The sequence below is a fragment of the Sturnira hondurensis genome, unplaced genomic scaffold (assembly GCF_014824575.4).
Source record: "Sturnira hondurensis isolate 20B ecotype Veracruz unplaced genomic scaffold, ASM1482457v3 Scaffold0020119, whole genome shotgun sequence".
NCBI lineage: Eukaryota > Metazoa > Chordata > Mammalia > Chiroptera > Phyllostomidae > Sturnira > Sturnira hondurensis.
The window spans coordinates 819,700-891,037 of NW_028092750.1; the positions used below are offsets into that span (position 1 = coordinate 819,700).

At 48.6% G+C, this 71,338-nt stretch overlaps 2 protein-coding genes across 2 annotated transcripts; both read left to right on the forward strand.

Annotated features, from left to right (window-relative positions):
• Nucleotides 1–14,727: 14,727 nt before the first annotated feature.
• Nucleotides 14,728–19,010, forward strand: NKX2-6 (NK2 homeobox 6). The gene is made up of 3 exons (XM_037028758.1): nucleotides 14,728–14,999; nucleotides 16,161–16,165; nucleotides 18,391–19,010. Exons 1-3 carry the CDS (start codon nucleotides 14,728–14,730, stop codon nucleotides 19,008–19,010), a joined length of 897 nt encoding a protein of 298 aa, XP_036884653.1.
• A 27,264-nt stretch (nucleotides 19,011–46,274) lies between these two features.
• On the forward strand, nucleotides 46,275–49,359 carry NKX3-1 (NK3 homeobox 1). Its single transcript, XM_037028888.1, has 2 exons — nucleotides 46,275–46,614; nucleotides 47,717–49,359. The coding sequence occupies exons 1-2, from the start codon at nucleotides 46,323–46,325 to the stop codon at nucleotides 48,133–48,135; spliced, it is 711 nt and encodes a 236-aa protein (XP_036884783.1). The 5' UTR covers nucleotides 46,275–46,322; the 3' UTR covers nucleotides 48,136–49,359.
• Nucleotides 49,360–71,338: the final 21,979 nt, after the last annotated feature.

The following is a 71,338-nucleotide window of genomic DNA, read 5'->3' on the forward strand; positions in this document are numbered from 1 at the left end:
GCAGATTCTGAATCCCCTCTGGAATAACTAATGCCTTTTCCCTCTTCCGCCTCACCTCACCCCAACAAACCTTATACCAAAGAAACCAGCTGAGAGTCCTGCAAAGGATCTGCTACAGTAATGTTTTAGTACTGTTACAAAAAGGGAAAATTTGGAGAAACCTAAGTATTTCACAAAAGAAAACTAGCTATAAAAATCCTATGTATACATAGGATAAAATATTATGCAGTCACTCAAACCCTTATAGAGGAATGTTGGATGACATGAGACATTTTTTCATAATATAATGTTAAGAAAAGAAGGGGTTAACCCTGGCTGGTGTGGCTCAGTGGATTGAGCACGCACCTCCAAACCAAAGGGTTGCTGCTTCAACGCCCAGTCAGGACACGTACCTGGGTTGCATGCAAGGTTCCCAGTAGGGCGCCCATGAGAGACCACTACACATTGTTGCTTCTCTCCCTCTCTCCCTCCCTTCCCCTCTGTCTAAGAAATAAAATAAATAAAATCTCTTTTTTTAAAAAAAAGAGGAGGTTAGAAACTGCATATCCAATCTCTATGTCTTTAAAAAATTAATTATACATTTATGCAAAAATAAGAGTAAATGGATATCAAAATCTATTTTCTTAGTAATGGGATTAGAAGATGTGTGTGTGTGTGTGTTTCTTTATTTTCCTTTGTTTCCGATGAGTGTATGCTACTTTAGAATCTAGTTAATTTGGAAGAAAGGAAGGGGAGAGCGGGAGACATTTTTTCAAAATTGCTGTGACTCGCTGGGGTGAGGATGGATATGGCATCAAAGCTAGTTTCCATGTAATCAACTCAGGCCAAGTCTGCAACCCTAGAAAACTAAGTGGAGGCAACTCCTGGAGTAACTCGAGCCGCATGGTAAAACAAACAAAAACCTGCTGCTTCCTGTTTTGAGAAGACAAGAACTTCTTTTTAATCCCAATTGTCCTCATATCAATCCCATATTCCACGGTGCTGCCCAGAGGTCAGAATGAAGGAAAAATTAAATGTACTCCGGATTCCAGTTGTTTTGTTTTTCCTGCTCATCCCCCAACTGAATAAACCCACTCCTGAGAAATCAAAGCCAAGCCATTTTCACTGCCCTTGGGGGCTGTTTGGCACCCCCTGCTGTCTCCCAGGGAAGCTGCCAATCGGCATGGCTGAGCTGGAAAGCAGCAATCCCCCTGCCTCCCAGCGCGCCCCTCCGGCCCTGGGCCCCCTCACCACAGCTGGCCCCTCTCGAAGACTCGCGTCTGAGTCAGCAGGCTCATCTCCCAGGTCTCAGCCAGCAGAGGTGGCTGTCACCCCACACTCTGCCCAATTGCCCCGCCAAAGTCACCACTAAATCTGTGTTTAGGTCCGAGACATGACCTGACAGCAGCCCTTTTCACTGATTTGGGTCCCTGCTGCTTTGGCCCTTCCTTCCCTGGTTTCCAGGCCATCGCCCACACGGGGTTTCTGGTTTTCCTTTCTGAAGCCTCCTTCATGGCTCTTTCTCCAACCATTTTTCTCTTGACTTTTTAATTTTAACGATTTTCAAATGTGCCAAAAATTTGAAAGAACAGCACCATGAATACCCCACATATCCTTCATCAAATTATTCAATTAACCATTCACCAGCGGTTACCTTTTTGCCACATTTGTTCTCTCTCCATATGGATTTTATTGAAAGTTCTACCCTTCGTGACTTTTCACCCCAAACACTCCCAACAAAACCACTTGGCTCTGAGCACATCTAAGAATATTAATGTTATTTGTATGGTATCATCTAATACCTATTCAAATCCATGTTTCCCCAATCGTTCCACAAAAAAAAAGTCTTTTTATGTTTTTTTTTATCTGGTATTCAGTCCAAGCTTTCGAAATGCATTTAGTGGCAATGTCTCTCTGGTTTCTTCTAGTGTAGAACAGCCCAGCACAGTTTTTAAAATGACACTGACTTTTTGGGCAGCATTAAGACCATTTGGTTTGTGAATGGTTCCTGTTCTGAATTCCCAACCTCTTAACTTTTGGGCCACCAGAGAAATTGATTTTGGACTTCTTTTCTTCTCCATTCACACCCATGCTCTAGTGGTCTCACCCAGGAGTATGGCTTTAAATAGCATATTTAAATAGAGCTCTCAAATGCATTTGCTCAGCCTAGGTCTGTCTCCTAAGTTCTGGACTCTAACTGCATACTGGAGGTCTCAGAGATGTCACATACTCTGTAACTGAACTCCTGGTCTTCTCCATAAACCTCCGTAAAACTTCCTCTGTCTGTAGACTTGCCTTTTTAGTTGATGGCAACTCCAAATTTCCATTTCTCCAAGAAAAAAAAAAAACTTAGAATCATTCTTGACTCCTCATTCACTGTATCTTACACTCCACATCCAGTCTCTGGGCATCCTGTTCACTTAATCTTCAGATTATGTTCAGAATCTGACCCCTTGTCACCACCTCCTTTGCTTCCACCCTGGCCCCACTGTCATCATCTGTTGTCTAGGTTATTGTAACTACCTCCTGACAACTCCCCTCCTTCCCATTTCTGCTCTGCTGCAATCTGTCCTGGACACAGAGACTACAAGTTTCTTCCAAATTCAAGTCACGGTCACTGCTCTTCCACTCAAAAGCTTCCAGTGCTCTCTGTGTCCCTCCACAGTAAAAGCCAGAGTCCACCCCTCACCTAACAAGGCCCCCTTACCTCTCGGATGCCATCTCCCACTGGTCCTCTTCCCCTCCCCTCTTACTCATTCTACTCCATCTATTCTTATTTAACACACTGATTCTCAAATATGCCAAGTAGGATCTTGTCACAGGGCCTTTGCACTAGCTGTTCACTCTCCCTCAGCATCTGAATGACTCCCTCCCTCCATCCCCTTGGGTCATCACTCAAGTGCCCTCTTTTCAAAGAGGCCTATTCTAACCATGCTTAAAATCATAGTTGGGCCCTGGCTGGCATGGCTCAGTAGACTGAGTGCAGGCCTGCAAACCAAAGGGTAGCTGGTTGGACTCCCAGTCAGGGCACATACCTGGGTTGTGGGCCGGGTCCCCGGTGGGGGGGTGTGTGAGGGACAACCACACATTGATGTATCTCTTCCTCTCTCCTTTCCCTCTCTCTAAAAATAAATAAATAAATATTTTTAAAAATTGTAGTTGGCCACCTGTGCATGTGTCTATGTGCACATAAGCACACTTCTGATCCCCGGAACCTGTTTGTTTTCTTAACATCTATTTGTTTTCTTCATAGCAAATATCAGCTTCTAACATGTTATACAATTTACCTAGGTGTTACACAGAGTGTTTATTTTCTCTGCCCTCACCTGAGTGCAGAAAACAAAGTGGCCTGAGAAGACCTGAGCAAAGACCTGAAGGAGCCATGAAGGCGTCTGGACAAGGAAGACAGTGGTGTGGGTACCGAGCTGTATAGGTACACAAGGAAAGCCCATGGAAGGCACAGGACCTGGTCACCACTTAGTATCGGCTGTTACCAATATGCAGTCTACCCCTTCTTTCAAAGTGGAGAAGTAAAGCTGAGGATTCTAATGGTTTATTACTAAGTCACTTATACTTATGAAAGGCTACTTGGCAGGGACACTGGGTAAGGAGGTAAATAGCAGGACCTCACTAGTGGACCCAGTGAGGATCCTGGCTCTCCCAGGCTGAGCGAAAGCCCTGCTCCCTGGCTCCCAACCGTGTGCTCCCTGCCACATTGTTCAGTTTCTCTGGGTGTGTTTGTAAAAATCAGGGAGGTGTTTGATAAAAATAATGCCTAGAGGTTCATAAATTAATGGTCAGACATTAATTGTTGGTGTAGCCACCCTCCTGGGAATCAGACAGAAAAGAGCAACACTGTTAGGACTGTCAACTTTGCCCGCCCTCTTCCCCTCTGCACTAACTTGGGCTGACACTCTCTCTGTCTTTTATAACAAGCACAGTTTTGACACCTCCCTTCCGGTCTCAGTTTCCAGACCCCCAGAGAGATCAAAAGGAAATGCAAAGGAACACTTTAAAGATTTGGATGCGTAACAGTTGTCCAGCCTGGTCAGAATCAAACGCTCTACGTCCTTTTCTTACAATTCCCCTCTCTCCAATCTTTTCAGGTTTCCAGGACTTGAGAAAGGAGGATGTATTACCAGCTTTTTGGGGGGTGAATTTGTTTCCCACCCACGCTCCAGTCTACCCCAAACAGGCCCAGGGCCCTAGGGCTGCAGATGTGCTCAGCTCTGCTCCAAGCTTCTGACACCCAGGCCCTCCCCGGAGGGAAACCCAAACAACAGAGCAGAGACCAGAGGGGCCCTGCTAAAGAAGCTGGATGAAGGGCTCATTGGCACAGTGGGAGCCTTCTGGGCATAGTCACTTGTGTAAAGTGGACTTGCTCAAAACAGGAGACCTTCCCTAGGTTGGCGTTTAAATGAGCTGTCCTATTCTCTAATGCATCTGCCCAGCGTCAGTCTGTCTGGGAAGAGGTGGAAAGGGGAAAATGCACTTGGTTATCAGTATAATTTATCTACGTGACACCAAATATCAACATGCCAGCTGCGCCTGCGTGCTCTGTCTTTATCTGGGCAGCTGCCCCTCCACAGCCACATGCACATGGAGTGTGCCCACTGGGGAGAGGGTAATGGACTGGCTCCTGAGGCTCCCCAGGCCCTGGCTCTCCACCAGCACACCAGCCCACAGGCCCTTTCCCATGGGTTTTTAGGGAAGCATCCACCAGTTCCCTGGGGGAGAGATCTCAAAAGAGTTTCCACTTTCTTTAGTATTTAACCAGGGTTAATAATCATGGAAACCTGTAATTATATTACACACTAAATTGCTTATATGCAAGCCACCCCCCTCCGAATGGCAGCCCCACAAAAGGCTGTGGACATGGGTACAGCCTCAGGTGAGACAGACTATGAATTCCTCAGGACCCACAATTTTGCATAAAGGCAGAGGATTCTGAAGGAGGGTGAGATACCCCATTCACCCTCTCATCCAGGTGGCCCGGGAATCTGGGAGGGATGGTATTTTACTAACAAACTCGCTTTACAATTATTTTCTTCTCCTCTAGTCCTCACTCACCTTAGATTGTTTCTTGTTTTCCTAAAGAGTTTAATTTGTATTCTAAAAATTAAAGGCACAAAATGCAATTCATTTATATGTATTATATAAAACTTTTTAATTGAAAGAGCAATTTCAGAAGCCTAGTGTGGCTGTAGCAAACAGCAGAAGGACCTGGATGGTGAGTTCTGGGACAATAGGTTGGCAACTTACAACTATGTTAAAGAAATAAAGAAGATTTTGATGTTAAGCGTTTTTCTTCTGACAATGGACACCCCACACACATGCACCCAGTTAAGAGGTGGTCCCATTTCTGTGTTCACTGGGGTGCTGACATCTTTTACCTTTGCAGGAAATAACAGTATGATAGCACATCTTTTATAGCAACTTGCAGCTTAGTGACCTCTTAAGGAAGGTGCGGCTCAGAACCCTGGACTCAGCCTCCAAAGCACCCAGTGCCAGACCTGTCACGCCCTGTCAGTAGGCAAATGGCTATAAACAAGTTACTGGACCCCTGTGCCTCAACATCCGATCCCTGAAATTGAGATAACAACGTCTGTCCGACTTATCTCAAAAGGACATCAATGAGATCATGGATGCCCAAGCTGAGAGGACACCAGATACTAGAAAAAGCCCGGAGAGGGTCTGTCTGACTCTCAAGGTCAGGCAGGGTGCGTGAAACTCCTGTGCCGGGCCCTGGGGATGCAGGGATGGCTTTGGATGTATGCCGAGGGCTGCCCATTCATTAAAGGGGAGCTGCGCGGTTGCGGAGCAGAGCACCGAGCTGCAGCCTGCGCGCAGGGCTGGGAAGCTTTCGCAGCTCCTCGGACACCGGGCTTCACATCACCGGGATACGGGAGTCCTGGAACCACAACCGAAACTGCCTTCCCGCGGAGCAGCGGGGAAATCTCTGGCGGGCGCCCCCCCCCGCCCCCCAACACACACACAGCTGCTGGGGCTGAGAGTTTATTTGTCCAGGGCTTGGGGCGCGCTCGCGCAGCCTGGCTGCCGGGCGCTATCAGCAGGCGGGCGGTGGGCGTTGGAATGTTAATTGAGTGGAGCGGGGGCGCCACACAGATAAGCGTCGTGGAGCAGCGCCTGGGCCACCCCGCCCGTGGCCCAGACAGGACAGCCCCACCGTCTCTGGGGCCCAGAGGACCGTCTTCTTCACTCTGGACGAGCAGCGGGCGCATGAGCTGGAGGCGTAGGGCGGCGGGGGGTGGGGGGTGGGGCTGACCTGTCTCCACGGAAGGCGGGAATGGGGATTGAGAAGAGATGGCGGGAGATATGGAAACACCGGCTGATTTTCAAACAATGAAAGACATCCCTGAACCTGCTCCAGTCTCTTCACCCTCGCTCCTCCCGTGAACCCCGGCATTTTCACGGGTTCACAGAGAGCTCCTCTGAACGGGACCGCAGGCAAACGGTTAAAACCACCCCGGGATAGTGGTTTGGGGAGGAGGCAGATTTTTAGATTCTTAATTCACACCATACACTCAAATACACTCCTAATAAATAAATGGAAATGAAACCATACAAGTCCTAGAAGAAAATATGGGTGAATTCTTCTGTAGCCTCGGTGCGGAGAAAGGTTTTCTCACTACGACTCAAATCCAGAGGCAATAAAAGAAAGATTAATGCATGTGACATTTAAAATTGCAAGACCAAAAAGCACAGTATAAAAGAAGTCAGACGACTGACAAATAGGAATAAAACATTTACAACAGACAACCAGTATCGCTGACATGTGGAAAACACTTAAAAATGATAGGAAATGAGAGAAGGATACTATTTGGGGTTTGAGGGGTTTTCATTTGTTTTATTGTTGTGCAACTATTAATCCTCTTTTTTGTTTTGTTTTGGTTTGGTTTTTGATTTTTAAACGTATTTTTAAAAGATTTTATTTATTTCTAGAGAGGGGAAGGGAGAGAGGAAGAGGAGAGAAACATCAATGTGTGGTTGCCTCTCACATGCCCGCCCCCCCCCCCACTGGGCACCTGACCTACAACCCAGGCATGTGCCCTGACTGGGAATCCAACCAGCAACCCTCTGGATCGCAGCCCACTCTCAATCCACTGAGCCACACCAGCCATGGCTGGGTTTTATTTTTATTGTTGACACGATTGCAGATGTCTCCGTTTCCCCCCTGGGGCCCCACCCCCCTTCTTTGTGGCCATCACCACACTGTCCTGTTATGACTTATGCATATACGCTCACTGACTAATCCTTTCACTTTCTTTCATCCAGTCCCCCCCTCCCCTCTGACAGCTATCAGTCTGTTTCATGTGTCCATGCCTCTGTTCCTGTTCTGTTCGTCAGTTTATTTTGTTCGTTAAATTCCAACCACATAATAGCAAGAACATAGAGTATTTGTCTTTCTCTGACTGGTTTAATTCATTTAGCATATTAATCTCCAGGTCTATCCATGCTGAAAAGATACAGTTTAAATGTACAAATACGTTTTTGTATTTGCATGCATATTATACTTGTCAATGTATAGGTACATACATACCCATATGTATGTATTCCTTGATTATATAAAAATGTTTTATCCCACTCACAATTAGAAAAAAATCAAGTTAAAACAACAACGAGATACCATTTCTCACCTATGAGATTGGTGAAAATTAAAAGTGCTGCACACTCTGCTGACCAAGCTATACTGGGAGGCAGGTACTCTCCCACATTGCTAGTGGAAAGCAAAACCTGCAAACCCCTCTGGAGGGGAACTGGACAATGCCTTAACAGCTGGTAATGCAATTATCTTGGAACCACAATCCCACTTCCAGAAACATGCTCTGAGCATATGCTTCTAACAATGCAAAAACACGTCATTCATTATCTTATTATTATTTGTCATTGCAAGATCCTGGGGAAATCCAAATACTCATTCATAAGAGAGTGGTTGAAAAAGCCATGGCATATTCACACGGGGAAGTATTAGGTAGCTGTACAGAAGGATAAAGAAGTCTGCTTGAACCAACAGGGGGTGGCTTTTAGGATATGTTGTTAAGTGAAAAAAGAAAATTGTGGAAGGAGTGAGCTGGAAGCAGACCCTATTATGAAGTTAGGGCCTGTGCTGGTGAGGAGTTCTTACCTGTGGGACAACAGGTGTGCCTGCCTTGTGGCAGCAAAAAAAAAGAAAAAAAAACAAAAAGTGCTAGTGGTCAACCAGTCTCTTAAAGGTGATCATCAGATCCATATCACAGATTTTAATGATGAAAATATCATTGTAAGTAAAAAGCCCTCCTTCACCAAGGGGGTGAAATCAGACACAGTAATGGCAGCCTACCAGGCAAAGATGGGCTTGTGACATGCCCTGGCTTCTCCTCTCTTCTCCCCTAGCAGACCAGGTACTCCTGGGTGTCCTAAAATGGTGCCACAGACCTGTGCATCCTGAGTGCCTCATACGTAGGGTGAGCAAATGTCCTGGTTGGTCTGGGACAATGTGGTCTGTGCCTGACCTCCTGTCCAGTTAGTGCGTCTCCTCTTTTAAAAATACCCAGGCTTAGCCCTGGCTGGTGTGGCTTAGTGCGTTGAGCACAGTCCTGTGAACCAGGGGTCGCTGGTTCTGATTCCTAGTCAGGGCACATGCCTGGGTTGTGGTCCAGGTCCCCAGATGGGGCTTCCTAAGGGGCAACCACACACTGATGTGTCTCTCACTCTCTTTTTCCTTCCCTTCCCCTCTCTCTAAAAATAAATAAATAAAATCTTAAAAAAACACCTAGGTGTAGATGGTGTATTATATGACCAGCTTTCTCTTAGGTAATGGGCACTCAGAAAATATCTACTGAGTTGAATGGAATAATTCAGAAAAGACTGAAGTAATAGTTTCAGTCAATTTTTAAAATATGTAGTGAATTTTTTCTTAGAAACAAGGATGCTAAGAACTACATAAAGAAGTAGAAAGAAGCACCATGAAAGATGACCATCAAGCAATGGCCCTTACCTCAGACACATTCGTGTGTTCTAACGGAAAGGACAGTGTACTGAGCATAAGGAGACATGAGACCCAAAACAAGCCCCTTACCTTTTCTTTGTCTTGGTTTCCTCATCGGTAAACTAGAAATCATGACTGTCGAGCATACAGTTATTTGGAGACTCAGCGAGGTAAGATGTGAATGTGCATTACAACTCAAAGAGGAAACTATACAGAAAATAGTCCAGTTCTTTATGCCAAAGTGTTCCCAGTTGTTTTTGAAATCTTCCTTTCACCTCTTGAAGGAATTGCAGTGGGAGCGGGGATGGCAGAGACGAAGGGAGGGGCTTCCTGTCCGTGACACAGGAGTGTGTGTGGGAGAAAGAGAACCAGCATCCGAAGCGAGAACACCTGGGTTTTCCTCTGCAGTGAGGTAGCTGTATGGCTCTGGACCATAAACAATCTCTGTGTTCTTTATCTGTAAAATATAGATAAATAGGCTACAAGAAAAAAATAGAGAAGCCATCATTTAAAGGAAATTGTTCTGAAGAGAAAATAGAAAATTCAATGAGTTGTTTTGAAAGAATTTTCTTTAAAACTCTAGTCATGCACTCTGTGGACACAAGGTGATGAAAATCTGTGCCATAAATAGTGAGAGACTCTTGGTGCCCCGGGTTTGCATAGACATGAAATAGCTTATTTTGAGCAAAGGGCAGAGGAGTAGAGAACACATAGATATTCTGGCAGCTGTGACACCCTGTTCAAGTAGCAATCAGAAGCCTAATATCAACATACAACTCTTAGTAAATGTCACAGCTTTATAAAAAACAAGAAAGAATACCCATATTTTCCTACCTTGTCATATAAAGAAGGAGGAAAAATAGGGAAATAGACACACATTGGCTCATCTGTACAAACAGCACAGGAAAAGATAAGAGAATAAAATTGGGAGTCTGTAGGAAGCAGGAAAGAAGGTTAATGGAAAGAACGGAGCAGAAAGGATGAAGGTACAGTTGCCACTTTTCTGAGTTAATGTTTTTGCAAAATTTTTACTCTAGAATTCTGTTAATGTTTTACATACTCAAATCATAAACAAGTTATGGCAATGTTTTTACCTGGGTGCCCGCAAGAGACCGTGGGAAAGCAGCAAGTGCCAGGACGGAGTGACACAGTCTGCCAGCCCCAGGTGGGCCAGGCACCTCTGGGCCAGTCCCCACGGTATCTGGGGACCATCCCCAGCCAAACCAGGCATATTCCTTTATCCAACCAATCCCTACTGGAGACCTACTAGGTGCTGGTTCCTGGCCTAGGACACAGCTGCGACAACAGACTCAGAGTCCTAGTCTAGTCTAATGGGACCCTCTGCTCAGATTACGCACATCAGAGAGGGTAGGTTTCCTGCAAGCCCCCAGGGCCCAAGCTGTAGATGTGTATTATTAAATTTTAAAGGGGAAATCCTTAAGTTTTAGGGAAGTCTGAAAGCCACAGGGAGGAGGGAACACTTTTGTCAACTATGGATGGGACGTTTCAAAAATATTGTGCACAAATGTCCTATGATTGTGCAAAGTACCACACTGGATGGGGGTAATTTAAATCCATCTCCTGTGCAAGGATGGGAAAAGATAAAAGGCCAAGAGCCCTCATTTCCTGGTACTTAGAGTGTGGTCTGAACTGGCCCACATAGGCCCTCAAAACACTGTTTGTGGACCTAGTACTGGTGTAAGCATTGCATTGTGTGACCTGAGTTGAGTGAGTCAGATCCACTCACCCCAGCAAGGCTGCTTCATCTCATTTTAAGAATAGAGATGACAACGTCTCCACTGGCAAGCAAGAAATGAACGTCACACACACACACACATACACACCCTGCCTGACACCACACAGTCTGGGCCACTCAGCATCCTGCCTGAAACATAATGAAAGATGATCAGCAAGCAAGGACACTCATCTCGGGCATATTAGTGTATTCTAATGGAAAGGACAGTGTACCGAACATAAAGAGACATACATATGTGACACAAAATAGGTTCCTTACCTTTTCCTTGTCTTGGTTTCCTCATTGGTAAACTAGAAATCATGACTGTTTTTCTGCTTGGTTGGCTAGCCTAGCTGCTTCCTTGCTTCTCCCAGACACTCAGGCTTGTCAAGTTGGCAAGTCACTAGCGTATACCTCCCCGCAGACAGGGCAGTCCCTAAAGCTGCTGCAGTGCCTTGGAAGGGGCAGGATCAGCGCCATTGGTTCTATTCTCTTGGGGGCGACCCTCAGTGCGCCCATGAGCTGGAAAGAAAGGAAAATGCAGATGGGGACCCGGATGGGGTGACTGACACCAGGGCCTGGCCGGTTTGACCTGACAGCTGAGGTAGATGACGGCAGGGGGGCAAGTCCTGCCCAGGGAAGAAAGCGCTGGGAAAAGAAACCCCAGTGCAGAGTCGCCTGTCTGCATGGCCTCCCTTCCTGCAGGGATGGTGGATCGGGATTCAGTGCCCCTCTCCTGGTGTGCCCCTGGGTACCGATGTCTGAGCCAAGGCCGCCCATTTCCTAACGAAGATTCCTGTTTGCATCCTTCGGCAGAGGTGGGAGGTGGGGGTAGAAAGCTTTTTCACATCCAAAAATCTCATCTCATCCTTGCAGCAAAGCAGAAAAGAAAGGTAAGGCTGGGACACGAGAGCTGGATTTGAATTTAGGGCTCCTGATGCCAAGTCTCTCCCAAGGTGTCCTTCCTACTATGACTTCATAGAGCGCAACAGTCCGCTGCAATCCCGTCATAGAATGAGGCGCTGGTGTGTTCGAAGTTTACCATTCCTATCTGGGTCCGCCCACAGCCCTAGCTTGGAAGGTGAGGGCCCAGCCGAGCTACTGGAGTGGAAGGGGTGAGTGCCTGCTGGGTCCTCTGCATGGAAACATCCTAAATTGGCTTTCAGTCCATGCGGGGTGGTGGTTGTAAACAGCCCCTACCAGTCCTTCCCCGGCACCTCTGCCAGGAGGAGGATGCAATTGGATTGTACTGTCTTGCTAGGAAGTCCCAGGATGTTTTGTGAGCACTAAAACATTTGATTAATTGATGTTTATTTTACATATTTATCCCGAGGAAATAATCCAAACTGTTAAGAAAGATGAAGTCACAGAGGTGTTCCCTGATCCTTACAATGTCAGAAAATAGGGATATCATCTAAAAATATAAACACAGTCTATTCTGGTCTATCTATAACATGAGCTGTTATATTTTCACTTAAAATATATCTTTAAAAACTCTAATAAAGCGCTGGGTGAGCTTATGATGTAAATTTAAAATCTACAGCTCCACATATACCCACACGTGCAAAGTATGGAGAAGGAAGTGCACTAGAATGTCATCCCTGGATGGATCATTTCTTTTCAACTTTTCCTTATTTTCATTTTTCCAAAGTGTACATGACTTTTAAAATCAGAAAAAAAATAAATGTAAGTAAATGTATGGGTCATTGTAAGATTTTGACATCTCTGAAGACAAAGGGATGTCTCTTTCCAAAAAGAGGTGGTGGGTGCTGTCTTGGCAAAGCTGGAGTCCTCGGCTCCCTGACACTGGTGAGCTGGAGCACCTCGGGAAGTCACTTAATCTCTCTGATCCTGATTTCTCTGGGGGGTGGGGCGCTGGAAACACTGGGGTATAGCTTTGATATAAAGATTAAATGATATGACGTATAAGCAATCATAACTTGGATAAATCATCCAGTTTGCCAAACTTTTACATAAAGTTTTCCAAGGATTTATTCAAGATTTTTTGCAGCCACTAGCCCAGGCAGATGAGCCCAGTTTACCTGGATATCAGGGATTAATAATGCCCAGGCAGTTTTTATAATAGTGCATTCGCCTTAAAAGGTTTATTTAGGAAATATTTGATCTAAAATCCCCAAAAGAACTCTAGTGAGATCTCATTTTGACTTTTAAATATGTTTAAACTCCTGCCCTGGCTAGTGTGGCTCAGTGGATTGGGCACTGGCCTGCATGCAAACCAAAAGGTTGCTGGTTCAATTCCCAGTCAGGGCACATGTTTGGGTTGCAGGTCAGGCCCCCAGTAGGGCATGTAAGAGAGACAATGAATTGATGTTTCTCTCCCACATCAATGGTTCTCTCCCTCTCTTTCCCCCTTCCTTCCCCTCTTTCTAAAAATAAATACATAGCCCTGGCTAGTGTAGCTCAGTGGGTTGAGTGCAGGCTGTGAACCAAAGGGTCGCCAGTTTGATTCCCAGTCAGGGCACAGGCCTGGGTTGCAGGCCAGGTCTCCAGTAGGGGCCACATGAGAGGCAACCACACATTGATGTTTCCACCTCTCTTTCTTCCTCTCTTTCCATCTAAAAAGAACAAAAAAAAAAAACCTTTAAAATAAGTAAAAATAAAAATAAATAAATAACATCTTTTAAAAATAAAATATTTTTTAACTCCTTACACTGTGCTGAGACTACTGACCCACTCACGTTGTCTTGACTGAACCATGTGGCATGAGGAATTACAGCAGTGGACACTTGTTCATGGTTTCGTGCACTTTATCTCAATTAACCCCCACAATCATCCTCTGATGGGCACATTGTTATCTCCAGTTTCGATTCAGTTAAAGCTCAGAGACAGGAACTCTGCGCAAAACCCACAACTCATGCAACCCAGAGCAAGGCTAGACTTGTTGACGCCACCTGGCTCTGATAACCATTCTGCCACACTGCCTCCCTCCCTCGGTCAGAAATTCTTTTATAAGGAGTTAATGCCCATCAAAACTCCTCGACCCTTGAATAGTGCTGCGTTCGTATTCACACTCGTGCACGCACAATCAACTAAAGGCAATCAACTTTAGGGGGAATAAAGGTGGCGGGGAGGGCGGGGTTGCAGGGGAGAGAATTTCGGACTTGGGGGCAAGGTGAGCCCTGTCTAGCACCTGCGCGCGGGCGGGGCTTTTACCTTTGCTCCTCTCCGCCCACGGAAGGAGCCTGCTAAGAACCTGCGGGAGCCCCCAATACAGCTCCTTTGCTTTTTCTTTGCTCTGGGGTTGACACGTTCCACCTGGGAAGTGTCGGGTCCAAGCTCTAAGCGAAACATTTCCAACCTCCATCCAGGTCAGGGCAGGTCAAGACTCGCTCCTCCGCGATCCAACCTCTGCCCCTTGGAAGGGGCTTCCCGCCGCCTGGCCCCGCCTGGCACCCACAGAGACTCCTGCCTTGTACCTCCATCGTGCGGGTGCGGCCGCGATCTCCACCTGAGTTCTCCTGCAACGGGATCGGAGAGTTAAGCTACCGCTAGGCCGGAAGGACTGGCTCGGGTTGCAAAGCCAGGGCTCCGTCCCCCATCCTCGCACATCCTATAGGAAAGTCCCCGCGGACCTGGGGTTGACCTCGGAAGCTCGCGCTGGTACCGTATTCACTGAGATACGAACTTTGCGCAGCACTATCTCTTCCGTTTTCCCCTCGCTTCTGAGAATGGTCGATACTAACCAAACCTTCCCAGAAAGTGGCTCGGGGCTGCAGGAGAACTTAGAAGAGCGCAGGAGGAAAGTGCTTGGGGAGGAAGATGCTGCTAGGTTAGCACGTGGTTTCTGCAGGAACCAATGAGAATCGGCAATGTCCTCACTCAGCCCTGGTCACCCTTCCCGTAAGGGTGGCCCAGAGGAAGGCGCAGTACGGGGACGCTAGGCGTCAGCCCCAGACCTTGGCTCTGCAGTGCTAGCAGCGACCAGACAGGAGGGGCAGGACGCTGCGCTCTACGGAGACTGGGGACCCGGGACGTCCCAGCCCCGCTCCTTCCCACCTTCGGGATGCTGCAGAACCCCGCCGCCTCCACCCCATTCTCGGTCAATGACATCCTGAGCCTAGAGCGCGAGCAGATTGGCCTCGAGGCCTTGCAACTCCAGGGGACACGGAGGAGCCCCGAAAGCTCTCAGTATCTGCGACCAGTCCCAGAACCGCGAGAGTCGGAGGTTCCCAACACCGGTAGCTGCGACGGAGGCAACAGAAGGCAGGACGGGTCAGAGCCCCCTGGGGATGCCAATGAGCTGGTCGCAGAGGTGGACGCGGAACGGGTGGGTAAGTACACGTTCAGGTCTTGACACCGGCGGGGAGATCATGAGAGTAGGGATGGGTCATTACCGCCCGGCGTGTGGGAGGACAGCGTCTCCTGTTCTCCTCAGTTCTGAGGGCCTAGCCCTGATTTCCCTTCATCTGAAGGGTCCAAACGCAGGCTCTGAGACCCCTCTGCCACCCCACCCCCCACCCCCCAGAGTGCTTCACCTCCCCTAAGGATCTTAAGGGCGTACTATTTCCACAACTTCTTCTCATGTTCCCGCAAACACATCATCCCGCTCACAGCCACAGCCCCAGGAACTCCAGCTTTCTCTTTCTTATATCAAAGTCTGCTACACCACCTTAGCTGTGTTTCCCACTGCCCACCTTCCCCGCCGCCCGGAGGCTCTCTGCCCTAACCCATCGGCCAAAGGTGTAGCCGTCAGAACAGCTGGACGCTTGGGGAAAGGCAGCTCCCACAGCCCTGGGGTCAGTCCCAGGCCGGCCCTCTCTGGGGCGTGCTAAGTGGCCTGGCCAACCAAGTCAATCCTTCGCCTGGTTACTCATCTCAAAAGTGAGAGGTGTGGACCAAACCAGGTGGGGTCCAAGTACCTGGGCGAGAACGCTCTGCTGAGTCTGGTGGTGAGCTCTCCGTATCTGGGAGCACCGAACGNCACAACTTCTTCTCATGTTCCCGCAAACACATCATCCCGCTCACAGCCACAGCCCCAGGAACTCCAGCTTTCTCTTTCTTATACCAAAGTCTGCTACACCACCTTAGCTGTGTTTCCCACTGCCCACCTTCCCCGCCGCCCGGAGGCTCTCTGCCCTAACCCATCGGCCAAAGGTGTAGCCGTCAGAACAGCTGGACGCTTGGGGAAAGGCAGCTCCCACAGCCCTGGGGTCAGTCCCAGGCCGGCCCTCTCTGGGGCATGCTAAAGTGGCCTGGCCAACCAAGTCAATCCTTCGCCTGGTTACTCATCTCAAAAGTGAGAGGTGTGGACCAAACCAGGTGGGGTCCAAGTACCTGGGCGAGAAAGCTCTGCTGAGTCTGGTGGTGAGCTCTCCATATCTGGGAGCACCGAACGTGTAGCTCGGGATTGAGCTGCTTGGAGAAGCCAACGCCGCGGGTCCCCCTGCAGTTTTGATGCCTGGTCTCTGAAGGCCCAACTGGTGCTGGGGCAGCAAGGCCCCGTCCCTGTGTCTAGCAGCAGAAAGGGAAGGGGCGGGTTGGGGGGAGTCGTGTCGCCTAGGCTCCAGCACCCGGGAGGCTTGTGCTGGAGAGGCTCAACCTTCCAAGGGATGAGAAAGTCACTCTTCCTCTGGGTCAACGTCTGCGTCTGGGTCCACAGCCTCCATGCGGGTCCACAGCCACCTGAGAGGCACCTGGAAGGTCGGGTCTCCTCTGCCAGACAATGTCATGGCCCCTCCATTCAAGGCACAAAGTGACCAATAAAAAGACTATTTCGAAGTTATTTGTCGATTTGCAGGCTTATTATTCACCGACTCCAGAGCCTGAAGAACATTAAACTTCACTCGGTGGGCAAAGAAGCCTGCGGGTTTTCTGCAGCGGATCCTAAACGCTGAATTCCCTCACGCTGCTCCGGCAACTGGGCTTCACTTCGGCTCCCAGCGAGAAAGGGTCACACTTTTCGGATCACAGCGGTCCCCTGGCAGGGGAAGGCACCCCCAGCACGTTCCTCTTCCGCTGCCGTGGAAGTGGAGAAGGGTCCTAGCCCAGCGCCGGGAACTAAGCCCAGGGCAGCGATCCCGCAGAAAAAAGACCTTCCTGGGTTACCTCTGCACGCCCCATCAGCCCCCAGCAGACCCACCTTGCTTTCAGGGTCACAGGGCGAGAGAGGTTCTGAAGTGTGACCAGAAGGACACCCGGTGCTGACACCGGGGCGGGGGGGGGGGGGCGGCCTGAAGATCCTCGGCCTGCGAGGTCAGTGACTTTCCAATAGGGTCCTGCTTGTTTCACAGAGTCGCTGAAGGTCAGTTGTTACTTTTTTATTTTCTACGAAAATGAATCCTCCTCACTAGTTTTCCTCTTTGCGAGGAGAGATATCCTCAGTTTTCCTGAGCACAGGCTTCCCTGAAGGAAATTTTCACTCCTCAAACTTTAAATGCGAAGCAGCCCATCCCCCAGGAGATGGTGCCGGCGCAGCCGGGGATTTGCAGCCTGGTCCCAGCGCGCACCAACTCTAGCGAGGCGCGTCCCGCTCCGCTGCGCCACGAGCTTGCATCCCTCCGAGTTCCTTGTTTACTCCTGGCGTGAGTTTCCAGGAAAACTCTGCGTTTCCTCTCTACTCACCCTTCGGTAAAAACAGAGCTTAAGTCGAGACAGCCGGGAGGCGAGGAAAAGGGCAGGAAGGTTGCATCTTGGCCGGCTCCGAGCACAGCATCTCGCAGCTGAAGTCTTCTGCCTTGGTTCAACCCGCTCAGCTGGACCCGACTGGGTGTGCGCAGCGAGGGCGCGGCCCGTGGGGAAGAGAAAGTAGGGCGAAGCCAACCAACGCGCCCGCTGGCCACAGAGACCCCAAAAGAGAAAGAAGCCAGTTTTTAAAAGAAACCCAGACGTGGATCTCGACTCTACCTGTACCTCCAAGAGAACCTCAGTTTTTCAGCCAAGAGTCGGAATTCAAAAAATGTTGCTTAATTTTATTTTGTTAATTTGGGTTACGGAGTCTTGCGTCCAAAAAATATGGGGCCCGTCCCTGGTGCCGGTGGAGCACTCGATGACCAAAAAGACGAGGGTGCGGGCCAAGGCTGGGTGAAGGCGGCAGACACTAGAGACACCCGGCTTGGGGCCAATTATCCCGAAACGTGTGCGCAACCACGGTGGGTAGATAACCAGGCAGCCAGGAACCTACAGCAAGATAAGCGAATCACCGGTCTCTCTCTCGTCCCTCCTGTCCCCCTCCTCTCTTCTTCCACCGAGGGCAGTCCAAAGTCAGCCCGCATCTGGCAGGCCCCCTACGTACTCTTGATCCTTGCAGCAAAAGCTTCCTCAAACTCAACCACACTTTAGAATAGAAATCACATCAAACCGCTCTCACCCCACCACACACACACACACACACACACACACACACACACACATTCTAAGAGGAAAATGAAACTGTCTTAGACACTTGATTGAGAGTCTCCATTTTTGGAAATGGCTGCACACTATATACCAGGGACCACAGAATGTCGCAATTTCTGTGGGTTCCAGCAGGTACAAAGCGTCTGAGCTGGGGCAAAGGAACCTCCAGGCCAGCCCAGGACGGGAGTGAGCTGTCAGCAGAAAGGAGAAAGGGGGCGCGCAGTAAAGGCTACCCAGGGAGACGGGCATCCCTCTGAAAGCCGTGAAAGAATTGCTCGTGTGAGCTGTGGGTCGGATGCTGATGGTGTTCTGTTCTTTCCTGTGCGTTTAGAGTCGGGCCTCCGCGCAGCCTCGCCCCTCCGCGGCGGGGCCCGGGTGCCGGAACGCTGCGCTGCCGGCAGCAACGGCGACGGGATGTGTGCGGAGCAGCCCAAGGCGCGACAGCGGCGGAGGCCGCGCGTGCTCTTCTCTCAGGCGCAGGTGCTGGCGCTGGAGCGGCGCTTCAAGCAGCAGCGGTACCTGTCCGCGCCAGAGCGCGAGCACTTGGCCAGTGCGCTGCAGCTCACGTCTACGCAAGTCAAGATCTGGTTCCAGAACCGGCGCTACAAGTGCAAGAGACAGCGCCAGGACAAGTCCCTAGAACTGGCGGGCCACCCCCTGGCGCCGCGCCGGGTGGCGGTGCCCGTACTGGTGCGGGACGGCAAGCCCTGCCTGGGTCCTGGCGCGCCGGCCTTCCCGGGTCCCTATGGCGCTGCCGCGGCGCCCTATTCCTGTTACGGTGGTTATGCGGCAGCGCCCTACGTCGCAAGCTATAGCGGAGGCTACTCGGGCGCACCAGCTGGTGTCGCACCACCCACGCCCCTGAGCAGCGCGGGCCTCGGAGGAGGTGGCCCGAGCGTCAGTCCGCAGGGCCATCTGCCCGCCACACTGCAGGGTGTCCCGGCCTGGTGAGGCGCCCTAGCTCAGACACACCCATCAGTGGGTCGCGGCAGAGAAGATGGGGTGCCGCATTGGAGGGAAGAGGCGACCCAATGGCGCTTCCCCCTTGAGCGACCCCTGGGACTCTGAATGGCCCCCTACGAGCCTTCCGGCTAAAGGCCTAGGAAACTTCTTCCTCTCAGAGATCCAATGCGGGGCCTTCGCCAGCCTCCGCGAAGCTGCGCTGGAGGGAGGAGGGGAGGCGAGGGTGGCAGGGCAGTGCTAAGGCAGGTGACTTCAGGTGTCAAACCCAGGGGGTTGGGGCGTTCTTTAATTTTGGTGCTGCAGCCCCGGCCATTTAGAGAAGACTGCGGAGGAAGGATGCGCTGGAGCCTGGATCCTCCAATTAAGGGCAACAGGTGGGGGAAGGATGAGAAAAAAGGGTCGGGAGAGGGAAGGGGGATGGAGAGGCAGCCACGGGTCAGGGAGAGGAACTGTAGTGGGGTTTAACCCTCCTCTCCTCTGCGCCCCTGGAGACCCCGGATTAGCCAGCGGAGCGCTCTTTTCTGGGCACACACTTACTCTCCACGAAGTACCCTCTGGTTCTTCCCTCCGTATCAGTGCGTTTGATCACAGCTAAGAATCTCGAGGAAATAAACGAAACATAACGTGTTCGTGTTCGCGTGTGTGTAATCTATTAGAATTTACCGACCTGTCTGTTACCACGGAACAACCTCGAATTTAAGTAAAAAAAAAAAACGAGGCGCGGGAGTCGTGAGCCCTCAGTACATACAGACACTCTAGGGAGACCTACTGGGCTTGGCCCTGGAGCGAAGGGACCTGATTTCCTCCCTCCCTCCTCCGCTGCAGGTTTTCTCTCAGAGCACAACAGGCTTCTAAGTTCTCATCTGGAAAGGAGGCCTCCATTTGGCCTTGAGTCCTAACATGAGAGGTAGGGAGCCTGAACAGTGGGGGAAATTATGACTCCCAGACCCAAATACGTCTGGAATCATGCAGCCTGAAGACTGAAGAGAAACTCGTTTTATTCACAGGAACACTTGTCTTCGGCAGGCCCTAGTAGAAAAATCAGGATTTTTAAAATGATGTATTTTGTCAGTGAAGCCTCTGGTTCTTCACCCGCTGGACCGCTAACTTATCAAAAGTTAAACTGTATTATTTAATAAATTCTAATGTTTAATTAAATGCAATGGCCCAGCACGTCCACATTCCTGAATGTACCCTGGTGGTTCTCCCTGATGTGGACAAGGGAGATTGCTTGGTCCCTCGTCGACGATGCCTTTTTTACGTAGCTTTCATCTCTTAAAGTTTATATGTTTAACCTTGGGACACGAGTAATTGTTTATATTTTTTGTTTACTACCATTTCCTTACATTGTTTTCTCCTTTTTGCTTTCTCTCCTTTCACGCATTGACTTGCATGACATTTTTGCAAGGTTCTAAAATACTGTACATTAAGTTTAAGGTCCTTTGTTGCTACCTTGTGGGCAAGGGCCTGACCCTAGAGGCCATCGCAGTGTGGATCTGGCAAAGTACTTGGCACAGAGTAGAGCGTTAATACATGCAGTCCCCTCACCCTCCCACCCACTTCTGACACAGTGAGCAGTCACCAGACATGGGCTGCTTTGAGCAGCACCCCCCCACTGCCGACGTATCACCTGGGAAAGCCAGGGAGGAGGAGCCATGGCTGTGGCTATATGCAAGGCTGGGAGTGAAGGAGAAAGAGGCTTAGTCTTGTCATCAGTAACTCAGCCATCACTGAACATTTCCACTAGGGACACAAGAGAAAATAAAACTTGGCTGTTGCCTTAAGGAATTTATTATCTAATTGGATACCAGAGACTGACAAGAGAAAGGTATCTAAAAATACAAGGTGGTATATGCCGCCTGTCAAATAGGCAGACAATGAGCTCCCTAGAAAGAAAGGAAATCTGGTGTGAGCGGGGTGCTCCAGGGAGGCGCCCCCAGGGGGTGGACTAAGCCTGGTGATGAAGGGCCAAATGGCGCCATTTCCTGGCCGAGTTCCTGGAAGGGCCTGGGACTCAGGGATGCGGCAAAGGGAATGGGCCACGCAGAAGCCAGCGTTGTCTTTGATGGTAGTTGGGCTACAATTCAAGGCTCGCTCTTGGGGATTTGTAAGTTGTATTTAGTTGGGGTGGGGTGGGGAGAGTCCACATTCCTGAAGGTGGGGTGTTATTGGATAGAGGGGTGTTGTTTTTCTGTCCACCCGAGATCACTTTAAATGTTCCGTTGACCTGCGACACTATCTGTTTGTCCCTCCAGATTACTGTAGCCTCTATATTTGATGGTCTGAACAAAACAGAATAAATGAACCTATAACAGAATCTTGCACAAGTGCGCTCCATGTGGATTTTCATTGAGGGGAGCTTGGAAGTTTGAGATTCACAGGACAAAAGGAGAGAGAAGAAAAGAACTCGCCTCTCCCGTCTCCCCTTTTCTGCCCGTCTCCCCTTTTCTGCCCGTCAGGATCACTTTGAAGCACACTCCCGCTCCCTCCGGCCTGCTCACCAAGCCCACCCCCAGCTGCCCATCTTCCATCCGGTAATCTCCCCTCTGCACTGAAAGCTGCCCCTTTGTGTGTGAATCCTCCACCCCAGCTTTCACCAGGCTCTGTGAGCCATCAGCCTCTTATCTGCATCGTTCAGGCCCATCACTCCAGTCACCTCTTAATGTTCACAAGTTCCCCAAATGGGAAGTAATTGACCTCTAAACAAAACAAAAAAGCTCTCAGAGAGATAGCAAAGGTTCCTTTTGGGACTGTCCCAGGGCTAGGGGTCTCACCTAGGCCAGGTGGATAAGTCAATAAAATTGCAGACTTCCTGGCTCCCTGCCCTTCCTCCCCCCCTCCCAGCCCCGTCAGGCCAGCCTCGCCCCACACCATCCTCACGTCAGGCAGAGCAGGGGTGGAATTCTAGATTTCAGAGTTGTCAGAGATTGCTGGTACTTATTTTTTATAATTTTATCATTGTAATGATGTAACTCTGGGGAGGGGGGGACATGCTTAAATCTTTTAAAATTCCATTTGAAAAGCATTTACAATCCTGAGTTAATACCTGCTCTTTAGGTATATTAGCCCACTAACTTGCCTTTTTTCTTTTTGACAAAACAATGGAACTCCCAGGCAGCAAAGCTGTGTGCCACCCCCTGCATCACCTTCCCCTAAAGAGGCTTCTTCAGAGAGATGGCAGGTGGTGAAGGAGCACTGAGCCAGGAGCTGCTGGACCTCGCCCCATCCGGGTTCCACCAGCGACCCACTGTGTGACCCTGAGCAAGCCTTGTAACCTCTCTGGGTGCAGTTGGATTTACAAAATTGAGGGGGTGGAGCTCTCGTCTGTTATTCTAATTTTGAGTGGCACCCTGTTGATTTCAGGTGCCTTTATCTTTTACAATGCAGTAGCATAGATTATACACCCACACGACTACATTAAACATAGGCACGGTTTAAAGAATAATGGTAAAGTGAACACAGCTGAAACCCCCTCTCCAGGCAAGAAACGGGGTGCCAGCTCCCCAGCAGCCCTCTCCCCATGCCCTCCCCAGAAAGCAAACCCTTTTTCCTTCCTTCCCCTCAGAAGATACCAGCTATTCTGACTTCTGAAATAATCATTTATAGGCTTCTCTTTATGGATTTATCCTTACAGGCACATGCCCTAGCGATACAGTTTAATTTTGCCTGGTTGTGAATGTTACGTATCTGTGGCTTGCTTCTTTTATTCAGCTTTGTGAAACTGAGCCCTCTGTTAGTGTGGAGCTTTAGTTCGCCCCCTTTCATCACTACACTGCACCCCGTTGAATGCACGTGCCTCGGTGTGTGCATTAGCTGAAAGTGCCCTGGTTTCCAGGAGGGACTATAACACAGAATGCTGCTAGCCTTACCTCTCCCACAGGGACAGCTAGCTGTGTTCTTGGGCTGGAGTGTGTGCTGGCCTCCCTGAACTGACTTGCAGGACAAGGCTCCAACCTCCGACAAGTTTCTGTTTCTACAGCAAGCAGACCTACCTTGGCACAGCCTTTTAGATTCTACCTGATTTCACTGCATACTCACCACCTCCATCTGAGGCAGAGTCTATTACGGTCCCCATCCTCAGCCAGGTCCAAGGGCCAGAACTGGGACAAGACCCCAGATCCTTTGCCTCTCTGGCCATGGGTCACTTCCACTGAACACTCAAAAGGAAGTTCAAGACCTCACATAAATCGGATGAACCTTGAGTGACACCATGTTCTTTATTACCCAAGGGGAAGATGTCTGAGAGGGGTGGAAACTTTCTGGAAAGCACCCAGGGGGGATGCATAGGAACCAAGAGGCCAGAGAGGCTGGCTGGGGGCTGGGTGAAATACAATGGTACCTTCAGGTATTGGGGGGCAAATAGTATTTAAGGACTCTGGCTTTTGCGTCTCTCTTGCACATTTGAGTCTATGTTTTCCTCTGCACTTTGAGCCCCCGGAGACCCCGGCCAATGCACACTTTCAGCAGGCCCACTCCTGAGAGTGGGGAGGATTCAGCCCTGAGCTGTTTGTCCTCAGCAGTTCACCTCCCCCACCGCAGGGAGAGCTTCGTGGGAAGTCTCTCTGCTTCCTCCCTGACTCTGTTTAGACTCCAGCCAATCCCCCCACCCCTCAGCCCAAGAGCAAGCTGTGGTCTTAGTGACACAGTCCAGATTCCACTCTGAGAGAAGCAGATATGTGCAGCAGCCTGGCAGCAAGCCTCAGAGCACTTTCTAAGGAAGTCCCGATGGGGCCTTCCTTGTAAGCCAGTCTCAGTCAAATCCAGTTTCTTCCCTCTGTGCCTCCCGCTTCCTCCCATCCCATCACCAGCCCAGTTACATTGCTGCAACCCTAGGACCCAGGCAACTGGAATCCAAAATTAAGACTTGAGTGGGCAAAGGTGAGTGTTTCCTTTAATGGCTCCTGTCTCTGGGCTCCCCAGTGCCTCCCCTGGATGTTCCCTATGGCTTAGGTCCCCCCAGAACCTGCTCCTGGACCAGCTTGGACATCCCTATCACAATGCATTTACTCTCCGTCCCTGTTGTTCTTTCTTAACATTCAGCCTCATGTCTGTCTCAGACCCCAGCGCATTTCCAACACACCCCGTTCCTGTCATGGAGCAGGGACTCAACACCCCTGTTCCCACGTGTCGATTGGTTGAATGAGTGAGTGGTCGTTGACTGGCTTCCTTGCATGGAAGGAAACCACAAAGTCTGCATTGAAGACCCACTGGCTCCCACCCGGCTCCTTGGTGGTCAGAATCCTCTGGACAAAAAGTCCTCTTATATGTGGATAGGATCTGGATTCTGGCAGGGGACCCCTGAGCCTGATAGCCAGGTCCCCAAGAATTTCTGTCAGCCAGCAGTTATGGGCATGGTGTTCTTCCTGGTGTTCTTCCAGCCCTTCTCCTGTGGGTCAACATAACTTTAATTAGCAAGTATGAGGAGCAGTGCATCGATCATTGTGGGGGAATATAAAATCAGTATTATTTTTTAAAATATTTATGGGATCAGAAAGACACAAGCATGCATACAACAAAGTCCTTGTCCTCAAAAAGTGTATAAAACCGGGGTGTGACAAGCTCCTACACGGCCAGATATGCTATCGGAGAAACTATAAAAGCTGTAGCAAACACAAAAATCCCTCCTTCAGTTCACTGAGCATCTACACTTATGGTTTCTACCAAGAAGATGCTTATGCAGCGGAGACACGTGGCAGAGGTATCTGGCTATCATCCAATATCCATCTCCCCCCTTCTCCTTTAGTAATACAGTTTCAGTCAAGCATACAGCCTTCCACTGAAAGAGTACATTTCCCAGACTCCTTCGCGGCTTAGGGGTAGCCAAGTAAGTTCTGGCTAGAAGGATGTAACCAGAAGTGCTGCGTGTGAAACTTTCACGACCTAGCGTTCAAGTGCAACAAGCTTCCCTCCACTTCCCTTCTCTTCCCACTGCTCACTGGCTGGAATACAGCTGAAATGGTAGCAGCAGCAGCAGCAGCAGCAGCTCTCTTAGAGCAAAGTAACGGGATGGAAGGAACCTAGGTCCCCAGCACCATAAAATCACCTTATCAGCTCTGTTCTGCTTGCACTCCAACTAGCATATGAGAGAAAAATAAATGTGTGTCTTGTTTAAGCCACTGTTAGTTTGGCCTCTGTTGTGGCAGCTGAAATGTATCTCAACTAACAGAAGACACAGGCAGGCAGTTAGAAGATCAGCTGATGCAAATACAATCGATGATTAAAAGCAGAAATAAATCCGGCCAAAGTGATCTGGANGCTCCTGTCTCTGGGCTCCCCAGTGCCTCCCCTGGATGTTCCCTATGGCTTAGGTCCCCCCAGAACCTGCTCCTGGACCAGCTTGGACATCCCTATCACAATGCATTTACTCTCCGTCCCTGTTGTTCTTTCTTAACATTCAGCCTCATGTCTGTCTCAGACCCCAGCGCATTTCCAACACACCCCGTTCCTGTCATGGAGCAGGGACTCAACACCCCTGTTCCCACGTGTCGATTGGTTGAATGAGTGAGTGGTCGTTGACTGGCTTCCTTGCATGGAAGGAAACCACAAAGTCTGCATTGAAGACCCACTGGCTCCCACCCGGCTCCTTGGTGGTCAGAATCCTCTGGACAAAAAGTCCTCTTATATGTGGATAGGATCTGGATTCTGGCAGGGGACCCCTGAGCCTGATAGCCAGGTCCCCAAGAATTTCTGTCAGCCAGCAGTTATGGGCATGGTGTTCTTCCAGCCCTTCTCCTGTGGGTCAACATAACTTTAATTAGCAAGTATAAGGAGCAGTGCATTGATCATTGTGGGGGAATATAAAGTCAGTATTATTTTTTAAAATATTTATGGGATCAGAAAGACACAAGCATGCATACAACAAAGTCCTTGTCCTCAAAAAGCGTATAAAACAGGGGTGTGACAAGCTCCTACACGGCCAGATATGCTATCAGAGAAACTATAAAAGGTGTAGCAAACACAAAAATCCCTCCTTCAGTTCAATGAGCATCTACACTTATGGTTTCTACCAAGAAGATGCTTATGCAGCGGAGACACGTGGCAGAGGTATCTGGCTATCATCCAATATCCATCTCCCCCCATCTCTTTTAGTAATACAGTTTCAGTCAAGCATACAGCCTTCCAATGAAAGATTACATTTCCCAGACTCCTTCGCGGCTTAGGGGTAGCCAAGTAAGTTCTGGCTAGAAGGATGTAACCAGAAGTGCTGCGTGTGAAACTTTCACGACCTAGCGTTCAAGTGCAACAAGCTTCCCTCCACTTCCCTTCTCTTCCCACTGCTCACTGGCTGGAATACAGCTGAAATGGTAGCAGCAGCAGCAGCAGCAGCAGCTCTCTTAGAGCAAAGTAACGGGATGGAAGGAACCTAGGTCCCCAGCACCATAAAATCACCTTATCAGCTCTGTTCTGCTTGCACTCCAACTAGCATATGAGAGAAAAATAAATGTGTGTCTTGTTTAAGCCACTGTTAGTTTGGCCTCTGTTGTGGCAGCTGAAATGTATCTCAACTAACAGAAGACACAGGCAGGCAGTTAGAAGATCAGCTGATGCAAATACAATCGATGATTAAAAGCAGAAATAAATCCGGCCAAAGTGATCTGGAAAAGCACCCTCAAACCGAAGGGACTTGAGACAAACCCCCGGAAGGGTGAGTGAGTTTTGGTGGGTGGAGGGGAAGGCTGGGGGCCACATAGGGATGTAGCCCAAAGGGTGTGGGGACCAAGGACTCTGTGAGGGCAGCAGTCTGGATGTCTCCACCGCCCCAGTGTTCCACTTGTCTGCCTTCTCCTCTGCCGATGTTATTTGCTCTGAGGCTACACTATCATTTCTAGGCAAGCAACTCTGAAATCCCGTACCTACAGCTCCAGATCCATCCTCTATCCTGAATTCCCGATCCGATCCGAACTGCCTGCTCCTTCCTGGATCTACGTGCACGTTACCCAGATAGACAAGTCGATATAAAACTGAGCCCATCTCTCTCTACCTACCTCCTGCCAAACCTGCTCCACTTTCCACATCCCCTCTCCTGTGCACACTGCTCCATCCTGCCTGCGACCCAGGCTGACACTCCACCGTCCAAGTTCACTCTCTCCTGTTCCCCACCTGCCCTAGTTTACGTTTCCACTGCTACCAGGTCCAGTCATCACCTCTCAAGATCGTTCGCAATTGCCTTCTGTCAGTCCCCTGCCTCCACTCCCTTCTCTCCAGGCCATTTCTCACACTGCCATAGGATTAAAAAGAAAAAAGCAAACTATTCTTTTTTCCTTGATGAAGATACTTTCAAAACACAGTCCACATTCTTTAATCTGACACCCGAGAGCCTCCAGAATTTGATTCTTACCCCCATTTCCAGCTGTTCCCTGCTGGGTCCTCCCACACGCCTCCCTCCCGCTGCCGTCTGCCAGCTACTTGGCTCTCCTGAGTGAGCTAGGTGTGGCTCCCCTTATGGTCCCTGAGCCCCAGCTCAAGGCCACCCTCCTGGGGGAAGCCTCCCCTGAGTGAGGAGCTCAGGGTCTCAGGTCAGCATGTTCTGGGCTCTCACAGCTCACGGTTTATCCCCTGTTTACCACACACTTCACTCCTGGATTGTAGCTGGTTGTTTCTTTAATTACTCCCCAGTAAGACCACAGGCCTCTTGATTGAAGAGATGCATTTCACCAATTTTCTTTATTTTTATAAATTTGTCAGCCCTGGCTGGTATAGCCCAGTGGATTGAGCGCGGGCCTGCGAACCACAAGATTGCAGTTCGATTCCCAGTCAGGGCACATGCCTGGGTTGCAGGCCAGTTCCCAGCAGGGGACTCACAAGGGGCAACCATACATTGACAATAAATAAATAATAATAATAATTTTAAAATTTTGTATTAAAGCATAACATACAAAGTACCACATTTTGCCATTTACAATCTGCTTTTTTTGCCCAAAATTTTGAAGGAAGAATAAGGATGCACATTATACATAGGTAGCACTAATTCTGTATCTGTATAAATGTTTTAAATTCTTTTACTTATGCTTACGTGTTAAAAGTGTAACTCTAGAAAGCAATAATGATATCTGGGTGCAAAATAATACCCTGGTATATGGTAATCAGTTTTGTTGAACTTAGGATGAACTTGTAAGGAAAGTAATTTGGGCCAATGATTCAATGAAATGAAACAAAGAAAGACATATTGTTTCCCACAGAGTAAGATAGACGGTGCCAATTGTTATCCACTTGATAAGACAGATGATGCCGAAAAATAGCATTAAAAATTTAAAATAAAAAATTTTTCCTGAAAGTTTCAGCCCAAAACGTGGGTGCACGTTATACATGGCAAAATACACTGTATCGTATATAGCAGGGGTGTCAAACTCATGTTCACCAGGGGCCACATCAGCTTCACGATTGCCTTCAAAGGGCCAAATGTAACTTTAGGACTGTGTAAATGTCACTGCTCCTTAACAGCTCAGTGAGAGCTCCGTGCTCTCCGGGTTTCTGCCGCCAGATAGAAACAAGGTGTCGGGCCGGATAAAGCAAGATGGAGAGCTGGGTTTGGCCCGCAGGCCTTGTGTTTGCCACCTGTGATATATAGTTTATGTAGACCCAATTAAATTCCACAAAGTGAATTTCTCATATCACCAGCACCCAAATCACAAAACAGAATGTTAACACTGCGCCCCCACACCCACCAGATCTCTTGCACCCTCTCCTTGTCACCTGCTCTGAGGAAAGCTACTGGTAGCTTGACTTCTAACACCGTAGATTAGCCTGTTTTTGAACTTCACCTAAATGGAATCCTATGGAGTGTACATAGTCTTTTGCCTGATTTCCTTCACTCAACGTCATGTTTGTGAGATGCACTCGTGTTGTGCAGTAGCTGCAGCTTGTTCATTCCTCTTGTTTCCTTGGTGTGAATGTACCCCAGGGGATTTGCCTTCTCAGCTCTGGGTGGACGTTTGGGCTGGTTCCTCTCGGAAGCTATTGCAATGACCACTGTTCTGAACATTCTTGCTCATGTCTCTCTTTCAGTGACTACATGGGCACGTTTCTGTTGGGCAGATTCCAGAAGTGGAAATTCGGGTTGTGAAGTAGGCATATGGCCTGCTCTAGTAGATCCCACTATTTATCCAAGTGGTTGTATTCATTTCCATTGCCACCAAGAGTGCTTGGAAGTTCAGTGTCCTCCATCTTCTCATTGCCCCTTGTCAATTTCTTTTTTTACCCCTCTGTTCTTCCACTTCCTTGTCCAGAGCCCGGCAGTGCGGGTGGATAAGAAGTGCTCTGTGCGTGTTAATACAATGGCCTAGTGGAGTGGGACCATTGGAGGAGCAGTGTGGGACAAATTTGAAAAGATGTAGAAAGACACACGTGTGTTTCTGAAACTCGCATTCAGTGCTCAGTGCCTGACTTGCAGTATATCATTGAATCACCATAATCATTCTCTAAATTCCAGGGTCTAAGCAGTCCAATAAGCTCCAGATAGGAACCTGAGGCTAAGAGTGATTAAGAAATGTATCCAAAATCACTGCCCCTACAAACAGAGGTAGAGCCCTGACTGGCGTGGCTCAGTGGGTCGGGCATCATTCCATTGAACCAAGGGTCCTTGGTTCAATCTCTGGTCAGGGCACATGCCTGGGTTGTGGATTTGATCTCCGGTCAGGACAGGTGCAGGAGGCAACTAATGGATGTTTCTCTCCCTCTCTTTCTCCCTCTCTTTCTCCCTCTCTCTCTGAAATAAATAAATAAAACCTTTAAAAATAAACAGGTAGAATTGAGCCTCCAAATTTCATTGAATTTCCATTATATCCTATTTTTCATTTCATACATACTATAGACTGCTGTTCCTTACTGTTTTTTAACCACCTGTGCACACAGTTATGTTTGCTCACGACTGAGCATCCAGCGCCTGCCCTTGGACTGACTGTGCTATCTTTCTGGTCCGGATGTCTCCATCCCAACCTCAGAGAGAGTTGTCCCAGGGGAAAGATGTGGCCCAGCAAGCACCTTCAGACCTTTCAGATGCCTGAGATCGCAGAGATTCCTGTGGGGCCTGCTGTCCACCCAGGGACACCTGCATTCAGAGTTGGTCCTTCAGACACAGCTCTGTTATAGGTTATAGGTTATAGGTTCATTCATGAAAGCATTGCCTGTAGCCCCAGAACACGCAAGTTGGAGACCAAGACACCGAGGGTGCAGCCCAAAGCCATGTCTCACAGAACTTCAGCTGCCAACCAGGGGACACCACCTCCTCCAGTTTCCCACAGTGGAGAAAAAGAGATGCTTAGGACTCCAAATGCTTAGGGCTCCACCCAAAGCTCTCGCTTTAGGTCTTGAGCAGTATTTCAGAGTTTTTTCTCAGGTCAGGTCCTTTGCCTTCCAGTTTGGATACCAGCAGATGGGCACAGACAGAGGGAGACAGTCAAATAGTCAATTCAGACCTCCCTAGACACCAGGGAGGTTGACCATGGTTTCTGTGTGACAAATACTAATGGTGACATTGGTGATGCTGGTGGCCACAAGATGCAAGGGGTGCTTTCCAGCACACCCTGTCCCGCATAAATGCTGTCTCATTTATTGCTGTATGTGAGAGGTTTATTTTCACACAGCCAAAGAAATGAGGGAAAGTGAAGGCCCTGCCCAAGGTTACACAGCTGTAAGTTAGGGTGTAAACATAAGCCCACTGACCCGGTTCACAAATCCTCCATCCTGGTTTGAACTTGTGTATCTGCATTATAACTGGGTGTAGAGGATCAACTCTGGAGGGCTGGTAAAGCAGCATGGCTAGTGAATTAGCTGCCCCCTGGCCGTCCCATACACCTGCTGTCCTGGCTCTTGCTCGAAGTCCCTGAAGGAAAAGGGATCTAATCTGATTGGTTCTTGATGGAGAGCAGAGGTTCTGAATGGGTTCTGAGTTGAGCACTACTTTGAGAACAGATGCCGCTACATCTGCCGAGCTCTGGGTTACTCCTACCACGGATCAGCTCTGCAGTGGAAGGTGAGTTGCTTCCTCTCTCCTGGCTTCACCTTCACCTTGGGCAAAATAGGGTTCGTTAAAGCATTGGTGAACTGTGACTCTCTGGGGTGTGAGTGACAGGAAGCCAACTCACCCCAGCACCAGCAAAAATCTCAAGGCCCACCCAGCTGCACAGCAGCAAAGCTGCGGTGAGACTGGATGAAACTGGGGCTCATCCTGCATCCCGCCACCCCCTCTCAGGTGTGCTCCTCTCTGCGTGGTCAGCGTCACCATCTGCACTGTGTTGGGCTGCCTGAAGCCACATCCACAGCCGTCCAGAATCAGGTGCTTCCCACTTCAGAACCAGAGAGGAAAGAGCATTCTCCTGCCAGTTCCTCCTCTTGGTAGGTATAGTGAGCACCAGGTGAGATGGCAAGGAGGGATGTTTTTTGGAAAAGTCAACCTCAGCTGTCAAATACCTCCCCCCTGAGGGTTACTCTGCCCCCACGGGATTCCCGTGCTGGGAAGCCTCATGTGCATGTCTCCGGAGGTTCTGAGAAGAGCAGGACTTCTGGAACAGTGTTTGCACTCCCTCAGCCTCAGCCGTGCTGTGACAAGGGCGCCTCCATGTGCCATAAACTTAAAGTGACCCAGACTGATCCTTGCAGGACAGGTCTCCTCCTGTCTCTGGGGGTCATGTTATCCTCTCTGAGGTAACAAATGGAAAGCAGGGGCATCTGAGAGAGCCCTGCAGCGGAAGGCCCACCACTGGTGCTGCCTTTGTGTTGTGTGACCTGCCTTGGAGAGGTAGAATTTGTCTCTGATTTCCGTCCTTGTGCACTGTGGGACTTCTACCATTCTCTGATGCAATCCCATCAAACCTGGCCCTTGAACAGTAGCATCTCTTCACCTAGAGGTGAATAAATGTGGCGATGCCACTCTTGGGCCTTTGTACCTCCTGCTTGATAGAGCACTTTCCTCCCAACCCACAGAGCAGAGCCAGGCTGGGGCGCACCTGTGGGCTTGCTCCCAGGCTAGGCTTGCTCCCAAGCAGTAGCAACTGGTGACACAGAGGGGCGTAAGAGAAGAAGTTACCTGGCTCCACCCAGGGAGGATGAAAATTGCCAGAGGCTGATGTGCACAGACAGAAGGCCGTAACTATGGGTCTCGGCATACATACATACCCACTGTCCCTGGGGCAGCTGGCGACACCCTGATGCCATCCACAAAGGTCTCTAAACCAGCAGCTGTCCTCTGCCGACTGCCCTAGCCTTGTTTGGGCCTGCCCACCCTTCTGTGTACAAGTGGTAGGCGGAGAGCACACACCTCAGGACTCCCTTGGGCTCCCCGCCAGTCACAGATGGCTCTGCTCCTGGGATGCCTGCTTCTCTTCCCCCTCAGCACCGCCCCACAGCTCATCCCCCACAGTGAAGGCATGGAGACCCCGCCTGCAGGATGGCTGCATATCCAGATGTAGTAAATCCAGAATTCATCTAATGATGCTATCCAAGCAGAAGTTGACTTCATACATGTTCCCTCTTGCTTCTCCAGCATCTTGAAGCTTCAAGGTCGATGGTGGAAGTGTTTATAAAGCATGGCAAGGGTGCACTGGCCAGAGGCCTGGCCTGCAGCCTCCTCACTCTGTCCTGGTAGGACTGACATGTGACATGTCAAAGTGACATGACCCACGGGAGCATCAGGGACAATATTGGCCACACCTCTCCTTGATCTTGACACTGATACTTCACATATACAACCACATTCAATCCACAGGACATTTATTCCCAGTGACCAGCTGTTGTCACTGTCTCTCATCAGAGGAGGTAACTTAGGCCATACATCTTGAAAATGGCAGAACAGGGACTTAAACTTGGCCTCTTGGAGCCCAAAGCCCATGCTGTAGCCCCCTGACAACTTTTTCTTTGCACCATTTGCTGAACAGGCCCACCTGCTCTTGCCTCACTCTGACAGCCCTGGGTGACCTCAGAACTTCCCTCCTGATTCCATGTGCAATCTGTCGTCATTTCCACCAGCACTGTTTTCTAAGCGCAAATCTGAGCATATTACTTCTCTCTGCTCCAAACCCTCCAGGGCCTCCAGGTGCCCTGCTGTGTAAACTCTCAATGTGGCTGTCAACGCTGCTTCCCTTCCTCTTCCTCTCCACCTGCTCCAATCCCCTGCTATGTGTCCAGGCCCCTCTGAAGGCCTGCCTCCTCCATGAAGCCTTCCATCCTGAATCAATCAGTGTTTGAAAGTGGGTTGAAGAGGCTTTTTATCTACTGATTTGCAAACCAGGTTCTGAAACACGGAACAACCCTGGGGTAAACAAATGAATGCTGAGTGTGTGCGCAGGGGCAGGGTCCCTAGCTCCTTGCATTCTGCACCCAGGGAGATGGAGATCATCATCCTCGCCTCTGCTCAGCAGCTGCAGATTTCTGTTCACCTGTCATGTATTTGCTGTCTGTGTAACATCTCATCTGCAAAGGGTCCTGCTGCTAACGCACTAATGTATAATTATGTATTATATTAACATAACAATAATAGTATAACCCAGTCCACTCTTCTAATTTCATGGCTAGAAATTCCTACAGCACTTGTTGTGCACTGTGATTTGACACCTAGGGCTTATGATCTTCTGCAAGTTTAATTGTCTTTTCCTAGAGATGCCTCTCTCCTCAATGAGGGTATAAACTCCTCATGGGCCAGGACCAGGTCTTGTACTTGGTCATCCCCAGAGATTAACAAGGTTAAGAAATGTTTATTTGTTGTGACTACTTATTGTCTGCTGAAGATACATTACTAAAGACATAGAGCCATGCAGATACAGCCAAAGCCCCACCCTAGTCCCTCCTGACTCCATCCGAGGTGACCACTTCCCAAGAGAGTGCATAGCCTTTCTCTGCTTTTTATATCCCACATATAAACACATACTTATGCTGTGTGATCTCCATTCCTGCCTTCTGATGGGTAAGCTCAGAGACACATGAGAAGGAAGCTGCCTTTCAGCGTGTGCCTCGTTTCCCAGTTGGACTCGGTGCTCTGTGTGGGCAGACAGACAGCATGTTCTGTCACCCCCTAAACATACTTCTCCCAATGTATGTCACATGCTGATTCCAGGGACAATTTCTGCTCATGCCTTGAGGATGCAGTGTTGTTTCCTCTGTGGAGACCCTGGCAGAAGTGAAACAAGCAAAAAGCAGGATCACCAATCTGTTGAACAAGCCAAATCCGGGCCAACCTGCTTGGTGTGCGTCTTGGCTTTGACACTTACTAGCTGAGTGGTTACAGCAAAGTTAGGCAACCTGTCTGTGCCTCAGCTTCTTTTTCTGTAAAGATACAGTTGTATCTAGTTATAAGGTTCTTGTGAGGACTGAGGTACTGTAAGAAAAGTACTTTAACAATGTATTTTAGGTATTCAGTGTCAGTGACTGTGGTTTTGGTGTCAAGATACTCTGTATTGCTGAGGTTCACTGGTTTAGAAAGACCTGTTTCAGGGAGTCCCCATGAAATGCTAGGTCATGCTGAAAGGACTGGGTGTTACATGTGTCAGCCTCCCCCTGGGCACTGAGCCCTCACTGGATGAGGTAGCTGAGTCTGTCCTTCAAGACCAGGTATCTTGAGACTTCCAGCCAAGATGGAGGTGTAGGTGTACTTTGGCTCCTCACTCAACCAAAGAAAGGATAACAACCAATTTAAAAGCAAAAAACAACTAGAACTGCCAGAAAATCAAACTGTATGAAAGTCTGACAACCAAGGATTTAAAGAAGAAACATTCATCCAGACCAGTAAGAAGAGAGGAGATGAGCAGCCTGGAAAGAGAGAACATACAGCAAGGCAGCAGCTGGCAGACCAGGAGTCCATTTGTGTGCAGATAAGCCAGGAGGAATAACTGGGGAGTGAAACAGACTAACCAACCTAGGGTTCCAGCAGGAGAAACTAAATCCTCAAAACCTCTAGCTGTAAAAACCTGTGGGGGTTGCTGTGGCAGGAGAAACTCCCAGGCTCACAGAAGAGTCTATCAGAGAAGCTCACACACAAACCCACCCATCTGGGAATCAGCACCAGGACAGCACCCCAAGGGACACAATCTGCTTTTAGGAAGCAGGGAAAGTGATACAGCACAACATACAGCGCAACAATGCAGCAACATGGGCTGCCCAGCTCTGGCAAATACCTAAGGTTTCACCCCTTACGATGTAACAAGTATAAAGACAAATAGAGCCCAAATGAAAGAACAGATCAAAACTACAGAAGAAGAACCAAGTGATGAGGAGATAGATAACCTGTCCGATGAAGAGTTCAAAGAGTTCAAGAGTTCACTGGTAATCGGGATGCTCACAGAAACGATTGAGTATGGTCGCAAAATAAAGGAAGAAGTGAAGGCAAAAATAAGGAAAGATACACAAGGAAGCAATAGTGAAGGGAAGAAAACTGGGACTTAAATCAACAATTTGGAATAAAAGGAAGAAATAAGCATTCAAATAGAACAGAATGAAGAAACAAGAATTCAAAAAAATGAGGAGAGGCTTAGGAACCTCTGGGACAACTTTAAACATTCCAACATCCAAATTGTAAGGGTGCGAGAAGGAAAAGAAGAACAACAAGGAATTAAAAACGTATTTGAACAAATAATGAAGGAAAACTTCCCCAATCTGGCAAAGGAAATAGACATGCAAGTCCAGGAAGCTCAGAGAGTCCCAAAGAAGTTGGATCCAAGGAGGAACACACCAAGGCACATCATCATTATATTACCCAAGATTAAAGATAAGAAGAGAATCTTAAAAGCAGCAAGAGAAAAGAAGAAAGTTACCTACAAACAAGTTCCCAGAAGACTATCAACCGATTTCTCAAAAGGAACTTTGCAGTCAAGAAAGAAGTGTTTGAAATCATGAAAGGCAAGAACGTACATCCAAGATGTTCTAGCCAGCAAAGCCATCATTTAGAATGGAAGGGCAGATAAAGTGTTTCCCAGATAAGGTCAAGTTAAAGGAGTTCATCATCACCAATACCTTATTTTAGGAAACGTTAAATGGACTTAGCTAAGAAAAAGAAGACCAAAACCACGAACAGTAAAATGACAACAAATTCACAAATATCAACAACTGAACCTAAAAAAACAAAACCAAAAACAAACTCAGCAAACAACTAGGACAGGAACAGAAACAACTAGGACTAGGACAGAAATGAAGATCACATGGAGGGTCATCAGTGGGGAGCCGGAGGGGAGAGAATAGGGGGAAAGGTATAGGGAATAAAATGCATAAATGGTAGGCACAAAATAAACAGGGGGAGGTTAGTATGGAAAATGGGGAAGTCAAAGAACTTACATGTACAACCCATGAGCGTGAACTAAGGGCAAGGAATCCTGGAGGGAAGGGGTGCAGAGGAGGATAAAAGAAAGAATAAATGGGACAACTGTAATAGCATAATCAGTAAAATATACTTTAAAAAAGAGAAAAGATCAACTATCTCACCAGGCCTCCTTCCTGCTCTTGGAGTCCCCATCCCCAGCCACCCTTTCTACACTCTCTCTCCTGCCCACGACTCAGATGCCACTGAATGGCTCTGTCCCTGCATGAGGGAGATGGTCATCAGAAATGCGCAGGGCCCCTTGGCTCGGTGGACCTAGTGTGGGGAGCCTGGAACGAAGCTCAGTATGAGAGACCAGGGCCCACCCCCAGCCCTGTCTGTTAGACCCCCTGGTCAGGCTCAACTCCCCCTGCCACCCTCACCACCCCCCCAGCCTCCTCCTGCTGGGGTCAACCTGTCCCGGTCTCCAGGGAAGAAGCCGGGTCATCCTGATGAGAGGCTTCATGAACAGGTGTTTGTCTTTCTTTCTTTCTTTCTTTCTTTCTTTCTTTCTTTCTTTCTTTCTTTCTTTCTTTCTTTCTGTTTAGAGGAGAGAGGGAGAGAAATATCAATGTATGATTGCCTGTTGTGTGTCCCCTACTGGGAACTGGCCTGCAACCCAGGCATGTGCCCTGACTGGGAATCGAACCACAATCCTCTGGTTTGCAGGCCCACACTCGATCCACTGAGCTACACCAGCCAGGACTTAACAGGTGTTTATAAAAGGCCTGATCATGCCCAAGGTCAGTTCACAGAAACCACATGCTCACAATGAGGGCTTTGGCTGTGCCTGCAACATTATTTTAAAAATACATTTATTTTTTAAAGTAAATTATAGCAATTACCTCTGCATTTTTAGACTGTTTAAAACAACTTATTTTAAAAAGTCACGTGTTTTAGTAGATAGAAATAAAACCACCCTACAATTTGAGAGACATGGGTTAAAGTTCTGGCTTAGTCACAAAGGTGTTGCCTTAGATGGGTCATGTTGATTCTCTGAACCTCAGTTTCTCCACTTCTAAAACATTGGTTAAGGTCTCATAACATCCAACTCTGTGAACTGTTACATGGCAACACCATAGCGCATCCTGGTTCCAGCCACTCCCCTCCCTCCGGCAGGCCTGTCCCCCGCTGCCTGCCTTCCAGATGACTCTCCCTTCTCCCCTTACCCCCGGGCCCCACCAGGGGTATGGGAATCTGGATAAATACATGAACAGGATGAAAGGCCTTCCTGATGCTCAAGGCATTTTAGACCTCAGGGACCTGCGGGGTGGTCCAGCAGGGTCTGCACTCACCCCCAAGCCCCCACCCCTGCCCCCCGTGCCTGCATGGCTGGCCCTGCCTTTCCAGGGCTCTGAAAACACCAGCAAGCCTTGCCTGCCTTGCCCCTCACAGGGGCAGGACTTGCCTCAGGCCAAACAGAATCCCTGGCCCAGGGACTCATTCCCTTCCCCGTGGTCTGTGGTTGTGTCATCTGGAATAATTTTCAGGAAAGGTCTGAGCCCATTAGTTGTGAAAGAAACAACCGCCCTGTCCCCGGTCTCCAGGGAAGAAGCCACGTCATGCTTGTCAGACTCGTGAGTTTTTACCTGCCACTCAGCTCCCTGCTGGTTCTGACAGGAGGCTGTTCTGGGAACAGGTGTTTTTTAAATGCCTGAACATGTCCACTGACATGTGACAGAAACAAAACACTGGCAAGGGGGCCGTTTTCCTTGTGAGACAGTCTCTCTGGGTCCCCAGGCCCTGTCTGTCCCGGGGTCACAGGTCTCTGAAGAGCCATACAGAGGCCGAGCCCCCAGCACCTCACCCACAGGGATGGGCACCCACCCTTCCCCAGAAGCTGGCTCTACCCCCCTTCTCAGATGATCGGCCACCCGGGGTACCCTCATTTGGGGGCACCACTTACAGCAGCCTGCTCAGTTCTATGGGGAACCCTGAGATCTGGAGGGAGTGGGAAAGAGCAGGTCTCAAATTGCTCCTGACAGCCAAGAGATGTGGGAAGGTCAGAGCCTCTTTCTCTAGACAAACAACCCCCAGTGTGTCCCCCTGGTGGCCTCTGTTAAGCTGTCGAGCAGACCAGGCACAGAGCAACCGTGGCCACCCAGTGAGTGTACAGGGAAATCCCTGTGGGCGCACCCCCACAACCTCGGCTCTCCAGAGATGTACAACTGTGCAGGGGTAGGTGAGCAGGGTCACTGTCACAAAATACTCTTACATTGTCCCTATCGCCCAGCGAATCTTCCCTGATGGCTCTTCTTGGCTGATGAGCACGGGAGAGGGGCAAAAGGAGGTTGAGCTGGTATCTGCTGGCCCAGTTTCCCAAACCCTCACCCCCTTGGCTACACAGGAAGGGCCTGCAGGGAGAACTGGCATAAACAGCTACAAAGTTTAGAGGAACAGACCTGGTTTTTTTTTTTAAAGAAAGATTTCATTTATTTATTTTTAGAGAGAGGAGAAGGGGAGGGAGGGAAACATCGAGGACCTGGGCCACAACCCAGGCAACGTGCCCTGACAGGGAACTGAAGTGGCGACCTTTTGGTCCGTAGGGCGGCTCGAGCAAGACCTGAAAGCACGTCAGGATAGAGGGAGAGGGGCCTTTCAGCAGGTACAGGGCTTGAGACATGAATGATCTCAGAGTAAAATAAAGGGCACAGGTGAGCGCCCTGACTAGCGTGGCTCAGTGGGTTGGGTGTCAACCCACAAAGTGAAAGGTCACTGGTTTGATTTCTAGCCAGGGTCAGGGCACATGTCTGGGTTGCAGGTTCAGTCCCCGGCCAGGCTACGTATGATGATGTTTCTCTCTCACACAGACATTTCTCTCCCTCCCTTTCTCTTTCTTTAAAAATAAATAAATAAAATCTTTGAAAAAAGGAGGGCTGGCAGGTAGAGGCACGTACAAGTCTGGAGTCCCTCAGAGCAAAAATGGAGTCGATCACCTGGGTCCACAGTAGCTTCTGTCCCTCCTTCAGGCCCTCTGCTCAGAGCCCTGGGCTCCTCGCCACTCAGAAGGGGCAGGGGTCCTTGGACCAGCAGCAGCGGCAGCACCTGGAATTTGTTGGGAGTCAGACTCTCAGGGCCCAGCGAGACCTACTGAGGCCGAGCCTGCATTTGAACAAGGTCCCTGGGTAACTTGTCTGCACCTCTGAGCCTGAGGAGCATGGGCCTAGCCACGCAGGCTGCTGTCCCCACCCCACCACCCTCAGACTAGTTTTCCTGGGCTCTGGGCAGGGGTCTGACCCTCCTCTCACGTCACGTCTGTCACACCCTGTGGCTCTGGACTCTGCCAACCACCAGCTGGAACACAANGACCAGCAGCAGTGGCAGCACCTGGAATTTGTTGGGAGTCAGACTCTCAGGGCCCAGCCAGACCTACTGAGGCCGAGCCTGCATTTGAACAAGGTCCCTGGGTAACTTGTCTGCACCTCTGAGCCTGAGGAGCACGGGCCTAGACACGCAGGCTGCTGTCCCCACCCCACCACCCCCAGACTAGTTTTCCTGGGCTCTGGGCAGGGGTCTGACCCTCCTCTCACGTCACGTCTGTCACACCCTGTGGCTCTGGACTCTGCCAACCACCAGCTGGAACACAAAAGTCTGCCTAGTCCCTGCCATTGTGTACCTAAAGGTAGCTTAGTGTGTCACCAAACACACAGAGCATTGTCACACCAACACGTGGCAATAATCTTAGCCCAAATGCCACCTGGGAAAATGTAGGGCACTGAGCGATGTCAGTGGGGAGCCAGTACTTTGAGCGACTCCAGGGCAGGCGCCTGTGGTCCAGGCTGACTCTGTAGAGGATGGTTTGATTGTCCCTCTTTTCATGGGCTCAGCCTATCATGCTCCAAGGGAGAGGAGAGAGAAGCAAGGAGGCAGGGCAGGCTGAGTTAGGCATCTGTGAGAGGTGACGGGACAGCCCAAGGCCAGGTGTCTTCTGCACCCCAGTTATGTACCTGGTGAGCGGACGCCGGCTCTGGAACCAGGACAGCCTAGGTCAGAGGTGAGAACCTGGGCCCAGTACCTTCAGGCTCTCAGCATCTGTCTCCTCATCTGTTTAAAAAAAATGATCCCCAGTGGGTCACAGTGCAGATTATCACCTACACTGAGCCAGTAACAAGGGTGCATTCATTTGTCAGTTTTCTCTCCCCCTTCCCAGTGGGTCAGTTCAGAGTATAAAACCTGTTGGCTTGACATACTCATAGATTGCACAATGATCTCCCAAAGCATTGCTAGTGCTGACATCATGTCACGTATTACCACTTCTTCTGTGGTACTGCATCCATTTTGCATGTGGAAACTGAGGCAGGCTCAGAAAGGTTAGGTAACTTGCCCAAAGTCCCACTGCCAGAGCCTACTCTATTAACCACTTGTCCTCCTTCCAAAAAAAAAAAAAAGGCAAACCTTTTCCTTGGAGTTAAGGCACCCCGAACTCCACGAAGCTGCCTCCAAAAATCCTTTCTCCACATGGGCTAAACAGTCTTCAATTTTACTGCAAGAGAGGACGTGAGGATGGGGAACAAACAAACCCTTTCTAATGAGATAGGGACCTTGCATTTGAGTGACCCAGGCCAGCCTGGAAAGGTAACAAAGGGATGAGTATGAACTCCAGCATCCCTGAAATTCCCAGAGCCGAGGAGGGTTTGCTCCCATCCCGCACTCCCACCCGGGAAGCGGAGTCAGGAGGACTGGCACTGTGCCGAGGTGGCCTGTTTGAGAGTGAGGATGGTAGGCATCCCCCCTGAACAAATCGGGACATCTACTCTCGCAGAAGCCCATCCACATCCATTAGGACTGGGAATTGGAACGGGGCGGGGGGAGCTGGGGCTGGAGGGTCCCAAGGGGAAGAGATACAAAAGCAAGAAGGCCACACCCCAACCAGCTCCTTCATCTGGGCCATGAGCAGGGAGCCTCCAGAGAGCTAACTCTGTACACCTGGGTGTGTACCCTGGCAGCTGGGCCACCAACTGAGTTAGACCCGGGGGTACCCTTCAGCCTCTCCGGCCTGCATCTGGACATCATTAACTGGGGCTGCCACCTTCTCGGCAGTCTTGTAAACCTTGTTCGCTGGTGGAAGGCTTATAGCCCTTTTCATTGTGGTAGTAGTGGCCGTGGTGGTCGCCTCCTCTTTTTTCTTTCCTTTTCTTTTGGTCTTTCTGAATTAGCAAAGCCAACGCCAAGCACCTTCCTGGGAGACGCACATCCCGACGACACATTTATGTAAAGCCCAAACCTGGTGTGGCAACCCCAGGAGGCGTTGAAACATATTTTAAAAGAAGTATGTGTGCTAGGAAAGTGATGTAGCCTCATGAGCATTTTGTATGAGTCGTGTTTTTTATTTTCTGTATTTTATGATACTTGGATGTCTTGGGGCCTGTCAGAGTCAGCTACTTCCTAGAAATAGCAAACAACATGGCTAAAAGCAAGACTTTGCTATGCAAACCAAAGAATCCTGAGTCCACACTCCTACCCATCTCCTCTCTCTAGCTCTCTCCCACCTGGCCAATATTCCTGCTGCCCCAGATCACCCAGGGCCAGGTACCAGATAACTGGAGAGTGCCCCAGAGCTCAGAGCCTGCTGACATCCAAACTCTCCGATCGCAGCCTGCTTATCCTGGCCCATTCCTCCCCACAGAAGCCACAATGAGGCCTGTGCCCATCCTCACTCCTCCCCCTTTCTCCTCCCCACCCTGGGGCTGCCCCTTGCCACCCTACGTAGTGTGTTGTGATACTTGTTTCCAGGGACCCATGAGTATAAACACATCTTTCTTCACGGCAGTCATTTCTGTGTCTACACATTTTACCTACCACAATTGCTTAAAACAAACCCCAGGTATATTTTGAAACGTGCTTGTACAGAACATTCTATAAATGCACCCCTACTTCCCACCCTGGAGGATGGCCCTGGAGGCAGGTCGGGTGGGTAGGTGGCACCAGGGACATGTTTGGGCTACAGGTTTATGGGACTTCATTTCCACTACGGTTCTTTAGTCTCTGTAAATCTTAGGTTCTTCCCAGAAAAACAAGAAATTTTATTAGATGATCCCCAAGTCCATGGTAGTTCTAAATGTCTTTGGATTTAGGTGGCTTTTAAAGTATGTAATGGAACCCTGGCTGGTGTGGCTCAATGGATTGAACGACGGCCTGTGGATCGAGAGGTAACCAGTTCAATTTCCTGTGAGGGCACTTGCCTGGACTGACTCAGTTGCGGGTGTGTGAGAAGCAGCTGGTTGGTGTATCTCTCACACATCAATGTTTCTCTCCCTCTCTTCCTTCGCTGCTCTCTAAAAGTAAATAAGTAAAATATTTTTTAAATGTACTGGAGTAATATACTCATATATATGCTAATGAGATAATATGAAGTTGGAAGGAAAACAGGATATAAAATTACACTTATCCTACTGGGAGAAAATACACAAAGAAGAAGCTTAATGAAGGGATGAGATTATGAGTCAAAATGTATATTTAAAAAATGTTTAAAGAGACCAGAGCTGGTAGCCCTTCTCCCATTTCTGCACCTTTTATAAATGCCCGTATGAGTTTCCAGGGGTCAGAAGTCCAAAATGGGTCTTACTGGGCTAAAGTCGAGGCACCAACAAGGCTGTATCCCTTCTAGAGGCTCTAGAGGAGAATCCATTTCTTGCCTCTTCTGGCTTCTAGAGGCCACCGCATCCCTGGGCTCCCACTCTGCTCCCCCAGCCACTTCCAATGCCAGCAAAGGCCGTGTGCCTTCCCCACCTCCCCTCACCCTAACCTCCCCTCAGCGTCTCATCTCCCCTGACTCAACTCTCTGCCACCTCTTCGACATGCAAGGATGTGCTGATTATATCAGCCCCACCTGGATAATCCAGAATGACCTTCTCATCTCAAGGTCAGTTGATTGGCAACTTTAATTTCATCTGCAACTTGTTCTTTGGCAGAGCACAACCACAAATTATGGGAATTAGGGGGGAANAACCTCCCCTCAGCGTCTCATCTCCCCTGACTCAACTCTCTGCCACCTCTTCGACATGCAAGGATGTGCTGATTATATCAGCCCCACCTGGATAATCCAGAATGACCTTCTCATCTCAAGGTCAGTTGATTGGCAACTTTAATTTCATCTGCAACTTGTTTTTTGGCAGAGCACAACCACAAATTACGGGAATTAGGGGGGAATACCATGGGGGGAGGGGCAATATTCTTCTCTGGAATTCTATTCCATCTAAAGAAGTCCCCCCACGGCCCTTTTTGTGTCTTCTTGATTGTCCTTGGTCATTTCTCCCAGTCTAAGCTGCATGGCGCAAGGAAGACACAGCATAGGGAAGAGCACAGACCTTACTCTGGGGCCTGCCTTGATCCTGTGCTCCCTTAGGAATAAGGAATGCTGCCAGCCAGCAAGATGCCTCATGGTACCTAAAGCCGGCAGACATTTACTGAGTACCTTCCAGGTGCCAAAAAACTATGCCGGGTGTTAGGAATAATGTAAATGTGAGGATGATACAGTCCTGCTCAGAGAGCTTACAGTCTAAGGGAGAAGAGGACCCATCTACAGAAACATCCAAACACACAGCACAAAAGGAAAGACATGTGAGGGCAGGTGCTGTGGGTGCATCTGTATTCTGAAGGCACATTGGAGATCGGAGGAGGTGGCAGTGGGAGAGGGGGGCCCAAGCTCATACCCAGATCTAATTTTTGTATTTTTATTATAAACTAGTACATGGAAATGCCCCTTGTTCTGCTTTTTCCTGTCCTATTTCCAATCTGCTATTTCCATCTCACTGATCAGCAGGAACCGAGGTTTTGATATCTTCCCAGATATATTCTATATGTTAAAATGCTCAAATGTAATACAGTATACTGATAACTTGTAACTGTTTTTTTACACAATAGTTTCATTCTATAACTTTTCTTTTTGCAACTCAAATTAGTCTCGGACCAAACTGAGGATATTTTCACAAGTCAATACAATGTGTGTTTGTATGTTTCTAGGGTAAATCCCTAAGCACAGAATACATGTGCATCCCAGGTTTAATTTGGATGGATTTTGCCATCATTCAAGTATAAGAAGCTGATTTACTCTCCCTCCAAACTGGTGTGGGAACAACCGTTCCTCCACCAGCCACCAATGCTGGGTATTGTCCATCTTTTGAGCCTCTGCCAATCTGGGTGGGAAAAGGGTATCTCAGTGTGGCTTTGATTTGCAATTCTCTAATGATGAGTGTGATTAAACTCTTTTTTTCCGTGTGCCTGTTTATGTTTTAAATGTTGAGGCCATCTGGGATTTATTTTGTTAAAGAATAGAACTTTATTTTTTTCCAAATGGCAGTACTAATTATTAAATAATTCACAGTTCCCCCACTGATATGAAATGCCACCTAGCTCTAAATTTTAAAAATAAAAAGAGGCCACCTCAACATAACCCTCACACCATATACAGGTATTAATCTGGAATGAGGCATGAATTTGAAGATGAAATACAGAGCCTTTAGATGACGACACAGGAGAGCATTTTCAGCACCTACAGATAAGCAAGAGGTTCTCTGACAAGACAGTCAGCAAAATCTGTAAATAAGAAATTTACAAATTGGACTCTACCAAAATTTAAAAGTTTTGTATTGTGAAGTATCCTGTTAAGTTTTTTAAAGGCAAAATACAGACTAGGAGAAAATATTTGCATTCCACATATTCAACAAAGGTTTGCATACAGAATATACAAAGAACTATTAAAAGTCAACAGCAACCCCCCCAAATTAATTATAACACGGACAAAGAGCTGAACGAACATTTTACCATTAAGTCCGCATGGATGGCAAAGCAGCAAGTGAAAAGATACTCAACATCACCAGCCACTTAACACGCTGATGTCAATTTCCTGGTATTACACTGTAGCGCAGTTATATAATGTCATTATCAGAGGAAGCTGAGGGTACTAACTTTGCACATTTCTGTGAATCTATAACTATTTCAAAAGTAAATGTTTAAAATTTTTTGAAATGAAAAAGAAAAGAAAATCATCTTTACCAAAGACCATCCCACTTCACAAGCTGCTTCATCCACAATAGCCTACTTCCTATCTATCCTTCCCACACAATATAACTATCCTTTAAAAAAAGTTTACCGTCCAATGAAAGTTTCCTGAGACCAGGATTACAGAAAAGTTGCATAAATAAAAACAGTTTAAAAGATAACCAACATACCAGATTCACCAGCTGTTAATATTTTAACCCACTCACTTTATTATACGAGATGCATCCATCAGTATCATTGTTTCTGAATCATTTGTAAGTAAAATACATCGTGGGACCTAGTCCCTGCATACTTTAGTGTTTATTTTCTAAGAATATTCATTTATACAGTGACAGTAGTGTTATCAACCTCAGTAAATTTAACTTGGATTCAACACTTTCATCCATCACTGCTATCGCACTTTTCATCAGTCGGTCCATAGCGTCCAGTACCGAATCCAGCCTGGGGTCAGGAACTGCACTTCGTTGGTACACTTCTTTGAGAACCTTAGTAGATGCAGCTTCGCTACCAATTTCTCCTTGTCACGGGGCACCCAGAATTCCCACCTGTAAATTCGAATGGTGGTTGTTGCCCACCTATTTTTTGTGAGTAAAGATAGATGTGTTAACAATCTATTGTATAAAAACTAAGTGGAGGACTTCTCTTCTGCATCATTATTCCCCGAAAGCGTCTAAACATTATATCGTGGGTTGAGACAGAGGAGACCCGGTTTGGTTTTCGCTCCCAGCCGGGGACAACAACATAATAGAGGAAGAGGCCAGCTGGGAAGAGAAGGAATTTGGGAAGGAACCTCCTAGAGCAGGGGGACCCGAATTGTGCGAAGGCCTCCCCTTTCCCGCCCCCTCACCTGGAGCACTGGGCGGCCAATCGGCGGCGCAATCCAGGTCTCCCCGGCCAATGGGAAGTCGGCGCGGCGCGCGCCCCAGGGCTATAAGCGCGCGCGGGCGGCGGAAAGTGAAAGTGGGGCGGCGGCCGCAGGCGCAGCAGCTGGTCCGCCTCCTGGGTGCAGCCGAACAGGCAGGATGCTCAGGGCCCCGGAGCCACGGCCCGGGCAGGCGGGGGCGGTCACCCAGGCCAGGCCGCTTACCTCCTTCCTCATCCAGGACATCCTGCGGGACAGCAGCGAGCGGCGCGACGGCCACACGGGCAGCCCGCAGCCCCGGCCCCGGCCCCCGCATCAGCGGGCCGCGGGGCGACACCCAGAGTCGGAGCCCCAGGGGAGAAGAGAGGACGCTGGAGCACCGGAGGATGATCCGACCCCTCAGCCAGGCGCTGCGCCCCGGGAGGCCGAGTCCCCGGCGGAGAGGGAGCCAGGTAAACCCGAGAGGCCTGGGAGGCCGGGCTGGCCCGGGTGGGGTCCGGCAGAGATCGAACCTCCTGCAGGCTTCGAGGGAGTGCGGGCGTGCCGGAGTCGCGCCTCCCGGAGCTCCGGCTGCAGAGGTGAAGGGCCCGCGGCGACAGGCGGAGGAACTGCACCGCCTCCCACCGCCGGCGCACCCCAGATAATCACCCTGAGCCCCAGCGCCCAGGTGGCGCAGGGTGTAGACTCTCCTGCCCGGTGTTCCGGGCTTCTCGGGCTCAAAAGCCTGAGCGCACGCAGCGCTACTGTACCCCCCAGACCGTGGGGAACCAGGTCGGTGGAACCCCGACCCTGTCGCCCAGCCACCCCGCGACTTTTGATCGGTGCCAGCCCCACGTTACCTCTTCGCAGCTGCAATAACTGATGTATAACAACTAATCATAATCACATGAATACGTTAGGATTTGCCCAGCAAAGAAAGACCCCCTTCGCTTCCCAATCACGGGAGTTGCCGCTGGTCTTCAGGATTCAGAACATCCTTGGGATATTTAAAGTAGACTTACTTCCTTTCCCATCTCTCCTTAAGAGGCATTCTAACGGCTCGTTTTAGGGGGGAAAAAGTTGGTGTGGCGGGGGGGGGGGGGGCGGGAAGCGGATCAAAGCCAGAAAAGGTGCTTGGATAGCCCCCACAGCCTCTCCTGGTCACACAAGCCCCCTCTTGCCATGCGGACGTTAACACCAAATGCCCTTGGGTTCTTCACGAGGCACTTTATTTCTTGGTGTCTTCCCTGCCTCCTTTCTCCCACCCCCCTCAGTACGCACACCCAGAACCCCTGCTTCATTCCACTGCACGGTGCAGCAGGAAGTTCCTCCACTAACCGCCTGTTACTTTGGGTTCCTGATGGCTATTAGAAAACTAACACATAGTACAATTATGTGCTCACTCCCCACTTCTGAGAGCTGCTTAGTCATGTGAAAAAAGTGAGATGTATCCAAGATGACAGTGAGCTGTTTGTTCACTCACTGAAGAGATAAAGGGCGGACTGAATTCTGTCCTCTTCCCTGCTAACATGTAACTTTTTCCTTCCCCGCCCTTCTTCCCCCTCTTGTTTCCAGATAGGCACATGGAGACTTACCTGTTGGACTGTGAAAACACTTCAGCCACCTCCCCAAGCTTGCCCCAGGCTCCCAAGCAGCCACAGAAGCGCTCCCGAGCCGCCTTCTCCCACACTCAGGTTGTTGAGTTAGAGAGGAAGTTCAGCCACCAGAAGTACCTGTCAGCCCCTGAAAGGGCTCACCTGGCCAGGAACCTCAAGCTCACTGAGACCCAGGTGAAAATATGGTTCCAGAACAGACGCTATAAGACCAAGAGAAAGCAGCTCACCTCAGACCTGGGCAGCCTGGAGAAGCACGCCTCCTTGCCAGCCCTGAAAGAGGAGGGCTTCTCCCGGGCCCCCTTCCTCTCCGTGTACCACAGCTATCCTCACTACCCCTACCTGTACTGCTGGGGAAGCTGGCACCCGGCTTTCTGGTAGCTGCCAGCTCAGATGACAGCCACCCACGTGTGATCCAAAACTGCCTTCCCCAGGCGGTCTTTCCACAAGGCCAGAGGGGCCAGGGCCAGGGAGGGCTGGGGAGCAAGAGACATGCAGACCAGAACTGCTGGAGGTTTGCATGGAAATTCCAGAGTCTCCACTGGTGGGCCAGGGGAAGATCTGGACCAGTGAATAATTCAGTATCCAAACAGTTCCCCCAACACGTGACGTAGGTCTTTTTTGCTTTTAGAGACCTGTTTGAAGTGGGGAGGGGTCAAGTCGAGTGGTTTCCAGCACTTGACTTTGATTTTGTACGAGCGGTCCACAGTGCTTCTGAGGATTTCGTTCCTGTAACTTCGTTCTCTGACGTAACCAAGCAGTGACTCTGAAAGATCAAACCTGAGAAAAGACAGCCAAGATGAGGATGTCACCTACTGAATTAGACTTAAGTTCAATTGGCTTACTCATTGGCTTTGGAATGTGACCAAGGTTTGTCTTCGTCCCCCGTGGGAGAGGGAAGTAGAGGATCTCTCTGAGAAACCAGTCACACTCAGCACACTCTGCCTTGGCCTATGGAGGTGGGTAGGAGGACATGAAAATATAAGCTGCTTCTTGTTCCTTTTTCAAGAGTACACCAATTTAAGTGTTTGTGGTGCGGCCCAAGTAGACCAAGAAGCACTCGCCGTGGGTTTAAGGCAGGCTGTATAAACAGAACACTACTGTAAGGAGTAGGCTTAGGCCCGATGAGTCTCCATATGTCCAAGACAGAAGCCAAAGGAAAAGTCTCCACACTGCTGCTGGGGACATTGCAGTTTTATTAGCAAAAGGTATTTAAAAACAAACAACACCCACCAAAAAAACTCTTCTGGATCTTTTGCCCTGGGCCTGAGGATTTAGAATGAGGAGGCTCCTGCAGTTCTCAGGCTGTACAATGCATACGGCTTCATGACAGACCACACAATTCATTCTTTACGTGCCTTCCTTATATTTTTTGTTCCTTTTCCACAGCAATCACCCACAGAATGAATGGCTTCTTTTCAGTCCAGACTTTTAGTCTGGCTGCACCTAACATATGTCTTCCTTATTTAGCCTGAGATCTGGTCTATTTTTGCCCCCCAAACTTTATCTTTCCTGGGTTAAAAAAAAAAGGAGGGGAGGCCAGATTCTGAATTGGCCAAAAGACATGCATTTTTTGGTATCTAACAATTCTTATTTTTTTTCTTTTAAAAATACACGGCATTAAATCCCAAGTCCTATTTAAAGATTTGACAGCTCCAGAAGGTCACTGCTGCTTTTATAGGACTTTCTGGTGGCTGTTGTTAGAGTTCAAAGTCTGACAATTCTTTGGGATCCCTGCAGGCAGAGGAGGTAGGAGTGGGTTTCACACACAAGGAAAACCGTGCAAACGCAGGGTCGGTACCCGGTACCGTTGAGCAGCTCAGTGGAAATCGAGGGCTCAGGGGAAGGTGGGGAAGAAGAGGCAGCCTGGGCATTAGGGAGCCCCATCCTTGATCAAGCTGATGGGCCTAGAGCACTTTGCAGGAAGAAGCTAGGAAAACAGAAACAGTTTTCAAAACACAACATCATTGTGACTTCCATTACAAAACAAACAAAATCTGTCCAGATGTTTTGGGAACTGTGTTTAATGCCTATTTAAAAAAAAATGGGTCCCCAAAATGAGACACCTTGTGACTTCAGAGAGAAGGAGAAGAGGGCGAAGGAGACTCGTGTCCACTGTTCCGTTTTCATCCCGTTGTCTCAGGTGACCTGGGAGAGGGAGACATCAGAATGAGGAAACCAGCTGCTAATGAGGTGCTCAGTCCTGGAAATCTCTTGATCCCATCACTTAGTTCTCTTTAGTGAGAAACCTTTCGATTTCCTATTAAAAGGGCCAATTTACTGCTGGTGGCAAAACCGCCAAAGTAGACAGGAAGCTGGCCTGTTTCACCCCACTTTCTATTGTTCAAGCTCCACAGTGAAATACTGTACAGTGCCCGGTGCCACTGACACTTGTCGGGAGTGTGGAAGGCAGCATGGCCCAAATCCTTTCCTTCTGGTCACGTGTCTGGTGAGATGGTGCTCCTCGCTCATTCTCTGCTCAGTACCCTTTCCCTACCTTCTAAATTTAATTCTTACAACCTGCAATTCTGCAAGTGTTGAACATTTTACTGTGCTATGAATTGTGTTGCAAAAAAAAATAAAAGTCTTTGTTTAAAATTACTTGGCTTGTGCATCCATCTGGCCTTTCCCTGTTGGAACTAGTCACTCGGCTGTCTGAACTGGCAAAACAGCATGTGAAGAGCTGGTGAGCAGGTGTCCGAAGGGGAGCTGGAGGGTGCCCCAGACCGCACCCCCCACCCGGCCTGTTTTCTATCCTGTTTAATAAGTTAGTTGGGGTTCTCTACATGTGTAACAAACTCTGCTTCAATCTGTAGCATATCAAGACCTGTGACTTGAAGTTTAATAACCTACCCTGACCAAACTTTATTTTTCTATGTACTTTTTGCAACATGAGTGTTTTTAAAATAAAGGACTGTGTCTGTATTAGACATATCTGTGTGAGGTTTTGTTTCTTAAAAACCATGTTATTGAGTGTATGCAGGTCTTGTTACCATGTTCTCCCACCCTCCTGCTGCCTGACCGATCCGTGGAGAACACATCACCAACAGCAGCAGCTCAGCTGCAGCAGACAATGGCCATTCTTTTAGGAAGGCTCTGACCTCTGCTCCCAGTAAGTCCTGTGGAGGGGACAGAAGTTTCTGTCTTCAGTTTAATAATCGCCTGCTCTGGGCCAAGAATATCTTTTGTTTAAATAGAGAACATGGGGTGTTTACTTACCTTTCCTGAAGACCCCGGCAGGAACACGTAGGCCATAATAATTCTTCTTTGAGATGCCCCTTCCTTCTCCGCCCGGAGCCCTCACATTACTACTGTCCCCAGCCCCCCAGCCCCTGCATCTCCCTGAAAACGCCACCTTCATTCAGCAACACCGCTCAATCAAAGTCACAAGTATTGAAAATACACTTCACATAAAATATATAAACAGCACATCCGTCCTCTGCCTGTACTTCCACCATGCCGAAGTCCCGCCAGCAGGGTGTCTCCTGTACCTATTCCCTTAGAGAATGGATGGACTTCTGGCCCCCTCCTTCAAGGAAATAGAAGCATAAAGAATAAGGTACTTACTCCAGGTAAAACATGTCACGATTTCCAAGTTGGCTCTAATCCTTTAAGCACATTGTACACACAGGTGGGGCCTCCCGTGGCATGCTCACATCATGAGACCTAACTCTGCACAAGTCTGCAGCCATCGGCCCTCCCCGCAAGGCCCGTAGCTCTCAAATTACAAAGGCTCGGCAGTAAATTAACAATGTGGATTTTTTTAAACCATTAAAAGTAACTAATCCAGGAAATTAAACAGAAATCTCTCCTCTCTGAAGCAAGTTCTCGGCCTGCTCTTCCTTGACCCTCTTCCAACTTTCCCTCAGCGTCTGATGATCCCACGTGGTATCTCCCAGCAGCCTTTGCAAGCTGCCACCTTCGTGGTCTTCAGAATCCCTTTGCAGTCTGTCTCCCAGGCCACTTCAGGTGCAGATTTCTAGAGTCACTGCAGCTTTGTCACTGGTGGCCCCATGGGAACCTCCCCAGTTCTCCTCAGGAAGGCCATCACTGTCAGAAGGGAAAGAAATGCCAGAGATCTACACATGAAAAAAACTCTCCCCGCCCCAAATACAAAGCAACTCATTTTTCTAGGGTGAGGTTAATACCATTGGCCTTAAAGTTGACCTCAGAAGGAACAGAGGCCGTGAGGAGAGTCACTTGGCTTGAGTGCCCCATGATGGAGGGTTGCATGCAGGTGGTTTATTATTTTTAAAAGATTTTATTTATCTATTTTTTTAGAGAGAAGGAAAGTGAGGGAGAGAAACATCACTGTGTAGTTGCCTCTTGCACACCCTCTACAGAAGATCTGACCCGCAACCCAGGCACATGCCCTGACTGGGAATCGAACCGGCGACCCTTTGGTTCGCAAGCCAGCACTCAATCCACTAAGCCACACCACCCAGGGCAATTTATTATTTTTTAGAGAGAGGGGAAGAGAGAGAGAAAGAAAGGAACATTGATGTGTGAGAGGAACATCAATCGGCTGCCTCTCACGTGCCCCCCACCGGGGACCTGGCCTGCAGCCCAGGTATGCGCCCCGACCAGAATGAACTAGAGGCCCTGGGTTCGTATGCTAGTGCTCAACTCGTGAGCCACACCAGCCAAGGCACGTGCAGATGGCTTACTGAGAGTGTGCTCAGCTCAGGAGATCTGCCCAAGAGGAAGTGAGGATGGTGGGGCCGAGGAGCAGAAGAAGCTGACCCAGCCACGTAAGGGCGACCGAGGCACCCAGTGCTCTAAGAAGCTCCAAAGCCAGTGTGTCCCAGACTGAGGGGAAGGGTCGGCCCCTGTGATGCCAGCCTCAGCCATCTCCAGAAAGTGGGAGTAACCTGAGGCAGTGTAGTTCTGTCAGACAGGACAAGGGTCTCAAGGTTTGGGCCGATTTTACTAAACACTATTCTTGATAAATGTGAAAATGTAGCAGGATTCGGCAGAGGATGAGCTTGACCTGATCCAGCAAGATAAGTGTGACCAACTGCAAAGAAGAAGCCAACATGCTACCAACCAAACAGTCTGTATAAGTAATGGCTAAGGCTTCCTTCAGGGAGACAGAGTTTTGGATGTGAGTCCTCTGTCTCCTTTATTTGCTGCAAGTAAATAAAACTCCTAATGTCAACCCCATCTCAATCTTTTTTGTTTTTAAAAAATTATTCTGAATTGATTTTTAAGAGAAAGATAAGAAGGGAGAGGGAAGAGAGGCATTGATTTGTTGTTCCATGCAGTGATGAATTCATTGATTGATTCTTATGGGTGCCCTGACCAGGGATTGATCCTGCAACCGTGGTGTATCGGATGACGCTCTAACCAACTGAGCCAGACGGCCAGGGCCACACCTCGTTCCTGAATAGAGCAGCACCCCAAGCAGCAAACCCCTTGAGGTGGGTAACAGTTTCTTTCTGGGTAAGGCCTGGACACCAAGGGCCACAGCTGTCAGTCATTAGCATCAGTACTCCCAGCAGCTGGTGGGGAGAGTGCATCTCCCCCATATTGGGGGCTCAGTGGAGCACCACGGAAGTCACTCTAGGACCTACTCCTTTCCTTGATTGCTCCTAGGACCTTGGTCACTCTCCCATGGCCACGGTTGCTGCCAGTCTCTGCCGTGAGGAAGTCTCAGTCTGGAGCGTCCAACAAGGCTCCGAGCTCCGAATTCTGCACTCAGACACCCAGACTCTGTTCCTCCCGCAGCCACCATGAACGTGTCAGCAGGGCTTGTTTTTCCAAGCCCAGGATTATTTACTGCCCAAGACAAGGGGCAGGAGCGACAGTTCTGGGACACAAAGAGCCCCTAGTTTAGTCACAGGCGTGGCCTTCACACAGACTTTCCCAGACAGACTGCCTGTCCAAAGTCTGCAAGGGAAAGGAGAGAACACTTGGTTTCCATGCACTGCCCTCCTCTCCACTCTGCAGAGGCTTCATGCATGACCTTGACTTATTCCCCGAGTCTGCTCTGGGCATGATATGGGGTTTAGGGTACGTTTTAAGCCAGAGCCCCTGTGTGGCCTCTTCTACCTGGACCGTTTTTGCCTGTTTCCAGCCAATCCAGTGATGGGCCAGGCGCCTCACTGAGAAGGTGATGGAGTGACAGAAAGAAGTCCCATTTTCTCCTTGGAACGAGTGTAGAATACTTACAGATTTTTTTTAATGCCTAGCAACCATCGCAGTGCGTGGGAAACCAGTGCTGATTTTACTCTGTGGAGGACAGAAGTCCAGCAGCATTCAATCTTATGTACAGGTGGTCCCCGCAATCCCTCGCACAGCAGGGTGACCCTCGGTCCCACGGTGTCAGCCCTGCCCACACGTTGGAGTATCCCGGGCGTCCTCACAGAAACCCACAAAGGCCCAACCCTATTGAACACCGATGGCACTACAGCCTCTGCAGGTAGGGCTCAGGCATCAGTATTTTTTAAATACTGATGTCCAAGGTTACAAACCACTCGGTTAGCCTGTTCGTGCCTGGTTAGCCTGCTCAGCCTCACAGGCGCCAGGACAAAAGAGCTACCCGGAGGAGCCGGAGAGCAAGAAGCTGGGGGTGGACTTTTTTGTGGGGGGAGCATGCTCATTCTTTTTACAGAGAACAGATGTTCAGCTTTTCTTACTTTCTTCTCAAGCCTCCTCCTCTAGGAATTTCTGACACCATCAAAGGCCTTCTGTGATCGCAAAAGCCTGGCTTCTTCCAGGTAATCCCTCACTCAAAGCCGAGGGGCCCAGACGGCCTGGGTGTGTGGCTAACTGGTGATTCAGAAGCACTTGCTCCCGTCTCCAACCCAGGCCCAGCCAGACTGACAGCGAACCCTGCAGTGGAACACAGAGTTGATTCCAACCTCCACTCTGGTGTTTTCTTGTCTTTGAGGGTTTGGGGTTTTTTTTGGGGGGGGGATTATTATTATTGAGATATAATTTGCGTATAACATTGTGTTAGTTTTAGGGGAACACTACAATGATTTGATTTTGTGGACACTGAGAAGTGGTCACCACCACAGGTCTGGTTGCCGTTGTCCTCACACATCCTGGAACTTCAGGGCCTGTTGGTGCCCCACTGGGAGCCACAGTGTCATTTAACGTCTGTCAATGAGTGTCACACTTCCCTGACGACTCATCTATCAGGATTAAGTAGTGTCTTAGCACTGACATAACATTTACACTTCCTTCTGCCAAACTGGCCATATGACACGCTTTGGGTTTCTCCTAAGTGTGTGTGCAGAGATGGGGCAGGGGGAGGGTGGCTCCCTGTGGGGGGAGGGATATGCTTAAGACAACACCGCTTTTGACTAAAATTTGCATGCAGCGAGTGCAGAGTTGGCCTCAGAACTGCAGCTCAAAGCCAGAAAGCTTGAACTTGACCTAAACAACATCTGAAAACAAGAATGATGGACATGAGCTAGCTCCAGCGAGTTCTTCTGTGGAGCAAAAAGCGGGGGCTATCCACGACGTGAACTCAGGGGTGGGCAGGGGATGCCATTCTGTCACAGAAAAGTTTGGAATCTCTTCTTCACTCCACACTGAGAGCTTGTTTATACTTAGATCCTCGATGAATTTTTTCCCCTTCAAGGAAGACCTGACTCAATAAAGGCTCACATGCGTCTTGCAGAGTGAGGCATGAACTGGGTCCCAGGGGTCGCCCAGGCCCAGGTGCACGAGGGCTACTGACTTAGTGGAAGCAGAGTGCCACTCAGAAGGCCCACAGCTCCTTCCTGTGGCAGAAATGGAAGTCGTGGAGATATCATCGGCCTGAGCGATTTCTGAGTTGGGGTAGAGAAGTGAGGTGTCTACAAGAGGCTGCACACTTCCTCTCCTTGCTCCCCCGTGAGGTGTATGAATTGGCAGGTGACTTAGTAAGGGAAGCTTGGGACGGAGGTAACAGGGTTCTCTGTGTGACCCATACAAAGGACCTCTCTGGGCTTTTAATTTCCCTTATCTTAGTAATGGGTGGGAAAGACCCCCGGTAAATGTAAGTTGTGCCAAGAAATTCCACTGGAAGGAGCTCTTCAACTAGAGGAAAGGGCTGGGGTGAGGGCTGGGGCTGCGGATGAGGAAAGACTCCACCAGATGTCGAAGTCCTGCCGTCCTGCCGCCTCTTGTTTCCAGAGCTGCGACTCCAGAAATGCCTTTCCGACCTTGACTGAAGTCGGGTACCCTGTGGCTGGGCCACTGCTGCTCTCTCTTAGGAGCCAGTTCCTCTGTGTGTGAAGAGCCAGGCGAGGGAGGAAGACTGAACGGGGAAGGAGCTGGACGGGTAGTTTTCCACGCCTGTGAAGCATCTGTGCGTGTGTGAGTTCACCCACCCCACCCCAATGGCTCGGGATTGACCCCTGAGTGGAGAGATGGCTTCACGTCCTAGGGATTCAGTTTTATTACAGAGACAGATGGAGGGCATGCCAACTTTGGCATCACAAAGGAACAAAAGCTGGACCAGGATCTGAGGAAAGGTTTTCTCATTACCACCCAAATACGTTTTATAAAAGCCTGTGGCAGGCACACGCCCCAGAGGAGCAGGATGGGTTTTCACACAAACAGGGTCAGCTTCCCACACGGAGAAGCAGCTCAGAGGAGAGCGAGGCACATGCTACAACAGGAGGCCATGGGGAAGGACTTGAGAGAACCAGGAGACCATAAGTCCCTAAAAATCCCACTAATTCGATCTTGACCAGCAACCCAAAGGGTCCTGTGTCTGAGCAGTGGGGCTAGCATCCCGCCCTACTCCTCACCGAGCTGAGAGAAGTTTGACACTGAGTGAGTGAGTGAATCCACACCTCAACGGGAGCACCAGGTTTGGTTCCCAGCACCATATTTTGAGGTGAATAATAGCAAGCTCAGAAAAGCAGGCTTAGGATGGTCTGTGGATTTGAGGTAGTCACATGAAGAAGAGTTGAAGAAACTAAGAACGTTCAACCTGGAAAAGGGAGGTCAGGGCCCAGGCAGTCAGAGACAAGGGTTAGATTTCTCTGTGTTGCCCTAAGTGGCATTATCAAGGTAACACAAAGCTCAGATCAGCAACCTGTGAAAAATCACTGGCCAATATATGGCCTCTCTCACGAGGAGGCGACCACTCTTCGGTGAGGTGGTCATGAGGAGGATGGACATGTCTGGTATGGCTCTAAGAGCCTTGCCAGCCCTGGGGGTCTATGATTCTAGAGAGGAGCACTGGGTTCTATCCTGTCTATCACCCACTAACTGTGAGGTGGGGGCAGGTCTCCCCAGTTCCCCGAAGTTTCAGCTACTCCTCTACTGAGTGGAAAAATGAATCCTTAGGGCAGTGAACTGGATCGAGGCAGCCCTACAGGCCTCACCTCTGATTCACCAGGGAAACAAACAATTGTGTGATTGCAAGAGTGATGGGGACCTATTTACTGGCAGACTGACACCTGCTGATGGACATCTGAAATGCCACGCCCGCAGAATCACTCTTGAACCTGAAGAGTCTGTCTCCAGGTAAAGCAGGAATATTCCTGGGAGAAGGAATGAATTAAACTTGATAAATAATTAATCACCGAATATGAGTAAGCTTATTAACTTCAACCAAGACAAGTTGTGGTGCTGACAAGGAATCAGTGCAAAAGACAGAGAAAAACATGAGAAAGAATGCTGTGGACTTGGAAAGAAAAAATAAATTTCTATTTCTGAATTTCATCTACATTTAGTCTTGCCCATACTGATTGCTTTATTGCTCTGTCTTACACTCAGGACTTAAACTATTGCATTCTTTTCCTGGAACCTTTTGACTTTAGACCTCAGATATGTATATTGTTGCCTCACAAATGGATGCCCCGAGAGAGGTAACAATATTGTTCTAGAAGCAGAAGAACAGAGGGATGCTGAGTTTTCTCTATTGTACCATTCACGTTTTCTTCCCTCCAACTCAGAAATTAATAATCCAGTAAATATGGAGGGGACAAAATACCTTTATATTTTTATTTTAATTTTTAACAAAAAATGTCATAACTCTAAGCCCTTTACCTAAATCAAGAATTGCTTAGGTGTCTCTGGAATGCATGGATAAAAATAGCATGGATTTTAGCTTTGGGGCTCACCTGAGTCTTGGTTGTACCTTTATCTTAGCTGTATGACCTTAGGTGAGTTATTTGACCTTGTTGAGACTCAGATTCTTCACCTTTAAATGGAAGTAATAATCCCTCATTTGCTGAGTTTTTCCCAAGGATTAAGAGAGACAAAGCTAGCATATATTAGGTCATCAAGAATTGTCAGCTCACTGCTGTTTTTGAGAAAATGTCTAAACTTTATCCAAGTGTGTACATAAATTTTTCACACTATCATAAAATATCTGCAGTGGTCACTTAACATATTTCACATTAGCTTTTCCATGAAGCTACACAGCAAACAGTATTGCATTTTAATTTTTGTATTTTTGATATGCCAATGAGTTAATACTCTACAACATAAAACCACCATATTATTGGACATTGGAGTTGCAGATAGATAGATAGATTGATTGATTGATAGATAACAGGGGAAATGCACACCGAAGTTCCACAAAAAGAACTGAAGATGATTCTCCACCACTTGGTAACCTCTTCTGGGCTGACCTGTAACGCCAAGGGATCCCAGGTGGGATCTTTCCCACAGGAGCGAGACCATGTCTCCTCAGTTCAAACCATTAGAGGCAGAAGACTGGTGACCAGGGCTGCTTGCTTCCATGCCCAGAGCTGGATTGCACAAATACAGGCCAAATAAATCAACAAAAATAGCTAAGAGGCATTTCTAAACATGCCCAGTTGCAGAAATTTATGGCTATTCGCTCTTGGAAAAAGGTTATTTCAGATAAGCCAACTATTTATACAGAAAACAAAAATGAAACCTATATTGATTGGTTTTTAGTCGACCGTCCCCAGTCCTGGGAGAGCACAAGTGGGAAAAGGCTGACTCGGCCACCTCGCTCCTTGCCAGGGTCTCGCCCACTAAAGTCCTCCAAACCGTGGGCTAGAGGGCCAGCTTCTGAGAATGCTGATGTCCAGGGTTTGGTGACCATGAAGATCTTTCTTTTTTTCTCCAGTATTCTTTTATATATATAAAAAAGAAAGACTCCAAAGACATAAACGTTCCTGAGCTGGCTGAGATTTCTTCCGAGGCCAAGGTCGGTCTTTGAGTACTGTCAGGAAGGCGGGTGGCCCATGGTGGAAATCCCTCTCACAAGGACAGTAAGACTCTCATCGAATGGATCCAATGGCTCCGCTGTTCAAAGGCTGAGTGAGTGACCTTAGGAAAGCTGTTCATGTCCTTACACCTTAGTTTCATCACCTGTGAAGTTTCCTCTAAGGTACCTTTCAGAACCTCCAGGCCCTTCCTGTTACCATATGTTGGAATACATTTAAATGTAAAAATCAAGTTTGCATAGAGGATGTCATACAAGTGGTTGTGTCTCACAATGTCCAGCCCAAGGCAAGTAGAGTTAAATGAGCACAATCCAAAGAAAGAATTTTCTTTTGTGGTTTTAGAGACTGAACAAAGAAAGGATTTTTTTTTTACAATTGTTAATAGAATCAAAGAAAATAGTGCTGCTAGAGTACTTTGAGATTATAAAGGACTCTTTTCTGTCATATGTGTAAGGGCTTAGCTGGGTCCCCTGGGCTCTTTGAAACTGGTGAGCTGAGTACAGACCCCCATGGTGCCCTGTCTGAATCCAAACCTCCAGCCAGGTGCTCGCGAACCCCCAGGAGCTTGTTTCACTCCATTCCCCCCGGCGTTGTCTCTGCTCTTCACTGCAGAAGTGAAGCTCAAGTCTTCCTCCCGTCCCTAAAGCAGAACACCGCGTTCACACGCAGCACTCGCGAGTGCAGGGGACTTGACTGAAAACGAGCCGAGGTGGTAAGAGACAGAGCGAGCATCAGGCCACAGCCACAGGGAGATATTCGAATAAAACGCCAGAAACGCCTTATCTGAAGTTGCGAGATGTCTACTGGTTGTTTCCTCAAATGTGGACCTCAGTCTAATTTCAGCAGCTAATTCCTCCTTTTTTTCCCACTTTGCTTCCCTCTCTCTTTCAATGCTCCCTCTTGGGAACAGAGTCGTCCCACTCTTCCAAGCAGGGCATGTCACCATTGTTACTGTGGTCTCAGCTCATGCCTTCATACCTGGCCAGACAATGGAGATTTTTTTCCAAAGAACTCTCATGCTTAATAATAATAGTAATAAGGACTTCCCAGCCAAGATGGAGGCGTAGGTGGAAACACTGTGCCTCCTCCCACAACCAAATTTACGGACAACAAAGATTTAGAAACAAAAACACAACCAGAACAGAAAGAAAATTGAACTATATCAAAGCCTGACAACAATGAATCATTCATCCAGACTGGTAAGAGGGGCAGGGTCGGTGGCAGGCAGAGAGGGGTCTCGGCAGGAAAAAGCGGTGGTTGGCAGAGCCAGGTGCGGGGAGGAAATGAGCAGACCCAGTGAGGTGCACAAGGCTGTTGGCTGACAGTGGACACACATTCATCCACAGATAAACCAGGCAGAAATGGGAAGCGAGACAGACCACGCAACCTAGGGCACCAGCGACAGGAAATAAAACCTAAAAGCACCGATTGAAAAACGTGCAGGGGTTGAGATGCCAGGAAAGACTCCCAGCCTCACAGGAGAGGTCCTTGGAGAGACCCACAAGGTTCTAGAACATACACAAGCTCACCCACCAAGGAACTAGCACCAGAAGGGCCCAATTTGCCTGTGGGAAGCGATAGAGGGGACTGAAATTTGAGAGAGAGCAGAGCAAGTGCCATTGTTCCCTCTCTGACCCCACCCCCCACATACAGTGTCACAGCCCAGCAACTGGGTTGCCCTGCCCTGGTGGACACCTAAGGCTCTGCCCCTCATACCTAACAGGCACAACCTCACCAAAAAATTATGGCTCAAACAAAAGAACAGATCAAAGCCCCAGAGCCTATACTTCTAAGCAACCAAGAGATAGCCAACCTATCAGATGCATGGTTCAAAACACTGGTGATCAGGATGTTCACAGAACTGATTGATTTTAGTCCCAAATTAGATGAACAAAGGAAGGCTATACTAAGTGAAATGAAGGAAAATGCACAGGGAACCAATAGTGATGGAAAGAAAATTGGGACTCAAATCAATGGAGTGGACCAAAAGGAGAAAAGAAACAACCAACCAGAAAAGAATGAAGAAACAAGAATTCAAAAAAATGAGGAGAGGCTTAGGAACCTCCAGGACATCTTTAAATGCTCCAACATCCAAATTATAGGGGTACCAGAAGGGGGAAAGAAACAGCCACGAGTGGAAAACGTATTTGAACAAATAATAAAGGAGAACTTCCCCAGTCTGGCAAAGGAAATAGACTTCCAGGAAATCCAGGAAGCTCAGAGAGTCCCAAAGAAGTTGGACCCAAGGAGGAACACACCAAGGCACATCATAATTACATTGCCCAAGATTAAAATGAAGAAGAGAATCCTAGAAGCAGCAAGAGATAAGGGGACAGTCACCTACAAAGGAGTTCCCATCAGACTGTCAGCTGATTTCTCAAAAGAGACTTTACAGGCAAGAAGGGGCTGGAAAGAAGTATTCCAAGTCATGAAATCCAAAGACCTACAACCAAGATTGCTCTATCCAGCAAAGCTTTCATTTAGAATGGAAGGACAGATAAAGTGCTTCTCAGATAAGGTCAAGTTAAAGGAGTTCATCATCACCAAGCCCTTACTTGAAATGTTAAAGGGACTTATCTAAGAAACAAAAGATAAAAAATATGAACAGTGAAAGGACAGCAAACTCACAGTTATTAACAACCACACCTAAAACAAAAGCAAACTAAGCAGACAGCTAGATCAGGAGCTGAACCATAGAAATGAAGATCACATGGAGGGTTAGCAACAGGGGGGTGGGAGGAGGAGAAGGGGGGAGAAGGTACAGAGAATAAGTAGCATAGATGGTAGGTAGAAGATAGACAGGGGGAGGGCAAGAGTAGTGTGGGAAATGTAGAAGCTAAAGAACTTATGACACATGGACATGAAGTAAAGTGGGGGAATGTGGGGGGTGATGTGCAGGGTGAAGGGGAGTGAAGGAGGGAAATGGGACAACTGTAATGGCATAATCAATGAAATATATTTTAAACAACAATAATAATAATAGTAATAATCCATTTGCATTACATATAAAATTCAGAATGTTAAAAACTTTCAAATGGAACCTTTAAGGCAACTTAAAAATATCTTTTCCAGCGGTCTTAGAATGGCTTAGGTGGGACCCAGAGGTAAACAGCAAATGATTAATTTAGAACCTCTGATTATGTAAGGCTCTGAGCAAGGCCTTGATAAGTGAAAGAAGTCAGAGACACCAAATGAAGGCAAAGGGCCCAGAAGGGCCACCACAATTCTGACCAAGAATGACATTGAGGGACTGGCACTACCCAGCCCCAAGACTTACTCTAAAGCCACAGATAATCAAGACGGCGAGGCTGTGGCAAGAGAACAGAGACTTGCATCAGTGGAACAGTTGGAGAACCTGGAAATCGTCCCACACAAACACAGCCAACTGATCTTTCACAAAGAAACAGCAAAGGGAATTCAGTGGAGAAAGGCTGGTCCTTTCAACACGTGAAGCTGAAATGCATTTTCATAGGCAAAAAAAATAAAAAAGAGAATCTAGGCACAGAGCTTATATTTTTCACAAAAATCAAAACTGATCACAGACCTAAATATAAAATGCAATACTACAAAACGTCTGGAAGAAAACATAGGACAAAAATCTATGTGAACTTGGGTTTGAGGCAATTTGGGGGATATAATACCAAAAGGATAATCTATGAAAGAAAAAACTGGTAAGTTAGATTTTATTCAAATGAAAACCAGGAACCCTGGGAAAGACACTGTTAAGAGAATGAAAGGCATGCTAGAGTCCTAGAGAAAATATTTGCAATCATATATCAGATAAAGGACAAAATATACAAAGAGTTCTTAAAACTTAACATTTAGGAAAAAACGCTCAACTTAAAAATGGACAAAATGTTTGAAGAGGCACCTCACCAAAGACATGTAAATGGCAAATAAACATATAAAATGATGCTAACCATTATCTGTCATCAGGGAATTGCAAGTTGTAACATCAACGAAATACCACTACATACCTATTAGAATTTCTAAGACCCATATGAGCAACTGTAAACCTACTTTTGCCTTACCCTGTACACATGGCCAGCAAGTGCTTGAAAAGATGCTCAATATCATTAATCATTAGGAAAATGCAAATCAAAACCATGATGAGATTCTAGCTCACATCCATTAGAATGGCTACTATCCAAAAAAAGATAGAAAGCAACAGGTGTTGGTGAGGAGGTAGGGAAACTGACATGTGCATTGTTGGTGGGAGTGAACATGCAGAGCCTCTGTGGAAAACAGTATAGTAGTTCCTCAAAAAATTAAAAGTACAGCTACCATATAATCCAGCCATTCTATATGTATGTATCGAAAAGAATTGATAGCAGGGTCTCGAGAAGATAGTTGTACACCCACATTATAGCAGCATTATTCACAATAGCTAAAATGTGGAAGGAACCTAAGTGATAGATGAATAAATAATGAAAATATCTTATATATGTACAATGGAATACTACCTTGCTTTAAAAGGAAGAAAACTCTGTCACATGCTGTGATGTGGATGAACCTCGAGAACATTGTGCTGAATGAAATAAGCCAGGCACAGACACAACACAGCAATGCCATTGGCATTCCCCCAACCTGTCTCTCGTGTCAACAGTGCTTGGAAGGAACAGACCCGACTCCCCTTGTCCCAACCTCTTCTCCAGTGACCACCTTTGAAACCATCTCAGCCATCCTCTCCCAAGGATATACTTATTGAGAGAGAGAGAGAAACGTCGATGTGAGAAAGAAACATGTATTGGTTGCCTTCTGAACACACCCCAACTGGGGATCAAACCCAAAACCTAGGCATGTGCCCTGAGGGGGGATCGAACCCACAACCTTTTGGTGTATAGGATGATACTCCAACCAACAGAGTCACTGGCCAGGGTGGCACTTAAGTGCTTTGTGCCGTATCACAGAGGAGTCATAAAGACCATTAGAAGCTGTTCTCTGGTGGGCCCTGCAGTTTTCATGGCGGCATAGGGATTGGAGCTGAACTCTGAGGGTTGGGGAGGACCAGAATAAGTGGACATGTGGGAGGGGAGCAGTTAAAATAGGAAAAACCTGGGAGCCAAAGCTAGAAGAATGGCTCGGCTGTGTCCTCTGGCGTGGGGAAGCTGCCCTGGGCCTCGGCCCCCTGACGGACACACCTCTCCTCTCCTCCACTCTGCTGGGTCCTGCCGAGTCCAGAGCAGGCAGCCTGCTTGAAGAGTGATGCTCCCATCTTTCCGTCACACCAGTGGGGAAAGACGTCATGCCCACTCGCAAACCCACAAGTACTTCCAAGACACCAAGGTAAACAAAACATAGCCACTGGAATTCTTCAAAGCGTTGCCATAAAGGAGGTGACACTGGACGTGCTGCTCTGTCCGAGTGGTGACACTGGACGTGCTGCTCTGTCCGAGTGGCATGCCTGCTCAGCAGAGAGACTCTCACTCCCTGCCTGGGTGGATCTGAGTTGGCAATGCCCTTTGATCAGATGGGGGTCCTCAATCTCCAGCCTTTCTAGAACTTGCCTTTTTCTCTACTGTATTAGACCCACCCACTTCTCCCTCCCAACCCCAGGCTGTGCTGCTGAAATCCAAATCCCAGATTCTGTCTCTTTACTGAAGAAGCAATCCCCCTACATGCCTCCTGGAGACAGCTGCCCTGTGACTAGGAAAGCCAAGCGTTTGTATCTCATCACAAGAGCCATCCAGAGGATCTTTACCTGGAGGTATACTTTGCTTAGCTCATATTCTTCTATGAAGTAGGTGTTTCCGTTAAATCAGGTGGTCTCTCCCCACCGTTCATCAGAGTTGGGCACATCAGCGCTCTTCCTCAGTTTTAGGCCTCAGCAAAATCAGAAAGGCCGACCTTCAGTTCCACCTGCTGGTCACTCACAAGTTGGGATGAGCACCATCACCCTGGTGGCCCCAACACCCTACCTACCTAAGGGACGTTCTCAACACGCCCCACAGGCCAGGCTTTCTTCAAGCTCCACACTGCTCGTGGTGGGCTTATCTGCAGAAGGAAGGCACGGCTCTGGGGGACTCTTTCCTAGATCTCAGCCTTGTCTGCTTCCTCCCCTGTAATCCTGACAGCCTTGTATCCGTTGTGGTGTTTGCACAGAGAGACATTTGGGAAGGGCCATTCTTGGAGATGAGGACTCCACTTGAGTCCCATTAACTGCCAGGCGGGGCGCTGGCAGCTGGCAAGGACGAGAAGACAAATAAGATGCAATCCTTGCCTTCCGGTTGAGAAAAGTTAAATAGTAACAGTGAATGATCCAACGGGACAGAATCGTGTTTTTCTCTTTTAAATAGTATTGTCCGGGAAGACAACTGGTGATCTAGAAAATCCTTTTTGTTGTAGTTATTTTATGATTCTCTGATAGATTTGCATTCATTCATTGAGCAAACAGATGAAGTACCTACTATATGTTGTGTATTATGCTGGGCATTTGATTTGCACTAATTTATCTCTTGGGTTTTAGCAGATTGGAGCAAGGGGCGCAGAACAACCCTAGCTTGGCCCACAAGGACAAGGCCCCACACTTTGTGCTTGTTGATCTGAGCTTCCAGCCAGCCAGGCCGCCCAGGCAGCGCCAGGAGATTCTACAAACACAAAGACCTGCCCTGTTTGAAGAGTCCATGTGGGATCCTGAGTGTTTAGGGAAGAAAGTCAAGCACTTATCTCCAGTTCAGTCCCTAAACAAAGACAAAGCAGAAGTAGAGCTGAGATGTCCCGGGCCCCAGGAACGCCACATTCACAAGGCCCACGTCTCCCAGGCTCCCGGAGATTGCCGGCACCCCCGCCCCGACCCGGGGAAAGTAGCCAAGTGCGGACAATGCAACATCAGTCCTGGCAAAGGACCTTGGCAGGGCTGCACTCCGCTTTCAACACACTTGCGTCCCCTTTTAACAACAGTGTTTGTCAAGAGCTCTCAGCTCCCACGCACCCAGGCCCTCGCACTGCCGGACTCTTCTCCGGCTCCCCCGGGCAGCAGCGGGGGCATCAGCACAACCATGAGCCTCGGCCTCAGCTCCTCCTCAGCAGAGCCAGGGGCCAGCTGCCCCTATGAGCCCAGCAACTGCCACTGGCCTGTGCTTGACAAGCCAGCACCTGCCGTTGTGCGTCAAGGACAGAGGCTCTGTGCTGCCCTCTCCTCCCCAAAGAAGACATTGACAGCGCAGATTGCCCCAAAACTCCCGGGAGCCCTGGACAGGAAGAGGGGTTCTCAGGGGTTCAAATCTAGTTTCCTCCACCATGCCAATCGAAACACAATACCTGGAAGGGGAAAGCAAGTGAATCCTGGCCATGATGTTGGCTGTGCCTGGAGATTTTAGTTCAAATTCCTCCATGCTCCTCAGACGGATGCTTAGGGTCTAACCTTGGGGACGGGGCATTGTGGGTATTTTGATTTGGAGTGCTTTGGAATAGAAGGGAACAGGGGGTTAGAGAAACAAGCATCTGGGAAGTTTATAGTCTGTTTGCTGAAATACAAATATTCCCATAACTCTTGCGTTTCCTCGGAGAACATGCCAACACAGCAGCCCTCGGATCTAGAAGAACAAGAGAAACCGGAGGCCTTGGGCTCCAGGAGGGCAGGGCTCCTCTGTCACTCTTTGTGAGTCTCTTCTCGGGAAGGCCAGATGGAAGAAAACCACCTCCACAGTAACTAGTTACAAAGCTGGCTCAAGATCACTCTGTCGGTGTTAGATCGTGATAGTCCTTCTTCTACCAGGGGTGTCCAACCTGTGGCCTGCGGGCTACATGTAGCTCAGGATGGCTGTGAGTGCGGCCCAACACAAAACCGTAAATTTACATAGAACATTATGAGATTTTTTTGTGATTGTGTGTCATGGTGTAGTTAATGTGTGGCCCAACGCAACTCTACTTTCAGTGTGGCACAGAGACATCAAAAGGTTTGACAACCCTGTTAGACTTTAAAGATTATTTATTTATTTTTAGAGAGAGGGGAGGGGAGGGAGAAAGAGAAGGGGAGAAACATCAATGAGTGGTTGTCGCTCACGTGCCCCAGTAGGATCTGGCCTGCAACCCAGGCCTGTGCCCCGACTGGGAATTGAACCCATGACCCTTGAGTTCATAGGCCAGTGCTCGATCCACTGAGCCACACCAGGGCCTGTTAGACTTTAAATGCAGCAACTAAAGCGATGTTGCCAATGTGAGACTTTCCAGAGACGGTTTCCTTGTGTGACATTGCCTCTTACCGGGAGTGGAGGACTCCTCAGATGAATTGCAGAGATAAGCCGTGTCCTGGACCGGTGTTTGAGGTGCTTGATCCTGCCCAGCACCACTCATCCTTAAATGCCTCAACTAACACCTGTTCACCTAAATGAGCAGGGCTTCCACTCCAGCGCAAGTGTCTGCAGCCTTGTCGTGGACACCAACAGAAGCCAAAGTCCTGAGCTTTGCTCTTCTGACCTTTGAAGGAACTAATCTAAACAGTGAATGCCTACCTTTTTAAGGCACTAACTCCTCGTGCTTCAAATAGCACCACGGTAGTTTGATGTTAATGATTGGAATTTACAAGATAATTGTATATCTTTAAATTGTCTTCAGATAAATTACCTTTTAAAAATATCTGTGAAGAAGCTGGAACAGATATAACTAATGAGATGTTATTACTATTATCGCCACTATCATTTTCATTTAACGGGGAAGAAAACTGAGGCTCAGGGGGCGGGGCCCGCTTTCCCACTATGGAAGGGTTGGGGCCAAGCCCACAACTCTTAGTTCCTGAATCTTATTCTAGCAAATGACTAAAGGAGACAATCCAACCTGCGTCTTTGTGAAGAGGATACTGAAACTTCATGCCAAACGTCTTCCTGTTCCTCTTCCGAAGACCTGCTTTAATTTCTACAGTGGATTCCACGCCACCTCTTTTCATTCCTGAGGAACATGTCTGTAAATTTGCCCAGTTTTACAGTCACGAAAATGCTGCCTGCTCCAGCCAACAAAGTTAAAACCAGAAGCCCCTGCTCAGAAACTGTCTTCTTAAGCAAATGGCACTCGTCCCCTCTCTACGAACCCTGCCTCCAGCGAGCCCACACAAGGAACGACTCACTGAAGTGAGGGGACCCTTTCCTTTGGCAAAGGAGGAGGAATGACAAAAGCAGACCATCTTTGTACATGTTCTGATGAACAGGTGACTTCCTGCTGCGTTTGCCTAATAAAACCTTGCTCCAGGTGAGCACACTGGGATGGAGTGTTTTATTTGCGTGTCCAACCCGGGGCATTGAAAGCAGGAGCACCAGTACACGTATAAACCTCTTTTCAAAGCCACATGGGAAGGGAGATCTCTAAGTAGAACAAAAACAAGTCCAGACTGAGAAGTTATTCTGAATGGTATTTTACTGGTGAAAACCATGAGTTTGAACCCCAAAAGTGCGTTAAAAGTGCTCTTGTCACCGTTGAGTGCTTCATTTCCAGTGAGCTAGGAGCAGAGGGAAGGAGGCATCCCAGCGACCAGGGAAGGGCTCAGGGAGATATTTGGAGGCTGGATCATAAGCAGAGAAAAGGAGAAGGACTCAAGGAAAGGACGTGCACAGGGGGCTGTGGCGACGCAATGGCGTCTTCACTCGAGGCAGCGCAACTCTGACCAGGGCATGGGGTGGAAAAAGGAAAGCAGACTTCAGGACAAATCAGTAGAACTTAGTAACTCCTCAGCGTGGACAACAGGGAAAGAGGCTTCAGACTCAAAATCCACACCGGGGTTTCTCCTGATGTAAAGAAGTGGCAAAGATTTGGAGGTTTGATTGGAAGTGGCATTAGAATGTCCCGTGCCTCTAGTGAGCAGTTAAAGAATTCTGCTCCTTGGAAGGAAGGCTGGAGCCAGAGCTCCACCTCCTGCACCCAGAAGCATGGAAATGGATTAGGCTGCAGGAGAACAAAGTATGCTTTTAACTAACATCTCTAAGGTATGTGTTATGTCATCAGCACTGTGCTTCACACTTCGAAAGAATCCTTTGATTTCACCCTCACAACTGCATTAGGTAGACAGAGTGCCAGTTCTTGTAATTTTCCAAAGTCACTCAGTAGATAATCCAATAGTGCAACCAGGATTAGAAACCAACTTCTCTGACTCCAAAGTCATCGTCTAAATACAAGAAGAGAGGAACTGGCTGGCTGGTCTCGACCAAGGGAAGGATGGAGGTGAGGTGGGCTTGTCTGAGCCAGCTACAAGGAGAGATTGTGGAAGGCTATGGGAGACTGCCCAGGCCAGAGGAGATGGGGTGGGGTGGAGGCAGAGCCCTCCACACCTGGCCAGAGCCTCTGTGCCAAGCTGGGTGCCAGCCAGGCTCCTTTTGCTGAGAACACATGTCCAGGCGAGAGGGGTGGACCCATGGAATCGAGGTCATCTTGATCCCCTGTTTATTCTCTCTCTCAGCTGCTTCCTGAACAAACTTGCTTAGCTCACCCAGTCCAGTCTTGCGCACTTTTGAACCAATCAGCCTCCTCCCCAAACCCTTGGACACTTCCTATCTACTCTCCCAGACTGGTTCTGCTGATGAGCCAGACTCGTGGTCTCTGCTCTGGACCTCGTCCTTCTTCTCTGAGTGGAATGAGGCAGCGAGTGGGGCCTGCAAATTAGCGACACGGGTGTCTCAGACGAGCTCCAAGCCCAGCCTGGCGAAGTTGGGAGGTGAGGAAAGTGTGCCTTTCTTCATCTCCTCCTTTTTGACTTTTCTCCCAAGTTCCGTCAGGCCCATGCTTTTGAGCCAACTTATCTGGGGGTGGATTCGGATTCCTCATGCCCACTTCATCCTTTATAAACCTTTAGCAAAATTCTCCCTCAGGAAAAGATAGGATAAACTCATTTACCTTAATCTATAAATGACTGGCAATGGCCTTATAGATTAGCTTTACCAGGTGTTTAACTTAACACAAAGCTATTTGATTTGTGCCAAAGGAATAAAGTTTCTAATTATAAACACCTGAAAGTCAACTCAAGGAGGAATATTAAAGAAGAAAACTAAGGCAACTTTCAAATTATAGCATTTATATTATATTTCCTGAATAGACAGCTTGGGCTTGTTAGGCCTGTCATGATAATTTAAATTTTTACTTTAGAAAAAGCACAGTGAAATTGTTAACATTTAATCATCCATCAGTTTAGTCAACACAAAGCTTTATCATGTAGGAAATTTATATCTCCTGAAAAATATGAAGCAGAAAACTGACTCAGCAAAGGCTGGAAGGAAACACAGTCCCTGGCTTTTACGAGTTCACCATTGAGATAGGAACGTGTCGGGAACGAGGAACCACAGGTCCCGATCCAGACTTAATGAATCCGAACCTGCACTTTAACAAGACCCACAGGTGGGTTGTGTGCGTACTAAAATTTAGGCAGCACTGATTTAACCTATTTGAGCCTAAATTTTCTGCAAAATTAAGTTTCAACCCCTACATGATGATATTGCTCTAAAATCTCAGGATTTTATGAATGAAAGGAAGAGAAGAGATAGCCACTGTTTCCAAAGAACCCAGCAAATGGCCTTCTTTTTTCAATCCTCACCCGAGGACATGCTTATTGATTTTGAGAGAGAGGGGAAAGGAGTGAGAGAGAGAAAAAAACCCATCAATGTGCAAGAGATACATCGACAGGTTGCCTCTTGTACTTGCCCTGACCGGACCAACCCTTCCACCTCAGTATGTGCCCTGACCAAGGATTGAACCCTTGACCTTTTGGTATATGGGACGATGCTCCAACCAACAGAGCCACACTGGCCAGGGCCCAGCATAAGTCTTTTGATGCTCTGTCTCACAGTGAGATCCCTTGAGCCAAGCCCTGTGGTGTCTTGTTGAGGTGCTGGAGGGACAGAGGCACAGTCCGAGGATGTTCTCTGAGAGTTGAGTGTCATCAGCTTTGCAGAGGCAGTCACACTGGGAGCCCTTTGGGACCTCTGAATGTCAGCCTGGATGGTGTTTTGGGGGTTACTACCTCTGAAAGGCTAAGAGTGTTTGGGAACCATGTGAAGAAATGACCGAAGCTCTCTGAAGATCTGAGAAAGCCTGTGTCAGAAGAAAATAAATGGGACTCTAATTAGAAATATCCCCATAAGGAGTGTGGAAATGCAGCTGGGACTGTGACCTTCAGGAAGGTACTTGTCCTTCTTGCTTCTGCTTTCTTGATCCCTCAAATGATCCCAGGAGATGCATTTATTTCTAAAGCTCCCCTGGGGGACAGGACGATCCCTTGATGATGCAGCCGCACAGGGCAGCTCCCCTTCTGAGAGGCCACCGCGCTTCACGGGGGGATGGCCCGTTGGAGCCCCAAATGGGCTGCACCATGCAAGGAGCTGTGGTGAAGGGATTCTCCTGGGCGGCAGAAGATCGACCCTCTCTTTCTGGTTCCTGGCCCACTCAAATACATCCTGCATCCCATCTGTGATGACAAAGTAACTGACTGCTGTTTTTTAAAAATAACATAAAACTGC

Bases quoted from the DNA above. Each gene is read 5' to 3' on its own strand.
- NKX2-6 (XM_037028758.1), top strand. From the start codon at position 14,728: ATGCTGCAGAACCCCGCCGCCTCCACCCCATTCTCGGTCAATGACATC.
- NKX3-1 (XM_037028888.1), top strand. From the start codon at position 46,323: ATGCTCAGGGCCCCGGAGCCACGGCCCGGGCAGGCGGGGGCGGTCACC. The intron at 46,615-47,716 runs GTAAACCCGAGA...TCTTGTTTCCAG, and splicing joins CCCGGCGGAGAGGGAGCCAG to ATAGGCACATGGAGACTTAC.